Here is a 72089-nt window from a genome sequence, read left to right as displayed (position 1 = left end):
TCAATTCTCGGGGTAGGGTATGAATCAAACTTAGAAACAGAGTTCAAATACCTGAAATCAACACAGAACCAAAAACTGCCTTCCTTCTTTGGGACAAGGACTATTGGGGAGCACCACTCGCTGCTGGATGGTTTGATAATCCCCATGGCGAGCATCTGGTCAGTCTCCTTCCTCAGTCCATCAAGGAGTCGCTCTGGAATCCTGTAACTCATGCGACGAGGAGCTGCCCCCTCACTCAGGGAAACGTGATGACTCACCAACTGAGTGTGGCCTGGTTGCTCTTTGAACAGGTGGGGACCACAGAGCCGCTTGATGGCCACCTGTTGGTCAGGGGAGAGAGGGTCAAGGTTAAGGGCACCCTCTATTGGTGAAGGTAGTTACTGCTCCTCAACCTCATCCTCTTCTTGCACCCGACGGATCATCAGGGACTCTGCACTCACCCCTGGACGTTCCCTCCACTCCTTCAGAAGGTTGATGTGCAGCACTCGTCTGGAGCACCTCTCTCCTGGCTTGACAACTTCATAGGTGGTTGAGCCAAGCCTCTGCACCACCTCATAGGGACCTTGCCATTTGGCAAGCAACTTACTGGAGTCACTCAGCAGCATCACCAACACCTTGTCTCCCTCATTGAAACTCCGAGCGTGAGCCCTGCGGTCATAGTAGGATTTCTGGTGCTGCTGGGCTTGCTCAAGGTTCTGCTGTGCCAGTTCTGCCATGATCTTCAGCCTCTCATGCATCTGCAACACATAAGAAAGAGTATCCTGCGATGGTGGGGTCTCCTCCTTCATCCAGGTCTCTTTCATGAGCGCCAAGGGGCCTCAAACGTCATGTCCGTAAAGCAATTCGAAAGGTGCAAATCCAGTTGAGGCCTGCAGCACCTCGCGATAAGCAAATAGAAGGTAGGGGAGCCAGTTGTCCCAGTCAGAGCCCGATTCATCCACAAACTTGCGTAGCATCTGCTTAAGGGTCTGGTTGAACCGTTCAGTCAGGCCATCCATTTGTGGGTGATAAGGGGTGGTCCGTATACCTTTTATGCCTAACAACCCATACACCTGCTTGAGAAGTTTAGACATAAAGTTGGACCCCTGGTCAGTTATTATGGCTCTAGGGAACCCCACCCTTGAGAACAATTGGATTAAACATGTGGCAACAGTCCTAGCCTTAACAACTTTAAGAGCAAAAACCTCTGGGTATCTCGTAGCGTAATCAGTAATCACAAGCATGAACCTATTCCCAGCTTTGCTGCGCTCAAGGGGACCTACTATGTCCATACCCAACTGCTCAAAAGGAGTGCCCACTATAGGAAGAGGTTCTAAGGGACCTTAGGGGGAGCTCTGCTTGCAGTTTTCTGACACTCAGGACATGTCTTACAAAAATCTGCAATGTCTTTTGCCATACTTGGCCAATAAAAGTAACGGCTGATTCTGGCAACAGTTTTATGTTTGCCTAAATGGCCTGCCCATGGTATGGAATGGCCCAAGTCAAGGACTACCCCCCTAGCCTTCAATGGAACCACCATCCTGGCCTCAGCCCCTCCCACTTTATGCAAAACTCCATCTTTGATAGCAAAACCTTGCCCTGGCATCTCCTCCCCAACACTGAGCTGAGCCTGCCGAAACAAAGGGCCAATGTCTGGGTCTTGCTGCTGCATTAAAGCCATATCTTGGGGAATTTTTACAGGGACATCTGCCAGCTCTGGACAAGGATCCTCCTGACTACCAGAAACTCCAAACTGGAACTTCTCCTGTCTCCTCTGTCTTTTTGACTTACGACTCTTACCAGGCAGAGCCTCAACATCTGCATTGAAAAAGGGCAAAGCAGAAAGTGGAGTTTCCTCCTCACTACTCTTAGCCATTGCCCTGGTCACAGCCACATTACACTCGTTATCACCAGCTACGAGCTGACACAATAGAGGAAAATCCTGACCCAAAATCATGGGATATGGTAAGTTATCCACTACCCCAACATCCAATAAGTAAGGCTGTCCCAAAACCTTCACATACATGCTTGCAGTAGGGTATGACCTTTCATCTCCGTGCACACACTTTAACTGGGTTATCACAGCATAATTATGAAGTTGAGCTGAAACGTAATTAGCATTAACTAGGGACTGCATGCTGCCAGTGTCAACCAGTGCCTCAACCTCCTGCCCATTTAACACTACAGTATGAAAACTAAGCGCTACCGACTTTCTGGGGTTGCTAGCTCTAGGTAATGTACAAATGTTGGACTGGGTGGCATTGTTTGGGCATTTGGGCTTAATATGACCTTCCTCACCACACTGAAAACACACAGGTACTTTGGAGATACTGGGGTTAAAAGTAGGGTTGGACCTAACAGCAGGGTTATAATTCTGGGGACCACTCTTACCACCCACAGATGTCTGACTGCTGTTGAACTTCTTTGGCGGTCCACTGCTGGTCTTTGTGGGTGGAGGATGACGTTGGGGCCTGCTGGAGTCTTTGCCTGCCCTCCATTGGGCATAGGTCCATGGCTGCGTCTTCCGCTGGGCTGCCACAAAGATGTCTGCCAGGGAGGCAGCTTCAGCTGCTGAGACCGGGTCACGTTCCCTGAGCCACACCTGGAGGTCTGGGGATGTCAAACGAAGGAACTGTTCCAGGATTATCATTTCTCCAATCTGCTCCTTGGTGTGCTTCTTGGGCACATCATTGATACAGGTCTCACAGGCGGGTGTACAACTCCTTCGGTGACTCCTCCTCCTTCACCTCAACACCTCTGAAGTTCAGCCGGTAGGTCTCCTTATTGATGTTGTACTTGGCCAATATGGCCTCCTTCAGCTTGTCGTAGTTCAGGGCGTCGTGCTGGTCCATAGCAATATAAGCGGCCCTAGCCTTGCCTGTCGGGGTGGCGCTAACCTTACTGCCCAGTTAGTTGTTGGCCACTGACACGCCACGGCCACTCTTTAAATGTGACCAAGTAATGATCAACGTCATCTTGCTCACCTAGACACTGCAATCTGGGCTCCCTCTCCACCATGGTCCTTGCTTGGCTGTTGGGGCGAGGTGGCTCTGCTGACGATGGAGGTGGTGATGGTGGGTGCTGCGGCATCGCATCAGCACCGCTGTCTGGCAAGCCAACCATTGCATCTGGGACCGGTGTGGTTCTGGTGTGTACTTCCTGTTGCAGGAGGCTAAACTGGTGTTGAAGGGTTTGCCAATGGCTTTCCTGTCGCGAGGCTTCCTGCTCCAGCTTGATGTCACGTGCTTGTTGCTGTGCCATCATGGACCGGAACATATCTTGCAGCTCCTGCACCGACAGGTCTTCAGCCACCTCAGCCAGTTCAGAGTCATTACTGTCATCTCCGCCGCTGGCCCCGCCTTCTTGCTGGACAGGTTTCCGCTCACCAGTTTTCTTCGGCCCCATCACATCAGCCGGTATCGCCACCCCAAGGACATGAAGATCGTGGAAAAAAAAATCTACCACAAAAAAATTAAAAAACTCTCTGCTGCCCTCTAGGCCTTGATCCCACTTCTGACACCAGTTGTAATGGAATGGATGTGCGGGGCGCCACTAGAGGCAAATGGATCAGACCAAAAACAGAGGGAGAGGACAAAAAAATCCAAGCAAGAGTTTTTAGTTTTAAAACTTATTGGCAATTTTTAACCAAACAATGTTCAAAACATACTGTTCCCTTTTTTTTGTATTTTTAGAAAAATAGATTTGTACAAAAATAGATTTTCAAAAAGAAAATACAAAAGTTGTCAACTAGAATGTCCCAGAAAATATTTGCTATGTCTCTTTAAGAGCAGAGAACCACCGGCAGCAAAGTCAATGTCAAAACAAACCCACCACATGAGATCAAACGCTAGACTAAAGACACAGGACTAGACTAACATACATAAAGAAGGTGACCAGCACCATTCCGACATAAAAGGGGAACACATAATCACTAAACACAAACAATAACATTACAGACTCTGATGCATCATAAGGACATTCTACAACATTTAAACAAGTTGACAACATAAACATTAAGACTAAACATTGCAAAACATCACCGTAATACAGAGATATAGAAGCGGCTTGATCAGGGCCGTCTCCATCTTCCCTATGACGTTCTGAAGAGATGGACCGGACCAATTGCGACCAGAATGAAATAAATAAGTCTCTGTTTCATGTCGGCACTCTTTTGCCACCCGCAGGACACAACAAAACAGTTCATCACCATGGCAAAAAAACGGTATGCTACTTTTTTCTTTTCAGCACCTAAGTCTCTGCAGCAACTTGGTACATTAAAAGAAACATTAAAAATAGTCTGTGTTGCGTTTTTCTTTCCATAAATGTCTTTGGTGAAACAGTGTTCATAGGCAAAAGAGTACCAGCAAAGTTTAGCATCTTAGCGTTTAGCTCAATGTTCCTGGAGTTGCCAGTCGGCGTGTGTGTGTATGTGTGTGTGTGTGTGTGTGTGTGTGTGTGTGTATTTAGGCACAGGTAGGCAGTGAAACAAAGGCTGCCTCGCAGCGGCGAGGGAAGGGAAATGTGTGGTCCGTCCGTGACCGTCACAGTACCCTTGCTCCCGGTATACACCTGACTAAAGCTGCTGGTGCCCCTAAAGGCCTAGCTAATTTCACATGCCATATGATAGTCTCCGATAATCAGAGCTCTTTCAGGTTTCTTGGTGGGTGCTTCACTGAGGAGAGAAAACCTGTTCGACATGCTAACCAGAGAGGAGTGGTGCTCCCGTGAGCGACCCTTAGTGGTAGCTTTGGCTCTGCAATTATGCTGCCAAGTCATCACCCATTTGCCCCGCTGTGAGGGCTCTAATGCTGGAGTTGGGGGGATTGCTAACTCCACCTAGGGCATCTGGATTTTCCCCTACAGAAACTACACTGCTCTCATTCTCACAGACCATCTCTAGAATCTGGATGCACACCTTTAATGCTGCAATCTTCCCCATCAGAGAGCTAATTAATCTACACTTATCACCAATAAAGCTATCACTAACGATGGAGGAAGAATGACTAAACATCCTGCACTCAGCATACTGAACAAGCTGAATGTGTCCCATGATGATTGGATTTACATACCTTAATTGAAGATCTGTTGATATTAAGGCAGCTCCAATGTGGATGGCCTCTGATTGCAGTCTTTGCATGAAAGGAATAAACTTCCAGTCTTTGGTGTTCTCCGAAAAAAAAAATTAAAATGCGGAAAACAGGAAAGTGAAATTACAATCAAAAATGAAAAAAGATTGTAGAAAACTATTTGTAAAAAAGATAAAAAGATTGGAGAGTAATGCCAACACTCATGGACAAAAAGACTTGTCGCAAACAACTCAAAAACAGGAATTACATCACACAATTGTCAGACAAAAGTTATCATGACAATGGTCATCCAAATTTGTAAGTGCCAGAGCCATCTTCTAAGTGTATCTTTGGACTGTCCATATGGGGCCATCCTCCACAGGCGCGATGTGATGAGAACTCCAGCCAGAAGTAGGGCATCAGAATGGATCAGGCAGGTCCAAAGAGCATGGGAAGGCAGCATCACTGGTATCTCTGGATTGATGTGTAATGTGACAGAGAGAGAGAGAGAGAGAGAGAGAGAGAGAGAGAGAGAGAGAAAACAGGCTGTTGGGTATGCCAGTTGTCACCTAGTGGTTAAGAACAGTGTGCATTGTGTGCTGAGTACAAGCAGGGAGTCTGGGAAGACTAACTATGGCAGCATAGCTAAAAGGGAGAGCCAGAAGGTAAGACAGACATGAGGGAGCCACTCTACTGTCAACAAACTTGAGTGAATGTGTGAGAGTGGTGGGGCAACAGCATCCATTCATCCCAGTTTACTAAAACACTATGCCTGGCATGCCACCAGATCTACTCTTTTACCTTATAAAAAGTTATTAACAAAAGACTTGACTAAACAGATATGTTTTTAGCCAAGACTTAAGCACTAAGACTGTATCTGAGTCCCAAACACTACTTGGAAGGCTATTCCATAACTGTGGGGTTTTGTATGAAAAGGCACTGCTCCCTGAGGTAGCCTTCACTATATGAGGTATGAACAGCTAGCCTGCACCTTTTGATCTAAGTAGGCATGGCGGGTCATAAAAGAACAGAAGTTCACTCAGGTACTGTGGCATAAGACAATTCAGTGCTTTATCCAGCAAGAGTAGTATTTTATAATCAGTGGAAAATTTGATTGGGAGCAAATACAGTGTCAATAAGATAGGGGTGATGTGGCCATATCTTCCTAGTTCTAGTAAGAACTTTTGCTGCTCCATTTTGGACTAAATGGAGCTTGTTTATGCACCTACTGGAACATTCAGACAGTAAGGCATTACAATAATCTAACCTAGAGGTAACAAAAGCATGAACTAGTTTTTCTTCATTGTGTCATGACATTACATTTCTTATCTGAGCAATATTTCTGAGGTGAAAGGAGGCTCCCCTCGTAATATTATTGACATGAGTTTCAAATGAAAGACTTGAGTCAATAATCACATTGAGGGCTTTTACTACTGCAGATGAAGAAACAGAACAGCCATTCAAATTTAAGATGTAATCAGAAAACTTAGTTCTAGTAAAAGTACTTCTGTCTTGTCAGAGATAAGTAGAAGGAAGTTAATAAGCATCCAGTATCTAATGTTTCTAATCTTTATTCAAGAACAGCGTCAAAGCCGAACTTAGTGGACTCTGAAAAAGTCACTCTAAGAGCTTTATTGAACTTATCCTTTTATACGGTTTATTACCTCACCCAGGACAGAGTCCACCAGGGAGTGAGGTATTGTTTTCGGTGGGGTTTCTTTGCTACCTCACCCAGGAGGGAGTCCATCAGGGGGCGAAGTACTGTTTTCGGTTGGGTTTCTTTGTTTGTTTGTTTCTTTGTTTTTTTGTTAACGATATTACAGGAAAATGGCTGGACCAATCTTCATGAAACTTTCAGGATAGATGGGCATTGGTCTCAAATAGAACCTCCAACATTTTGAGGGTCATCTGGTCAAGGTTACCAAAAAGGTCAAACTCGTTTTTGTTGTGGCTACTGCCCCATATAGAGGTGCTAGCCACTATGTCATCATGCTATAAGAATGTAAAAGTGTAACAATCGCACACTGCACATGTGCATACATGTGTTCCGATTAAAATGGCCGGTGAGTGTATACAATTTGGTTCACCATTCAAAATAAATGGACTAGACTAAAGAAATCGCTTTCAGACATGTTTATGCTTATTACAGAGGGAAAGTACGTTCCACTAAGCTCTAGCCCCGGGCCATTTCTGGGAAATAAGAGTTTCGGTCATGGCGACAGCATATGTATGTCAGTCTCGGTTCAGAGGTTTCAGTTTTAAAAACTGTAAGAGGTAAGAGTAGAATAATATAAAGTACAGATGCTTGGTATATTTTACTTCTGTGATTTTTAAATTGTTCATTTTTGGATTACGCTTCATTTTTGTGGCTACTGCCTCATAAAGTAAATATATATGCTATATTTAGTGTATGGACATTGAGTTTATAATGTAACTTCAACAAAACAGACTTTATGTTAAAACTGTTAAAAATGTTATAATCACGTTGTCTGTTATCACCCAAATGAGGATGGCTTCCCTTTTGAGCCTGGTTCCTCTCGAGGTTTCTTCCTCACATCGTCTGAGGGAGTTTTTCCTTGCCACTGTTGCCACAGGCTTGCTCACTGGTGATAGATTAGGGATAAAATTAGCTCATGTCATTAAAATTCTGTAAAGCTGCTTTGCTATGGAATCAATTTTGTGCCAAAATGTTCATACAATTGATTCCATAACACTCAAGCAGAGGAAAGAAATTACAAACTTAAACAGATATGTAAAATGTAAACCATATATCAAAAGAATATCAAATGATGAAAAAGTATATTGAGATTGTTTTAATAATAATATGTAAAGAAAAAGTTATTGCAGAGTTATTGTTACAATTATTACACATAAGTAGTACAACCCCGATTCCAAAAAAGTTGGGACAAAGTACAAATTGTAAATAAAAACGGAATGCAATAATTTACAAATCTCAAAAACTGATATTGTATTCACAATAGAACATAGATAAAATATAAAAATGTCGAAAGTGAGACATTTTGAAATTTCATGCCAAATATTGGCTCATTTGAAATTTCATGACAGCAACACATCTCAAAAAAGTTGGCACAGGGGCAATAAGAGGCTGGAAAAGTTAAAGGTACAAAAAAGGAACAGCTGGAGGACCAAATTGCAACTCATTAGGTCAATTGGCAATAGGTCATTAACATGACTGGGTATAAAAAGAGCATCTTGGAGTGGCAGCGGCTCTCAGAAGTAAAGATGGGAAGAGGATCACCAATCCCCCTAATTCTGCACCGACAAATAGTAGAGCAAGTTTGACAGTGTAAAATTGTAAAGAGTTTGAACATATCATCATCTACAGTGCATAATATCATCAAAAGATTCAGAGAATCTGGAAGAATCTCTGTGCATAAGGGTCAAGGCCGGAAAACCATACTGGGTGCCCGTGATCTTCAGGCCCTTAGACGGCACTGCATCACATACAGGCATGCTTCTGTATTGGAAATCACAAAATGGGCTCAGGAATATTTCCAGAGAACATTATCTGTGAACACAATTCACCGTGCCATCCGCCGTTGCCAGCTAAAACTCTATAGTTCAAAGAAGAAGCCGTATCTAAACATGATCCAGAAGCGCAGACATCTTCTCTGGGCCAAGGCTCATTTAAAATGGACTGTGGCAAAGTTGAAAACTGTTCTGTTGTCAGACGAATCAAAATTTGAAGTTCTTTATGGAAATCAGGGACGCCATGTCATTCGGACTAAAGAGGAGAAGAACGACCCGAGTTGTTATCAGTGCTCAGTTCAGAAGCCTGCATCTCTGATGGTATGGGGTTGCATTAGTGCGTGTGGCATGGGCAGCTTACACATCTGGAAAGACACCATCAAAGCTGAAAGGTATATCTAGGTTCTAGAGCAACATACAGTGGGGCAAAAAAGTGTTTAGTCAGCCACCAATTGTGCAAGTTCTCCCACTTAAAAAGATGAGAGAGGCCTGTAATTTTCATCATAGGTACACTTCAACTATGAGAGACAGAATGGGGGGAAAGAATCCAGGAAATCACATTGTAGGATTTTTAATGAATTAATTGGTAAATTCCTCGGTAAAATAAGTATTTGGTCACCTACAAACAAGCAAGATTTCTGGCTCTCACAGACCTGTAACTTCTTCTTTAAGAGGCTCCTCTGTCCTCCACTCATTACCTGTATTAATGGCACCTGTTTGAACTCGTTATCAGTATAAAAGACACCTGTCCACAACCTCAAACAGTCACACTCCAAACTCCACTATGGCCAAGACCAAAGAGCTGTCAAAGGACACCAGAAACAAAATTGTAGACCTGCACCAGGCTGGGAAGACTGAATCTGCAATAGGTAAGCAGCTTGGTGTGAAGAAATCAACTGGGAACAATTATTAGAAAATGGAAGACATACAAGACCACTGATAATCTCCCTCGATCTGGGGCTCCACGCAAGATCTCACCCTGTGGGGTCAAAATGATCACAAGAACAGTGAGCAAAAATCCCAGAACCACACGGGGGGACCTAGTGAATGACCTGCAGAGAGCTGGGACCAAAGTAACAAAGGCTACCATCAGTAACACACGATGCCACCAGGGACTCAAATCCTGCAGTGCCAGACGTGTCCCCCTGCTTAAGCCAGTACATGTCCAGGACCATTTGAAGTTTGCTAGAGAGCATTTGGATGATCCAGAAGAGGATTGGGAGAATGTCATATGGTCAGATGAAACCAAAATAGAACTTTTTGGTAAAAACTCAACTTGTCGTGTTTGGAGGAGAAAGAATGCCGAGTTGCATCCAAAGAACACCATACCTACTGTGAAGCATGGGGGTGGAAACATCATGCTTTGGGGCTGTTTTTCTGCAAAGGGACCAGGATGACTGATCCGTGTAAAGGAAAGAATGAATGGGGCCATGTATCGTGAGATTTTGAGTGAAAACCTCCTTCCATCAGCAAGGGCATTGAAGATGAAATATGGCTGGGTCTTTCAGCATGACAATGATCCCAAACACACCGCCCGGGCAACGAAGGAGTGGCTTCATAAGAAGCATTTCAAGGTCCTGGAGTGGCCTAGCCAGTCTCCAGATCTCAACCCCATAGAAAATCTTTGGAGGGAGTTGAAAGTCCATGTTACCCAGCGATAGCCCCAAAACATCACTGCTCTAGAGGAGATCTGCATGGAGGAATGGGCCAAAATACCAGCAACAGTGTGTGAAAACCTAGTGAAGACTTACAGAAAATGTTTGACCTCTGTCATTGCCAACAAAGGGTATATAACAAAGTATTGAGATGAACTTTTGTTATTGACCAAATACTTATTTTCCACCATAATTTGCAAATAAATTCTTTAAAAATCAGACAATGTGATTTTCTGGATTTTTTTTCTCATTTTGTCTCTCATAGTTGAGGTATACCTATGATGAAAATTACAGGCCTCTCTCATCTTTTTAAGTGGGAGAACTTGCACAATTGGTGACTGACTAAATACTTTTTTGCCCCACTGTATGCTCCCATCCAGATGACGTCTCTTTCAGGGAAGACCTTGCATTTTCCAACATGACAGTGCCAAACCACATACTGCATCAATTACAGCATCATGGCTGCGTAGAAGAAGGGTCCGGGTACTGAACTGGCCAGCCTGCAGTCCAGATCTTTCACCCATAGAAAACATTTGGCGCATCATAAAACGAAAGATATGACAAAAAAGACCTAAGACAGTCGAGCAACTAGAATCCTACATTAGACAAGAATGGGTTAACATTCCTATCCCTAACCTTGAGCAACTTGTCTCCTCAGTCCCCAGACATTTACAGACTGTTGTAAAGAGAAAAGGGGATGTCTCACAGTGGTAAACATGGCCTTGTCTCAACTTTTTTGAGATGTGTTGTTGTCATGAAATTTAAAATCACCTAATTTTTCTCTTTAAATGATACATTTTCTCAGTTTAAACATTTGATATGTCATCTATGTTCTACACCAGGGTATATACACCAATCTTTGAGTCAATTTACTACCATTTAATACCTTTTTTTACTACCTTCAGATTTTTTTACAACCACCACGACATCGAATTGCACCAAGTATCAATCAAAGATTTTGTGACATGCACATAGATTTTGTCATCCAACACTTACTTACATCATTACCATTATCCAGGAGACTCGGTTGCATATTTCGCAACAGGGCATTAGTTACAGTAACAATGTGAGGTGGGGTGGTTTGCTTCATTTAAGTGATGGAATGGTACTGGATTTAAACTTACAACCTTCTTGAAGACTGACTTCCAACCATTCGGCGACAGCTACAAATACTACAAAAGAAGAGATCTGACGTACGGACTGCGGAATGACGTACGTCATTATAGAAACCCGAGAAAACCAGGCACTGTTCTTGTTTACATTTCAAATCCATCCGTTTCGGGCGCGTAAGAAAAATATCCCCGTAAACTCCACTTTTCCGTTTAAAGAGCCGAAAACTCTAAGTCTAACAAATTGGCCAAGTGAATAAAGCGTGTGTAATAGAAAAGGCTTTCCGTTATGATGTCTGTCTCCACCTGCGTGCGTTTGCGCTGACCGCAGTTAACCGGGTGCAGCTGGGTGCAGCTGAAGTGTCAATCACCAAATTAACAAGGGGCAGCGCAAACGCACGCAGGTGGAGACAGACATCATAACGGAAAGCCTTTTCTGTTACACGTGTGTAGACAAAAAAAAAATACCGTTTAGAAACATGGCGGACGGAGTAGAAAATGCCACCAAACTTCTTTATTTGAAAAATAAAACCCTTCGTTTTACCTTTATAAAAGTGTGTAACTGATATATACCATGTGTGGAAATTATTGTTGTGTTCGGTGGTTAATTATTTTTTCATACTTATAACGTTTTGTTTTCTTAAGAACAATGGTCTCTTTTTCCAGTGTGAATTATTAATATGACCTCAACCGCATACGGACCCAGATAGCAAAAGGGCGTTGATTCGACGTTGGAATCATCGTCATGTTCTCGGGCGTTAGCTTCGTTGATGGCTTGCGAGTAAAATATTTCCAATTGATTCCAATGGATTTTCGTGAATGTCACGACGTTGGTATAGCACTAGCACTAGTGCTAGCTGTCGAGGTGATAGACTGTTGCTGCCCACGACCACGCATTCCCCTGACGTGTTTCTCCGACTTCATGTGCGACCTGAGCGCATTAGCCCCCATCCAATTAATATTAATGATTTTGAGGCATACTTTACAGTATGCCTGCCTGTCGTTCCCGACGACAGGCCTTATCCAAGCTTGAAAGCTTGGATCCCGGAGCCAGGATCGGGAAAACTTACATTTCCCCATTTCTAAACTTTTTGCCACCCGCTAGAATTCGATGAAGAGATACTGTTTCACTTAGCACTGCTTTCCGTCTCCACTTGGACTTAGCTATGCGCACGCAGACGATTTCAGATTTCTATCGACCAATGAATACAATGCATTGATATGACGTCAATATCAAGTTCATATCACACATTCATTTTTGAAGTAGCGGCGCAAGCAAGAAAGGATTTATTTTATTTTGCCTATTTCATCAAAATGAAACCAGTCATTGTCCAAAAGAAAAAAATAATACCTATTCTTTAAAAATAATACCTTTTGACCAAATTTATCACTTTTTAAGGCCATTAAATTTTGCGTTTTTGATTTATCACTTTTTAATACTTTTTAAAACCCCGCGGACACCCTGTACACTGTAAGAAGTGATTTTGGAGAGTGGTAAATATAATCTATGCAAACCATAAAATTTACTCGATTATTGCAGTCAGCCAAGGAATTATAAAGTAATGGGTAAATTATACATATGCTACCTATTCGTTAACAGTAACAACCGTTACATGGAAAAATACGGTAAAATATACCCCAAAGCCGTAAGTCCTGTGCTCCAAATTGCGCATGCGTTAGACCGCGCGTTTGAGTGAGCGGGACAGGGAACTCTCGGACTGCCATCTTCCTCTCTCTGGCTGAAAGTGTTGTTTGCATTTGCAAATTATCCAGAAACAACATTTGAAGCTGTTAGTTTAGTGAGTTATAAAACAGGTTCATTACTTGAAATGTTGTATGAAGCTGTTGTACTGCACTTTATTTTGTGTTTTTTGATCATTTGGTGCATCACTGCTGCATATAAACAAGGCGGTTCAGTTATTTGTTGTATAAATGCACCTGGACTGCAGATTTGGTCAGTCCAGAAACAACATTTGAAGCTGTTAGTTAGTGAGTTATAAAACAGGTTCATTACTTGAAATGTGTGAAGCTGTTGTACTGCACTTTATTCTGTGTGTGTTTTTTTTTGATGATGTTATAGATTAAAAACACAGATGATGAACCATCTGAAAGTCTTTTTTGGGGGGGTACAGCTTACCTTCTCTGAATAAGTAATGGTTACTAACTGATATTAATTACCTTTGATTAGTAATTATCAGGTATTACCTACTAGCAAACAAGAGATAATTTTACCCAATTTCAATGAGAAAGTAGCTGTTGAATAGATCCATAAATGTGAGGTAAATTTTACCCAATTTATTTAAGTATTTCATAGCTTTTTATTTCAGTTATTTTATACTCAATATCTGGAATTAAATCTACCCCAAACAAGTCAATGCAAATTGTTACCTCAGATTTATTGGGTAAATTCTATAGGTTACTTTTTTCAGTGTATTCTGAATAAAATATGGAATTTTGAAACTTCCACATCATTGCATTCCATTTTTATTTACAATTTGTACAGTACTTTGTCCCAACTTTTTTGTAATCGGGGTTGTAAAATAGGCGGCACAGTGGTGTAGTGGTTAGCGCTGTCGCCTCACAGCAAGAAGGTCTAGGTTCGAGCCCCGTGGCCGGCGAGGGCCTTTCTGTGTGGAGTTTGCCTGTATCCACGTTGGTTTCCTCTGGGTGCTCCGGTTTCCCCCACAGTCCAAAGACATGCAGGTTAGGTTAACTGGTGACTCTAAATTGACCATAGGTGTGTGTGAATGGTTGTCTGTCAGCCCTGTGATGACCTGGCGACTTGTCCAGGGTGTACCCTGCCTTTCGCCCATAGTCAGCTGCGATAGGCTCCAGCTTGCCTGCGACCCTGTAGAACAGGATAAAGCGGCTAGAGATAATGAGATGAGAGGTAGTAAAATAATATCTATGGTGCATAGAAATTATGACACAAATATTGCACATTGAGTGAAGTATTGAATAGTTATACGGTAATATGTAATTATTGCACCTAGGCACAGTGTGGATGGATGTACTAAAATGGAATTATTACACAGGTGCAGTATTGAATAGTTCATTGTTTATTGAGTATCTGAGCCTCTGAGGGATAGGTTGAAAAGATTGATGGCTACGAGCAGGAATGACCTCCTGTGGTGCTCTGTAGTGCATCTTGGGGGAATGTGTCTTTCACTGAACCTACTCCTTTGATTAGCCAGCCTGTTATGGATTGGGTGGGAGACACTGTCCAGGATGATGTACAGTTTAACCAGCATCATCCCCTCAGACACTGTTTCCAGAGAGTCCAGCTCCAATCCCACAATGTCACCGGCCTTTCAGATCAGTTTATTGAGTCTGTTGGCATCCGCTGCCCTCAGTTTGCTACCCCAGCACACTACAGTATACGGGAGAGCACTGGCCACCACAGGCTCATAAAACTTCAGCATAATCCTGCAGATGTTGAAGGATCTCAAGCTTCTCAGAAAGTAGAGATGGCTTTGGCCCTTCTTGTATTTAAAATGTAAACCACAGCAGATCATTCCTGCCTGTATTTTTAGTCCAGTCCAGTCTATTGCCAATATGTACTCCCAGGTACTTGTAGTACTCCACAATGTCTACACTGACCCCATGGATGGAAACAGGGGTCACCAGTGCCTTGTTCCTTCTCATGTCCACAACCAGTTCTTCAGTCTTTGTCACACTGAGCTGCAAATGGTTCCACACACACCATGTGACAAAGTTTTCCAACACTACCATATACTCAGTCTCATCATCTTTAGTGATACATCCAGATGTAGCAGAGTCATCAGAATATTTCTGAAGATGGCAGGATTCTGTCTGATAGTTGGAGTCCGTGGTTATAGAGGGTGAACAGGAAGGGAGGATGAGGAGGATTGTTGGATCTGCTCAGCCAACACAAGTAGAATGTTAAAATTTATGGATAAACTTTGATCTTGGCTTGACAGAGCCCATGAAAAGACTATAATCTTAAATTAATAAACAAATGTTTAAATGTGAAAAGGTTAACACATTATGTTTAAATGTTAAAATGTTTTGCATAAGGGGCGGCACGGTGGTGTAGTGGTTAGCGCTGTCACCTCACAGCAAGAAGGTCCTGGGTTCGCGTCCAGTGGCTGACAAGGGCCTTTCTGTGTGGAGTTTGCATGTTCTCCCTGTGTCTGCATGGGTTTCCTCTGGGTGCTCCGGTTTACCCCACAGTCCAAAGACATGCAGGTTAGGCTAATTGGTGGCTCTAAATTGACCGTAGATGTGACTGTGAGTGTGAATGATTGTTTGTCTCTATGTGTCAGCCATGTGATGACCTGGCGACTTGTCCAGGGTGTACACCACCTCTCGCCCATAGTCAGCTGGGATAGGCTCCAGCTTGCCTGCGACCTTGTACAGGATAAGTGGCAATGGATGGATGGATGGATGACCGAAAACTGTGCATTCAGTCATTTCCACGCAAAGCTCTGCGTTTATCAATGTGGACATGAGCAGAGGCTCCGATCAAATCCCATGTCAAGTCTTATCTTGCGTACCAAGCTTTCTTGTCAGTGCGAATGTGTGGTGCAGTCACTGGCGGCTCGTTAATAGGGGCGATTTGGGCGACGCACTCCCAAACAGGGAGGGAGATTTTTTTTTTAATCTACTCCTACTACCAACAGTAATGTCATTGTCCAATCAGGCTAAGGTCGTGCCTGGTGTAGCCACGCCCTTTTGGGGCGATTTCTGTCAGGTTCAGATTTGCCCCCAAATCTCCCATTGACACTAATGGTACATACGTTTTTTTCGAAAATCATACTCCCAATGCATTTTCTATTAGGTTTTATGTGCTCGCACAAGCAGCGTGCTTACGTCATACGCCTGTTGCGCCGCGCAAGTGTTGCCAGATTGGTTTTAAGTGCATTTTGGCGGGTTTTGAACATAATTTTGGGCTGGAAAACGCAACTTGCGCAGGAAATGTGTGAACATTCTATGAAGAAGATGGCGAGTGTTGAGTGCAACAATACGATAGCGTCTCTGAAAGAAGTTCCCTTTAGTCGTCGTACCAGTGAGGAGAAAACGGCAATCAAACAGCTAGGACCTCCTAGACCGAATTTAAACATCAAGCAAGTGTCTACGAAGGGGGAGAAGACCTACTCAAGAGGTTTTAACAAGAACTGGTACCACCGGAAAACTTGGCTAGCTGGCTGTGATGTAGTCAATGCTCTTTTTTGCTACCCTTGCATTCTCTTCCACCCTGGAAGTAGCACAGCAGACGGTACAGTGATATCTGATATTTGAATTTACTAGGCAAAAGGTTTTGTGTGTGTGTTACCAATGGCAGTTTAACATTGCCATGTTTTTGTTTTACCAATGGCAGTTTAACATTGCCATGCTTGGAATATTTCAGTAGCCTCAAGTTCTCTCTGACTTGGTGTAAATTAAGCATATTTTCAGTTTTTATATATTGTACAGTATATGTGTTCATTGGAGCCAGCAGCACCTTACCTTTTTTCAAACTTGTTAAGCCAAGTTGCACTGACTACAAAACCTTGTGTAACCTTGTGTGTATATAGCTAAATAACTAAAGCCTTTTGTGTTCATTGACATGCTTGTAATACTTTAAATTTCCTTTTAAGGCATGGCTTTCTGGAGGAATTCTTGGGGGAAAAAACTGCAGAATTTATTTAGAATTATTATTTGTTGTTAAAATGGTGCAATTCCATATAAAAAAACCACATAATTAAGCTGCACATGTTTGTTTGATGGTTATGCTTTTCTTCATCTTTTTCAAAACTTAAATAAACACTTGTTTTGGATTTATATCCTGCCACTTTAATTGCATTCTTTAGAATTGAAGAAATTAGAATATGTTTATAATTAAGAATTTGTGTCTACTTATTATAGAATACTGGAATAATATGAGAAAATAAATGAGTAATGTAATATTAATTGATTGTGATGCCAAATGTTTTGCTTTGAAGGCTTCACAATGAATCTTCCTTAGTTTTAGCCTGGCAAGCCAGACTAAATGTGAATATTTGCCACTCATAGGCAAAAATATTTTTGGCCGCTAGGCGGGTGGGTCTAGTTTACTAGGCTACCTTAGTTTGCCACCTTTAACTTGTTTAGTGTTGCCACCTAGTGGAGAGAAGAGATATTGTCTATATTGATATCTGAATTTACCAGGCAAAAACAAGTTCAGCCAATTGATTTGCTACCTAGGTCAATTTACTTCAGTCCTGTGGACATTTACGGTCCGTGTAGACATAACGGGGGAAAATTGCCCCCCCTGAAAAAAAATTCAGGAGCCGCCACTGGGTGCAGTATAGTAAATCTGGGTGAGTTGGAGAAGTGTTATTAGGCCATATACTCTGACTGGCATCTAAGCAGCATATTCCTCACTTGTCAAATCAAATATGTAGCATATGACAAAATATTATATTTTGTAAAAGCCTACATTAACAATGTGTCATATATCCTTAATATAAATACTAAGGTATTTTCAAATTGTTTGCAATTAACAGGGTTAATTGTTTTTTGGTGTAAGATTAATTTCTCGTTCATTTTGAGATAGCCCACTTGTTAGGCTAAACTACTTGTGACATAATTACAAGTAATTAGAAAATTAAGCAATTAAAAGCAATATGCTGGCTAACCAATTTGCAGTGTAATAGATTAAATAGATTACAGTTACATATTTAAACAAGGCTTTTGCCAGTCATCAAATTTCAGCAATGGCACATCTGGCTCTTTCTATCTGAAAGATGCAAGAGGGATTTTTGGGACTGTAATTTTTTTATCGAAAGTGATGAGTGGCTGTTAAGTCACTTTCGTCTCACAAGGCATCCAGGGTCAAGGTGTGCTACCACAGGGGCAGAGGACAATTGGGTTCATCTCAACTTGCAATGTTAGAGTTTCTATTTTGAGAGCAGGGAAGTTTCTCTTTTTGACCAAATTATACCTCTCGATATTGTAAAATCTAGGTTTGTGGCCTCAGGTCTAGTAGTCTTAGAGGACTCAGGATTTTTCTTTCAAGATTGGTGTTAGGTTTGCAGGCATCAGATGGAGGTAAAAGCAGTAGAGAGTTTATAGAAGTGGCAGACAAATTCAAATTGTGAAGCAAAGGCAGGGTCAGTAAACAGGCAAAGGTCAGGCAAAGCACAAACAGAATATCAAAGGCAGAGACTATAAGCAATAATCAAAATACAAACTGAATCAATAATCAGCACGAACAATAAAGGCTTCACAAAGTCAGACACGGAAACACTGAGTGCTACTTTGCAATAAGAAGGTGAACTGTGTCTGTGATTAGGAACAGGTGTGTATGATTAGAACTCCAGAGACTGAGAGGGGTTGTGGTGCAGTATGGTTGTTGTAGTCCACAGTGGCCATGTTTGAAGGCCTCTATGAACTCTGAGCAGATGCAGACTTCACAACTAGTCAAGACCATATCTGCAGGGATTTCACTAAATTGCCTGTGCATTGTCTGATTTATTTGTTAACATCATTACTGTGTTTGGATGTAAAACTTCCTGCAACCAGTAACATGACTGCTAATTTGAAATTTTTTTTACTGTTAATGGCTGTCACCCCTCCCTGTCACACACACTGGTCTGTTCTTGGTCTTGCCTGGCCTTGGTCTTGATCTTGAGCTAATCTCAGCATCTCAAAATCTTGGTGTTATTTCGGTCTTGATACACTCTGGTCTTGGCCATGACTTGGTCAGGGTTGAAATGATCTTGACTGTAACACTAGTTGCTAGGATATTGCTAAGTGGTTGCTAGGTTATTCCAAGTGGCTACTAGGGGGTTGCTTGATGGTTGCTGTGCTACTACAAGTGGTTGTTAGGGTATTGCTATGTGGTTGTTAGGGTGTTACTAGGTGGTTGCTCTATTATCAAAGGTGATTGCTAATGTGTTGCTAAGTGGTTATGTATAAGGGTATTCAAAATGGTTACTAGACAATCTATGCTGTTAGTGTTTCTAATTTGTTGCTAAGGTGGTACTAGTTGGTTGCTGCCTTATCACAGGTGGTTGCTTAGGTGTTGCCAAGTGGCTGCTAGAGTTTTTTAAGTGGGTGCTTTTATCACATTTGGTTGCTAAGGTGTTGCTAGGTTGTTACAAGATGGTTCTTAAGATGTGGACAGGTAGTTGCTAGGGTATTCCTGGTTGTTGCTTGATTGTTACTAGCTGGTTCCAGACAGTTGGCAGGGCAGTAATAGTTGGCTGCTATATTATCCTAAATGTTTGCTGTAGTCAAGTTTATTCGTATAGGGCTTTTAACAATAGACATTGTCGCAAAGCAGCATTACAGAAAATTTAAGACTTTAAATATATGAGCTAATTAATTTATCCCTAATAAAATGATTTATCCCTGATGAGTAAGCCTGTGGCGATGGTGGCAAGGAAAAACTCCCTCAGATGATATGAGGAAGAAAACTTGAGAGGAATCAGACTCAAAAGGGAACCCATTCTCATTTGGATGATAACAGATAGCATGACTATAAATAACTTGCATCTATAATGGTGTTCTATATAGTCATAAAGTACAACTGTGTAACCAGGAAATTCATTATAATTTTAGCATGAAGTCTGTTTTGTTGAAGTTATCAACTGTTCACTGATGGAGACTTGAGTGCAAAACTGGTCATAACAACTGCAGTCCTAAAGTTATCATGGCAATTGTAGACCTCGTCCATCATAGCAAAACTGTAAGTGTCCAGAGCCATCTTCCAAGCATGACTTTCGAATGTCGTTGTGGAGTTTAATTAATCAGCTGAATGGTGTGCCTCAGTGGTTTCTGTGTTAAAGAAAAACCAAGAGGTTTGTCAGAGCATAGATGTTGATTTGAAGCAGTCAAACAAAGCAGTGAGAAGAGAGCAGAAAAGAGGGAATAATCTGGCTCAGTGTAAGGTGGCTTGAGCTTATCCCCTCCACCCTAATACAAACTATAACCCATATCTAACCTGAAGAAAATCCTATGTCTAACCAAGCATTTACCTTAGTAAATATCAGGGCTTTGAACCGGTTCAAGGAACGAAAACGAAAACCGGGAACTTTTTCTATTTCACATGGAACAGAAACGAAACCAGAAACTTTATTATTTTTTATGTTCCGGAACAGAAACGCTTATTAAAAATAATGGTAACCGGTTAATACTGGTTTTTATTTCGTTCCTCAAAGTTTCCGTAGCCTACAAATAAAAAAGTCATTCTTCTCCTGCGCAAGTTTCTATGACCCGCTGGGGTTCACTTCCTGTGTGACATTTGCTGACTGAATGGAGAGAGCGGGAAGGTGGACTACTATCATGTCTCCACGTGATAATAAGTGAGTAAGTGCATTACTGAGTGTCTGAGCAAAGGAGAGCCTGAACGTTGCAACCTCCCTATTGGCTGTTTGTAAAAATGTATCAATTGTTGCCCTTCCCACGGGAATCATCGTGGGCTCGAGAGACGAGACCTGATGAGTTAGTTCGTTGGTAGCAGAACAAAATGTCTGGACACAAATCGGGTTTTCAGAAAAGGAAAGAAAATAAACGGAGAGTCGAAAATACAAAAAAGGAGGCAGAAAATGCAAAATGAGTTTTAAGGTAGGACAAATGGTTACTTTTTAAGGCAGCCCGCCGTGGCTGCAGGCTTTCAGTTGTGTCATTGAATGGTTACTTTTCTGAGGCAGCCCGCCGTGGCTGCCTGCAGGCTTATTTATTATAGCCCATTTAGTTAAAATAGTTGATCTAAAATGTTTATAGTTATAGTTATGTGATGGTTGTCCTGATTTAGACTGGTGTTTTTTTTTTTTGGGGGGGGGGGGTTGCGCGATGTTGCACCCGGGTCCAGATTAGGGCAGAACCGGCCCTGGCTACATTTCAGGTCTAGTTTGTTTTATGTATGTATGTACTTGCATAGATGTGTACTTGGTCTTCCAATATGGCGCCTAACAAAATCTCGCGGCGCGGTGACGTCATGCGGTAGCCCTCTATAGGGCCTGACTAGCCTTTGGTAACACACTAAACGAATTATCTTTCATTTTTGGCACTTTTTCTGTTTGTGTAGATGGGAAGACATACTGAGAATCCAAATCGCCAACATTTGAAATAATAATTGTTTTGAATTATTTCTTGTCTTATTTAATGAAGGTTGTAATAGAATTAGCCTACATTTGGCTTAAGCTGGATGAGACAGAGACATAATTGTATAGCCATTTGTTAAACAGCTGACAGGGAACGTAATTAACCGTTCCGGGAATGAAATTTTTTTGTTCTAACCGGTTCGGGAACGTACGGAGCCGTAGAGGGGACATGGTGAATAAAAAAATAACAAAGCGTGGGAACGACTTATAAGGCGTGTGCACGAGATATTAATGCGCGCGCACGAGTTATAACCTGTGCGCACGCTTTGCGTTAAGGCGTGCGCGCGGGTAGTTGGGGGTACGGGGAACGTCTATTTTTAATGGTGGAACCCAAAACCGGAAATGTTAAAATTCTGTTTCTGTTCGGAACGAACCAATAGGAAAAAAATTCTGGTTCAAAGCCCTGGTAAATATATCTTTTCAACTAAATGAGAGCAAGAAGCATTTCATTATGACATCATATAAAGAAATGTGTTCAACAGATAAAAGTAGTTAAGACATTTAATCTTAGTAGGTTTTTGATTGCAGTTGTAAAAATTATGAGCACAGTCAGTTCTAACCAGGAGCAGAGTGATGGGTGTGGCTAGAAAGAACTGAGTGACCTAACCACACCCCCAACAGACAATTTCAAAATATTCCATACACTGAGTCATTGGAAAGAATGGCTATGTCTATAAGTGATTGGAAACTAAAAATCTGACTCATGGTAAAATGGCTTGAGCCCCAGTAGACCGCCTTCTCTCTCTCACACACACACACACACACACCACCTTCACACCACCTTGTATGTATTGGATCTATGTTTTGTTAACTGTGCTGCTGCCTGTCTTGGCCAGGACACTCTTGTAAAGCAGATTTTTAATCTTAATGAGTCTTTCATGGTTAAGGCGGCACAGTGGTGTAGTGGTTAGCGCTGTCGCCTCACAGCAAGAAGGTCCGGGTTCGAGCCCAGTGGCCAGCGAGGGCCTTTCTGTGCGGAGTTTGCATGTTCTCCCCATGTCCGCGTGGGTTTCCTCCAGGTGCTCCGGTTTCCCCCACAGTCCAAAGACATGCAGGTTAGGTTAACTGGTGACTCTAAATTGAGCGTAGGTGTGAATGTGAGTGTGAATGGTTGTCTGTGTCTATGTGTCAGCCCTGTGATGACCTGGCGACTTGTCCAGGGTGTACCCCGCCTTTCGCCCGTAGTCAGCTGGGATAGGCTCCAGCTTGCCTGCGACCCTGTAGAACAGGATAAAGCGGCTAGAGATAATGAGATGAGATGAGTCTTTCATGGTTAAATAAAGGTTGATAAAATCTACCTTACCTCTCACCCTGATATCTTTTATAGCAAAATGGAACACACATAAAATTTACACTTTTCTGCTCTAGGAACGAGTTTAAATAATATAGCTCATATCTAATGAAACATAATACAACTGCAAATCAGAAATAGTTGGGACAGTATTTTGAAATTGAAAACAATTATTTGTAAATCATTTGTCTGACCTGTATTGCACTCAAGACAACAGCACATTATTTGATGTTTTACTTCATAAATTTTGTTTTTTCAAAATGAACACATTTCATTTCACATTTTGATTCTTGCAACACGTTTCAAAAAAGGTTGGGGCGGTAAAGCATCTATCACTTTGTAACGTTGCCATTCCTTCTCACAACATAGGGACTGAAGACACCAAGAGATGAAGTGTTTCAGGTGTCCTTTTGTCCCATTTGTCCTGTAAACAGGTCTTAAGGTGTGCAGCAGTACGAGATCGTTGTTGTCATTTTTTCATTTCAAAATTCTCCACACATTCGCTATTGAGGTTTTTCACCCACGTGACCAAGTCATGTGATGCATTGTTATGCTGCCATTTTGGACGTCACGGCTCGAATCAGTTTGAATGCGAGGAAGGCGACAAATGAAAAACATAAAAGAAAAAGGAGTGAGATGCAGAAAACACCTTCACTATCCAGCGACGTAGGGCATTTACAGGGCGAGCAGAGGGAGAGGTATTTGCAAAAATTGAGGTTAGCAGGCTTAGAGAACGACATTTACCTGCTTCCACCAGGATTGTTCACTGACGTACAGAAGTACACGAAGCCCTCGTCTTTACCTGACTTCGGCCCACATGATCTGTATACCTATGTCGTTAAAAACCCATCGCCATACACAGGTATTGATCTGAAAGCGTATAAGAGTTTGGATGCCTACAAATATTTTGTGTCAGGCTGGGTAACATGCCTACATCAGCGGGTCGTCCCTGGAGCCGGTGGTCGCAATCTTATTACAGCTAAGGTTTGTTCACATTTTCATTTACTTTCGGTCCTCAGGATAAACAAAATGTTATTAAATGTCATTGAAATAACTTCTTAGTCTGTTGAGACATGGCCTGTTATAAATTTGCTGTTACCAGGCAATGACCAAGAACTGTATTATTAGGGTCGGTGTCTGTGTTGTAGCAGTGTACTAGCAGCTAGCTGTTAGCACTAGCTAATGTCAACAACATAGTAGCTAGTATGTTACTGTAGCAATGTTTACGTTCAGTCATTTGGATGACTGTTAAAACCTTTCAGTCTCAAGTTTTTCCTTTACTGTATTTACTAGTTTACTGTAATTATGATCCGGCAGCTATTTACACCGGATCCAGTGTAAATAGCTGCCGGAGCGCGCTCCGGCTTGCTCCCGGAGCACTCGAGAAAAAATCTCGAACCTCGGCCGGAGCACTCCGGGAGCAAGCTGGAGCGTGCTGCTTAATTTGAGGGGGAGCAAGCCGGAGCGCGCTCCGGCAGCTATTTACACTGGATCCGGTGTAAATAGCTGCCGGATCATAATTACAATAAACTAGTAAATCCAGTAAAAGAAAAACTTGAGACTGAAAGGTTTTAACAGTCATCCAAATGACTGAACATAAACATTGCTACAGTAACATACTAGCTACTATGTTGTTGACATTAGCTAGCTTGACCTTCAAAATGGCGGACACCGGGGCGTCACGTGACCCTGTGACATCAGGTGAAATACCTCAATTGGGGACAGAGGGGACAGGCACCCTCTTCTTCCACAGCCATGCCTTTGTAATGTGTGCAGAATGTGGTTTTGCTTTGTCTTGTTGAAATCTCCCTAGAAAAGATGTCATCTTGAAGGCAGCATATGTTGTTCCAAAATCTCAATGTACTTTTTTGCATTAATGCTCCATCACAGAGGTGCAAGTTACTTTTCCTAAGGGCACTGACACAACCCGGCTTATAGAATTGTTGCTGGTACAGTAACAGTCTGGATGGTCTTTTTTGTCTTTGGTCCGGAGCACACAGTGACCATTTCTTCACACACACACAAAAAAAAATAAATAATAAATAAAAGGGCGGGCGGCACGGTGGTGTAGTGGTTAGCGCTGTCGCCTCACAGCAAGAAGGTCCTGGGTTCGAGCCCCGGGGCCGGCGAGGGCCTTTCTGTGCGGAGTTTGCATGTTCTCCCCGTGTCCGCGTGGGTTTCCTCCGGGTGCTCCGGTTTCCCCCACAGTCCAAAGACATGCAGGTTAGGTTAACTGGTGACTCTAAATTGACCGTAGGTGTGAGTGTGACTGGTTGTCTGTGTCTATGTGTCAGCCCTGTGATGACCTGGCGACTTGTCCAGGGTGTACCCCGCCTTTCGCCCGTAGTCAGTTGGGATAGGCTCCAGCTTGCCTGCGACCCTGTAGAAGGATAAAGCGGCTAGAGATAATGAGATGAGATGAGATAAAAGGGCCTGGACCACTGATTCATCCGACCACACAGAATACACATTTCAACTGGATGATGGTCCATCCCAGATGCCACCAAGCCCACAGAAGTCACAGTTAAAATAAGGCTTCCTTTATGCACAGAAAAGTTTTAACTGGCACTTATGGACATACCTCCATTTTATAGTGCTTGACAAAGGTTTGCCAAAGTAATCCCGAGTCCATGTGGTTATATCAGCTATAGATAAATGACTGCTCTTGAGGCAGTGCCATCTGAGGGATCAGAAAGGATGGGTGTCCAGCTTAGGCCTTTGCCCTTTATGCACCAAAATTCCTCCAGATTCCTTGAACTGTTAAACAATGACATGCAAAGTAGGTGGTGAAATATCCAAATCCCTTCCTTTCTTTAAGTAACATTATTATTATTATTATTATTAAAAACAATTTTCAATAAATTTTATCATGCAGTGCAGGGTTGTATAGGTTATGCCAAAGAAAAATCTGTATGAAAACATCCCCAATTGTCCCAATGATCATATCAATTATATTTTAGTAGAACTGTCTAATCTTTAAACTTTAGTTAAAATTGGTTAAAGTTTTAAAATCTTTTCATAGATTATAACAAATAGCAATTTGCAGAACATAACTTTGCTCAACTCCTAAATCAGATGCCCTGTGAACCTTTTTAACAAGTTTTCTATCTAATTCAACCGAGTAAGCAAGCTAAATGTTTCAAAACAATGTCATTTCTCAATCAAGGAACTGCTGTTTATAGTCGACAGCAATAGCTTCATGTTTTTAATCAGAATTACTTCAGTTTTGGAGTTTGTGGGTGGTGCGGTGGTGTAGTGGTTAGCATTGTCACCTCACAGCAAGAAGGTTCTGGGTTTGAGCCCAGTGGCTGACAGCAGAGATGCCAACGTATGCAATTTGGGTGTAGCTGCTACGGATTTGAAGCACAATTACAACACTACGCGTAGACCTGAAAATAATACGTTTTGCCCATGTATCGATCGAATAAACATTTTCAGTGTTTGGACTGTTGTGTGTCATTGCTTATGCTGATTCAGATCATTCCGGGAATTTCTATATCCTTATGTTAGCTGTGCTGTGACTGGCTGAGAGGTGACCAGATTCATACTCTCAGCCAATCACAGCACGTGTTAAATGCAGTGCTCAGAAACGTGCAGTAGTGACGCATAGTCGTCTTCCTGGAAGCAAACGGTCTTCGTCAGTCGTGTTCCAGAACTGAAACTTTCAATTTCTCTCATAAACTAGTGTCAGGTGTGAAGTGAAGACAGACCATGCATTGTGAATGATGGGGTCTCCACCTAAAAAGAGGAAGCTATGTGAACAATTTCTAGCTGAATACATGGCCAAGTGAGCAGCCGGGTAACATGCAAGCAATTCATGCTTGCCAAAGGTTCAGTGTGCCACCACCAGTCATACAACAGAAGTACACTGGAGAAAGCAGTCAGTTACATATAACAAATTATCTAAGTAACTTCAGCATGCTCGGTTTAATTAAATGTTGTATGGATGGACATCTTTCAGTATTGACTTTATTAAGTTAACAGTTCAGGAAGTAAATACAGTATCAATTTTGTTATTGAAAGACCTATACATAAATCTTTTCTTTTACTCTGGCTTTTGTTGTTGATCATGATGAAACTACTGAAAACATTATCAAGCTCAGTTATCAGAACCTGTTTTATCTGAACATCCTCTTAGCCAGACTCCCCCCAGTGTGTTTGGATAATTGAGCTTATACTGTACAGTAAATCCTGCATCTATTTTCCTCAAAACATAGCTCAAAATGGCCTAGATTGCATCTCTGAGCTTCCCTGAAATTTGGTTTCCATGGACTTGGTGGCCTCCAGACCCCCAGCCTAATAGGAAGTCTTGCTTCCCTCATCTTCATCTCCCTGCACTCAGAGATGCTACTCTTTTTCATGTGTCAATATTGACATCTCTGCAACAGGAGCCTTTCTGTGTGGAGCCTGCATGGGTTTGCTGTATGCTTCGGTTTCCCACACAGTTTAAAGACATGCGGTTAGGTTAACATGGGGGCACTGTTGGGCTGAAGTGCCTTTGAGCAAAGGCACCCAACCTAACCCCCAACTGCTCCCCAGGCGCTGTAGCATGGCTGCCCACTGCTCCGAGTATGTGTGTGCTCACTGCTTCAGATGGGTTAAATGCAGGAGGTATTTCACTATGCTTAAGTGGTCGTGTGATAAAGTTGTTGTTCTTCTAGAAAGTAGGCGCCTTAGGATATTTTCACACTTGGTCCAAATACTGAAGTACTCACTCAGGACTGATCCAGGGATTTTTTTTTTTTGGGGGGGGCACGCCAAAGGGGCTCATAATTGCAGGTTCGCATTCACTTGCATCACTTTTGTACAATCAGCCAAATAGTATGGGCTAGATTTACCCATTTGCTGTTTTGTATTAAATTTTCCTACAGTACCAAGACTTGAATGGCAAAGAACAGCACTTTAAAAAAACAAAAACGCATCATACAGGAATACCTGCAAACGTGGAGCCTCTCTCAACGATTTTCAGCCATGCAGACTAACAGAAGTGTAGCTATGCAAAAGAAGCTTTGTCACAAAAGTAAACTAGTCCTATGAAAATCCTTTTATATAATAAATTTTATATAAAGTGATTTTTATATTTAAAAAATCACAACCATTTCCCCAACATTACAAAAGTAATAACATGAAAAACTGAACTTCACACATTGCTTGGCATGCACTCCACTGTGCAGAGCTTCCACACTTGAGAAGTGTGCCACAGTTTAGTTGATACCAATACCAGTTGATTAAGTGTAACTGAATCACAGCCAAAAGTACACAACTGGTTAAAAGAAAGGCACATACCTTTAATTGAACCTTTTCTGTTTTCTGAAAAAATATTTACAGAAAATATACAGCAGAACTATTCAAAATCAGGCCAAGTACAAACCCAATGCAACAGAATAAGACACTGGAAATGGGTAAATGAAGTCTATAGATACATATGCACCAAACAAAAATAAGATGGCATAGCAGCCTAACAGAACAAATATTTTTCATTTTAAAATCAAAAACAACCTCTTTTCTCCCTGGCCTTTTGGCCCAATGCAGATAGTAAAACAGTCAGGCTGTCCACAATGCAGCACAAAAAAAAAAACAAAAAACAAAACCACACAAGACAGCATTCAGGCCCTAGGTTGTACACAATGGCTCAGTCAGTGAGCTTTAAGGTTGGAATAATACATAAATGTTTGACAATACTAGTGTTGCTCATCCTCTGGGCACGAGTGCCAGGTTAGCCTCTCCTCGTAGAAAGCAATGACCACCTGTGGGCAGTGAGTGTTGGCCTCTCGTGCTGGCACCAGGTCTGCCTCATCTGAATCCTTCCTATAAAGAAAGCGAAAAATTTTGGGGTGGTCATTTCTCTTCTATTTAACAATTATTTGCCAAAGGCGACGTGAATAACTGATTTCATCGCGGTTATTTCACCGATTCACAGAGCCTGAAGTGGATGATTGTTTTAGTACAAATACACAGGTGATCACTTAAAAAATAAATAATTTATTTCAAACTTCAAAAGCAGCATGCAGATGTAACAAAGGCACATGCAGACTTGTCACTTATCTATGCCAACTCACAAAAATATTTTATGAAATGGGTAAATCACAATTCCACCTTACCCTTGAATAGTTTTAGACCAAACTTCATAGCATCTTTAGCACTTTTATGAACAGCACTTTCATAATTTGTAATTCTTCCTCACTTAAGGTGACAAAGCAATTGGCCACCATTTTGCCGCGTCGCTTGATGCGATTAACGATAAATAGTTCGAATTTCTTGACCGATCGCCTCTGTATTTATACCAAACTGTAATGCATCATAAATCAATGACTGAAGCATCAATTTCAACCATTTTTAAGTGATGCCCCAATGATCAACCCAAATCCCCCAATTGTTACACTCTTAGCTAATACAGCTCATGACAGGGAAAGTGTCAGCCCACTCATTTTGGAACCTCAGTTAAGGCAATTTCAAAACCAAACTAGGACTGCAAGATTATACTGTTAAGTATTTTGCACCATTTGTCATTTATATGCTTGACAAAATACAAGACACTAGGAGCAGGCTACCCCCTGCAACATGCACACAAACCTAGTACGCAGTCTACAATAACGATATTCCTACACAGCACTCCCCTTACTTTTGATCAAGGTTAAACACAAACGACTTAAGCTTTGCACTTGGCTGACCCTCAAGAATTATAAGACACTTCTATTGTTAGAACCAGTGCCTAATTTGTAAAACATGAGGTACCAGAACAAAGGAGACCCCAAACTGGCAAACAGGGAAGGAAATAAACCCAGGATTTAGACAATCACTGGTACAAACACTATGTAATATAGTAGTAGTTAATGTAGTTCTAGCCTTAGGGTTAATATAATGGGTTTGTTGCCTGTGAATGATGCCATGGGAAGGCTGGAATCACTGGAAATTCCAATGTCAATGACTGAGTGGACAACATGGCACCATTTACTCCCATTGTGTGGTTTAGAACCATTTTTGGCCACCAAGTGGCCATCTTAAGAGTTGGCGCAATAGGTCAAAACTGGAGCCAGAGTCTACACCTTAGAGCCTGAGTAATAGACACAGCCAGTCAGTGGCCTCACCTCTTGCCCACCCATACTGGTCATAGAAACTCTCCTGGCTCATGCCATCAATGTACATACTGAAAGCCATTCCCTGTAGATAAGTGCAACTCAATTAGGGATGTGACTTTTGATCAAAAACACTATTCGAAATTCGCTAAAAGATATTCGATTCGAAAATCGACAGAACCCCACCCGCCCCACCCAAACGCGCGCACACATGACAGACAGGGTGAAAGTGGTAACGGTTTAATGAGTCATCAAAAAACAAACTTCCATTCACCTCACATAGCCTACAGTATCAAACAATATAGGCTTCCAATTTTATTGTACATTTCTATGCAGCCACGACTATTTTCGTCTGTTGGAAGGAACCGCGGGTGAAACTGCCCGTTTAGGAAACGATAATGAAAGCATTCGAACAGTCAGAGCAGAATAAACTTAAGACATATTTTTGTTCAAAAAAATTAACATGTCGACGTGGTCGGGATGGAGACGGGTACGTAGCCTATTGACAATTAGACCGGCTGCGGAGAACACACGCTCCGATGGCACGGACGTTGCAGGCACACAGGTAGGCGCTGGCCAACTTTGCCAGGCGAGGGTATTTCTGTTGATTGTCTTTCCACCATGTCATCGGGTCAGTGTGGAGCGGTGGGCATGTATCCTGGCAGTACTGAGTCAATTCAGTCACGCATGTTGCCCTCTCTGTGCTGTAATCCTCGCCAAATATGACGGCAATTGCTGCTGTTAATGGGCCATCCTTTCGGGAATGTTTCGGTTCGCTGGGCCCTTCATGCGATTCCGCCGCCTCTCCGGCCTCTTCATCATCTGCCATGGACAGAAGGTTTCTCACCTCGGCCTGCACTGTGTTTCTCACCTCGTCAGTTGCGAACCTCAGGTGTTTGTGTCTGGGATCCAAAAATGAGGCAATGTATGCGACCTTGCGTGCGCTGCTGGCATTTGACTACCTTTACTGTATGATAGCGGCACCCTCTGGCCGAATTAATGCAACAGAGTATGTTAGGAACAAGGAAACGCCTTTCCACGCTCATTTTTTTTTAGTGGAATGTAACGCAAGCCAAAACGGCATTTGAAATTACTATTCATTATTCGAACTCGTCACGAATATTCGAAAATCATGTCCCATCCCTAAACTCAATATGGTGCATCAAAACACTCTCAAAAGTGCCAAGTACAGCATGAATAATTAATATATAAAAAACACTAAATTTTAGCCATATAATTTGAACTAGCCTTTTAAATGATCCGGACCACAGATGTAATCCCAAACTTTAAAAAAAAAAATAATAATAAAAATAATAATTATCCACCCCACACATTGTTACACAAAATGTAATTAGATTTTTAGACTCTGAGGCCTTTGTCACAAGAATTTCACTGTGCTGTAATGCACAAGTTAAATGCAATCAAAAAAAAAAAAAGGCAGAAAAACTATTCCTCTTAGGATTGCTTCATGGAATATATACACTGATGGATTGGAAGGAATCAGGCTGACCCGAATGAAAGATAGCCTTGATTGCCAAAGAAGTGAATAGTGCTGCAATGTTACACCAATCTGAAACAAGGTTTGCAGAGGAAGGAAAATTCAAAAGAGCTATCCCTTGGGTACACCTTGTTCTGGAAAAGAAAAACTGGAAGTGAACCCAAGACACATGGTGTTTGCTTTGCCATAAAAACAAAACTAGTTGAAGCATACAATCTGACGCCATCACCCGTCAATGAACGCCTCACGTACGTAAACTACCTCTGGATTCCTCTCAAAACCTGACCCTCATCTCTGCGTACGCACCCACCTTGGATCAACATCAAGGAAAACTTCTACACCTCCCTAAGGGATGTCCTTGCAATTGTTCCTGCTCAAGACAAATTGGCACCAATAGGAGATTAATACATGAATTGGAGCAAGCCATGAGCTGTGGAAAAACGCAATAGGACCACATGGAAGTGCAACACAAAGTAGATTCCATTTCCAGTTAAGAGTACGTCATGCACATTCTGGCTGCCGCTTCTCATCTGAGCTTTTTATTTTATTTTCTCTCCTTTATTGTGCGCGCGTTTGTGTAGTTTGAGGTTTTTGTCCGCCAGTGGTGGTGTAGCTCCGGACCCAGTTTTGGGCGTCGGTTCCCTCCAGGCCTTGGTTCGCTGTGGGTGATGCCTGTGCTCCTAACATGCAGTGGACTGCAGTGAGCTTGTTGCTCATTTTAACATCGTGGTTGTCCAGCGCTCTGTGCAGCAGTGCTTGATGTGATGTTCTGAGTGATGTTGCCCAGCGGCATTGCAGCGGCTGTGCTGGTGGTGTGGGACTTGTTTTCGTGTGCCTTTTGGTGGGACTGTGGCTGCTACACCATTGGAATGACATCCTGACCTCTATTTGGTGGACTCCCCCATAATTGTAAAGCGACCTTGGGTTTTGAGAAAGGAGCTATATAAATTTAAAATTATTATTATCTGCTCCTAGGGCTATGCACAGAAATCAGATTCTGTTACAAATATTTATTTCAGGCTGAAAACAAGTCAAATCTACCTGGATGCACCCTCACTTGTGCAACTGGCCTCAGACTGACTTCATCATCACGCAGACCACTGACCTGAGCAACTTCATGGTCACGAAAGCCATGCACAACATTGACAACTGCTGGATGGATCACAAGCTCCTCCTCTCTAGAGTTTGCCTCTGACAAACATTACATCAAGCATTTCAAAAAACAAGCCCAATGCAAACTAGATATTTAACAACCCCCCCCACCCCATTAATTTTGGATCTCTGAGCCTTCATTGTACTGCGGATTTCCAGCACCGGAATCGTTTGTCCTTTTCTTTCGAAGTTGGGTCATCTTCATGGACTAATTTCACTTTCTGTTTCTCCTCAGTAAGGCTTGAAAAGCCAAAAGGAAAAACAGACAGACAGACAGACAGAGACAATCTTGGAAGCAGAGTAGGCAGATGACAATGGAGTTCCTGCAGACTCTCCATTCGAAACCTCATGACAGCTTTCATATCTGCATACGAGGCCTTTGGTCTAACAATGAGGGGGGGAAAAAATAAATTTTTTTTTAGGTCCCTGTACAACATTCACCAGGAGATCCTCTGCCACCATTTGAAATTTGCATCCATGACATCATCGAACAAGTAGACAAGTTTCAATACTTTGGGAGCATTCTGTAAACATCTGGGACAATCAAAAGAAATACATGCAAGGATAAGGTCCACCCACACTGCGGACAGCAAACTGTTCCATTGAATTTTCCACAACAAAAACCCTGCATATGAAAGACTTCACGTGTACCGGGCTATCGTCCTCACAACCCTCCTGTATGCATCCGAGATATGGACCCTCAAACATGAGCACCTCAAGCCCTTGGAGAGATTCCATCAAAGTAAACTGAAGCATCCTCCGTGTCATCTGGGAGGACAGACTCACAAACATACAGATACTGGAGCAGGCCAACTTCCAGCGTAACAAAACCATCCTTACCACACATGTGCAATGGCATGAACAACAGACTCCCTGAGCAACTGCTGTATGGGGTTCATCAGGAAGGAAAATGAAACACTGGAGAACAAAGGAAAAAGAAAGATTCAAGGACCAACTGAAATAAGAAAAACTTCAGGGGGGGGGCCCTGGGCTGAAGATGCCATGGACAGAAATTATTGTCAGAGACTGGTTCACAACAGAGCGTCCACTTTTGAAGCGGACCGAAGAAAATGGGAAGAGAGAAGGAAGGGATGAAAGACACCTCCTCCAAACAGGGCAGACACAACCAATGATTTCCTGCCCAGACTGCCCAAGGAAATTCCATTTCAAACTTGGAGCTGCCTTACACGTGACAGCCCAACATGGATGCCCCAAAACAAATCCTCGCTCATGAGGAATGGCCAACAAACAAATTACAGCACAGTGAAATTATTTCTCTGCATTTAACCCAAATGAAGCAGTGAAGAGACACAACATAGCAGTGCGCTACAGTGCCCGGGTGTGTGTTTAAGAAAAAGAAGCCTTTATTTGATGGGTGAGAGTTACTAAGGGAAATGGCATACTAGTGTGCTGGTTCTCAGGCTAAGATCAAATGTATCTTATCAGTTTAATACCTGATATGTCCTCTAAAGTAGGGCATTATATTAAATGGATTTTTAGAGCAGGGAGCTGGAATAGGGGATTGCACCTTCTGCTACACGCATCAACCTGGTATTGCAGTACCTCCAGGAATGATGCCCTTGTTCAAATAAATATTTAGGGTGGCACAGTGGTGTAGTGGTTAGCACTGTCACCTCACAGCAAGAAGGTTCTGGGTTCAAGCCCAGTGGCCTTTGTGTGGAGTTTGCATGTTCTCCCCATGTCTGTGTGGGTTTCCCCCGGTTTCCCCCACAGTTCAAAGACATGCGCTTAGGCTAATATGGGGTGGTCTTGGGCTGAAGTGCCCTTGAGGAAGGCACCCAACCCCTAACTGCTCCCTGGACACTGTAGCATGGCTGCCCACTGCTCTGGATGTGTGCGCACATGCGTATATTCACTGCTTCAGATGGGTTAAACGCAGAGGATGAATTTCACTGTGCTTGAGTGTGCATGTTACAAAGCCGCCTCCTTCTGGTTAAGTCACAAGCAGATATCCAGTTTCAGTGCAAATGGTTGCAGCCAAGTAAGCCTTTTTTTTTAAGCAATCATAACTTAAAAAAAATCAATTTAAAAAAAAAGTATTGTGGTGGGGGGAGACATCAGTGCATGCCATGGACCAGCAAACAGCATTGATTTTTGGGTTTTGACTGACTAAAATCATTGGACAATTTGCCCACACAGTCTTTTACAGAGTGCTGAAGAAACCCTCCTCATCCCAGAGAAGCAGAGTCTCTCAGAAGAGGCTCTTCCTATACCTAAATCATGTTACTGAACTGTTGCCAGTTAACCTAATTAATTGTGAGATGTTCCACCAGGTGTGTGGGTTTTTTTTTTTTAAATAAATATAAAAAATTATACAGCTTCTCCTGTCTTTTGTTGCCCCGTCTCAACTTTTTTAAAATATGTTCCTGGCACTGAATTCAAAGTGTACATATTTTTCAAACAAATTATCAAAATGTCAAACTGAATGTTTTTGTACTATTGTCAATGAAACCTAGGGTTTCTGTGATTTGCAAATCATCCCGTTCTGTTTTTATTTACATTTGTAAATGGGGATGAATATTGATTTTACTGCTGTCAGGAACTATTTGCTAGCTAGCCATGATTGGGTAATCCATCTTATTAATCAAAGTAACGCAAGTAGCAAATGTAAATGTACCAACTGAAAATATTACCACTTAACTCATTTTTGAGGGGAGAAAAGTAGATTTTCATGATCACCACCATGCTGCAATCATGCCACCAGGAAATGTAAATCACTGGACAATCACAGTCTAACAAACCGGGGCATGGTTGAAGAAAACAAACCAAGAGAGTCGCTCAACCTTTAAATCGATTAGCTGGCAGAGCAGGTGCTGCCACACTGCGCTAACCAGGATGACATTTCAACAAAACTATTTCCTCAACCATGCTCCATTTACTAGAGAGTGGTGATTGGACAGCAATTATATTTCCTGGTGGCCCAATTCCAGCATTTATTTAAAAAAAAAAAAATAATTAGTTGAGCTAAGAGAAAAAAAAAAAAAAAAAAGACATTGCATTTCATGGTGGTATGGCACAAGTTCACCAATAAATTGTGTGTAATCCCTTCACATTGCTTTTCTGGTTAGCGGTTGATCAAGATGAAAAAACAAATGATTTTACTTTTCACTGGGAGCATGTTCTCATCACATCACACAATGACTGATGCATTGCATTTCCACAGGGCGTGGTTTCTGAGTGCTGCTCACTACAAAACAATATGTTGGAGCGATTGTTTTTACCCCCTCATTCCAAAAGTCATCTTTGCATTTCAGGGTGGCATGAAATCCTCTCCAACCAGTATGTTACAGAATGGAGAAGTGCTTTTGTATTATGCTCCACCTGTTGTCATTCCTTTTAAAATGAACACCAATGACTAGCTAACCTTACCAAGCTATTTCAAGTGTCAAGCATTAGCAAAGATCTACTATAGCCTTTTATTTATTACCAAATAATTCAACTCAAAACACATTTACTGCAAATAAAACCATTTTGAGCAATATGAAGGTCAACTGAAATTGTAAAAGTGACAAACATTATTACTGAATAGTTTACACATCAGGGCCTGAATTTCATTTTTCAGAACGGGGGGGGAATCCCCCCCCCCCTCAGTGACTCAAATGGGGGGGGGAGTTACACAGTTTGCGGGGAACGCTACTTGCAGGCTTAAATAGCTTAGGTCTTACCTTCTGCCACGACTCAGATTGAAGATCTCTACAGTATGTAACCTTTTGTCACCATTTGAGGTATCCTTTTTAGTAGACTGTTCATTTTGATATCTCCAAATTTGGATAGCATTGTCAGACAAAGGGTGGATAAACGCAAGTATTATTCCCACCAGCCGTCTAAGATATGGACTGTTCAGTTTCGGGTGGAGGGTAGAAAACCACCACAAAATGAAAGAGATCCTTTACAGCATGACATTGCTGACTGACTGTATTATGCCATCAAACACCAATAGCCATTTTTCTAGCAGTGCGAGTAAGGCTCTAGGAAGAGTTTGGAAGGTTGTGTGCCTTTTAGTTAAGCTAATTTTACAACCTCCTTAGTGTTGCTTTACACTGCTTCTTCCTCATCTTCATGCACTATTCTAAGTGTCACTGCTTTGTTTAATTACAAAAAAAGAAAAAAAATCAGTCTGTTCTTAATAGCACTCAATGAATTTATTAACTTGGTTTTAAATCATATGTTTACTGAACCACTGACACAACAAGTCTAACTTAAAATCTAACAAACCAGTCTGCTGACTTTTCAGGATTCTCTTAACTATGTGTTATTTGTCTCTTCTTTTAGTGGCCATCTCTAATCAGTGACCTTTGCTTTTTCCTTTAATAACATTTTTTTATATCATCTTTTTTTAATCAACTTTTATATCATTTTTCTATTCTCATGTCTGATCTGATCATCCCTGTCCTCTGTTTAATGTCTACAATTAAAATAACACTATTAAACTGTTTTTAACACTAAATGAATTTACAAACTTTGTTTCAGTCCACATATAGAACGTTAACATGACAACAGTCTTTGTTGACTTTTCAGGATTCTCTTATACCATATAGCCCTGTTTCCTGTGTCATATGCCATCTTTAATTAAAAAAAAAAAAAAATCAAATTGTTCTCAACACTGAACAATTCATCTTTGCTGAGTGCAGGATTCTTGTACATATGTGGTCTTTCCTACTCTTTCTCCTAGTGGTCATCTCTTTTGTCAGCATCAGTGTCCTTTGCTTTTCCTTGTAAATACTTTTTTCTCATAGCCATGCTCTGATCTAATCCTTGTCCTCTTCGTGTCTCTAATCTCAAAAAATAAATAAATAAAAACCCTTTCAAAAAATGTATGAATAAATTTATGAACTTATTTACATGACCAGTCTTTGCTGACCGCAGCACTGCACATCTGTGTAGTCTTCCCTTTTCCTTCTCTTAGTAATCGTCATCTCTAATCTGCATCAGTATCCTTTGCAAATTCCTTTTTATAGCTCCTTTTCCTTGCTTTAATCTCTCCCTGTCCTCTGTCGCCTCTGCTTCATCTTTTTCCACTTGATTACAGCTCTTTTGACGATGAGCAGTGCAATGTACCCCTATCAAAGCAGAGTTGAATTCATCTCGGAGTTTCTTAACTCCTTGGCGGCAGCCGGTCATGACCGCAGCTCCATCAGTACAGACTGCTACAAGTTTTTTGCCTTCCAATTTCTTTTCTGTCATCAACTTCTTTACATCCTCAAATATGATATCTGCTCTTCCATCCATAATTTCACTGTTCCTGAACAACGCTGTTTTAATCTTATCATTTATGTACCTCACATATGTAATAAGGGGGCGGCACGGTGGTGTAGTGGTTAGCGCTGTCGCCTCACAGCAAGAAGGTCCTGGGTTCGAGCCCCAGGGCCGGCGAGGGCCTTTCTGTGTGGAGTTTGCATGTTCTCCCCGTGTCCACGTGGGTTTCCTCCGGGTGCTCCGGTTTCCCCCACAGTCCAAAGACATGCAGGTTAGGTTAACTGGTGACTCTAAATTGACCGTAGGTGTGAATGTGAGTGTGAATGGTTGTCTGTGTCTATGTGTCAGCCCTGTGATGACCTGGCGACTTGTCCAGGGTGTACCCCGCCTTTCGCCCGTAGTCAGCTGGGATAGGCTCCAGCTTGCCTGCGACCCTGTAGAAGGATAAAGCGGCTAGAGATAATGAGATGAGACATATGTAATAAGTCGCTTCATATTACTTATATCAGTGGACCCATCTAGTATTAAGGCAAACACAGGACTTTTTAGCACAGCAGCGTCAAGATCTTCTGCGAGTGTGTCTGTGATAGCCTGGTGCATTTCTGCTGCTCCCTTCTCATTCACATAAGTTCCATAACTGTCTGGTGACAGTTTTTTGAAAGCGGGACACTCCATCTCCTTCAAAAATTTAAATAAGGGACTAAATTTTGAGTTGGACATTTCCTCCTCGCACTGTAACTGGGCTACTTCGATTGCGTTAGCCATGGCATTCTTTGCTAAATTAGCCTCACGCTTGCGTTTCATTGCTGCGGTATGGGAAACGCCATTTGAATGGCAAATTAACGTTGACGTCTTAAAACATCTGCTTTTAAAAACTGCAGTGCTATGGGCTTTGCAAATCAAGCAGCTCATTTCACCATCATTAAATTCGAGCCAAGGATATATTTTCAGCCAGGTTGCCTGAAAAGTTGTTTCGGCGCTTCCCCTTTGCAACGTCGACGTTAACGGTCTCGTCCTGTGTATCCTCAGCAGTATTCTCAACGGTATCACTCACACTGCTATTACCACCATCAGATTCAGGAGTTTTCCTCTTAGCAGGGGAAACTTCTGCCACTGCACTTGTAAGTTTTAGCCAGCGGTCCATGTTTGTTTTACAGCGAAAGTCCGAGAGAGGAAGAGTGCGCGCGTTGTATCTGTCTGTGTGTGTGAGAACTGTCTGTGTCTGCTGTTTTTTTTTTTTTTTTTCCTGAGTAGGCTACGGGGGGAGAGAGGTGGGTCAGTCAGTAAAAGGAGGGTTCAATTCGAGTAACCTTGAGAACAGAAGGTAGTCGTGCATTCACACTGATCCATTATTAGATGGACGTTGTCAGGCAATGCAGTAATGTGTGCGGGAATCTCTCGCATTAGAATCGTTAAAGGTGCGGGAATTTTAAAAAAATATGCGCAATACCTGCAATCCCGTGCCCAAATTCAGGCCCTGCACATATCTTGGGCCCTGTTCACCAACATGTGAATGGGCATGGTTAAAAACTGTACTGCAGCCAGCCATTTGATGGCTTTAGAGAAATTTTGGCCCCATTTTAAGTCCCAAATACAACATTCACTGGTATATCACGGGTTAAGCTTCACAATATGCATTTAACTTTAAACAGGGATCCCAGTAGTAATTGAAAAAAAAAAATAGAGGAATGTAAGAAACTATCAGCAGGGGTCATGGGGGCTGCAAGCCCCCTGAAGCTGTTGAGATTTTAACATTTAAAGATGCTATAGAACACATTTTTTTACATAGATTTCACAACATAGAAAAGCAACAGAATTTAACAATAACGTGTATCTATTTGATGTCATATTTTGTAATCAATGACATAAGTGGCAAAAAAAAAAAATTATTTATAAAAATTAGATGAAAATGTAGCTTTGAAGAATTTGCTTCTTCTAACCCAGACACTGTTCCGCTATCTCTTTTATGGACGATATCTTTTTTCCACGACATATTGAATTAAGTTCAACGCATTAGAAACAAAAGCACGAACGGAGTTAAAACACATTTTCTAACAAATGGGCGCAGCCATATTGTTTTCTCGTTCTATCGCGTACAGTCTCGCGGTATTTACATCAATTTAACTTCCGAGTGTTCCCGAATGTCAACGAGAACAAACGAAGCTGACAAAAACATCGCTAAACAAGCAAACCAAATCAGAACGTATTCTGCTGGTCATTTTACTTAAACATATTTTTAACGGATATACAAGAGATTAAAAAAAAAAAACCCACCACCACTTTGGCTAGAAAAATTGCGGAATTCCGCTAAATAGCGGACGTCTGGGATCCCTGTTTAAAACACTGGGTCTTCGCTAGGGGTGGGCGGTTTGCACGGTACGATACCGTATGCGGTATTTTTTGACCAACGGTAGAGAGTTTGTGTCATAGCGTGGTACCGCGATAGCTCATTGCCTCCTCTAGTTGGCAGTAATGCATAGTTTGAACGCCCGCCTGGCTGCTTCGAAGAAGAAGAAGAACAACAACAATGTCGGCGAGTAGTGAAGAGACGGCAGCAGAGGAAGAGCTCGTGAAAAAAGTCGGCGCAACATCAGTAATCTGGACATGGTTTGGATTTAAAGTGACGGATATTAAACAAGAAAATGTTATCTGCAAGATATGCCGGGCGACAGTGATCGCAAGACACGGTAACACAAGTAATCTGTTCAACCACCTCAAGACTAACCACTATGGTTCACTTTATACTTGCCTTGAAGTGTGCTACTAATTGGCACTAAAGCTGTTTAAAAGCTTGGTTCTACATCTCAGTTGATTATTTTTGCACTTAGAAAAGTACTTTACAATTTTGTGTCTATGAGGAATTCGAGGAGTTTATTTGAGGAACTTTACCTATTCTTAGTTTTTTAAAATATAAATATCATTCTTTTTTATATGTCCTGTGTTTTCTGTTTTGCACAATAAATTTCAATATTGCTGAAAACATCCTGATTGAAAGCTTTTACTTTTTGCTATGGTAACCACTAAGAAACTGTTCTGTTGTAATTTATATACAAAACTACAATACCGTGATGTATACCGTCAGTGGCTCAAATTATACCGTGATATATTTTTGGCCATACCGCCCACCCCTAGTCTTCGCCCAATATTGCAATTAGTTCTGGTTGTCCAACTTCTGTGGCCTTTAGAAAGCCAATAACACATGGAACAAGGTTGAATTTTGAGAGGGCCTCCTTTACTTTTATTTATACAGCTTTATCAGTCCAATTACCTTTGCTTACTTCAAGAAATGACAGTCAGCTACCCTGTATATTGTCATATCCATGATGGGATGGGACTGATAACACTATGATTACCAATTAACAAAATCAGGGAAATAAGCCAACAAAATTTTTGTAAGAAAGGTTGACGGTTATTTCGTTTTATTAAAAAAAACTATTATAAAAGGCCCCTGATCCACATAAGTATCAGAACACAGGTACTTCAAATCTGAGAGGTGCCGGATCCTGTTCCAGCATAAATTAAACACTGGTAAGATTATTACTACTTTGTCATTCAAATGAAGAGCACACAGGAATATTCACGTTCAATTTCCTGGCAATTCTGCCAGGAACAAGGCACCACATATTCTGCTTTGTATACAAAATTTACAAGAATAATCAAATTCCCCCTCACCATTTCATTAGAAACATCAGCTCTCCGCTGCTATCTGTTGCCCCTATGATCCGCTCTGGTTCCAGATTCCTGGCAAATCCCCTTGGTTTTTCATTCTGGAAAAAGTAAATCAGCACACTCAGATAAGGTCTTTCAACAATATGAACCTCTCATCAGTCTTGCACTCACCAACTCTTTCTTCCTTTTGGCCTGGCTCTCGTCTGTCTCTGGCTCATCTGTGGAAGACTTCCTCTTGTTGGAGTCAGGTTTCTCAACCACACCTTTTTGTGACTCCAGGAAGGCAGCAATTAGCTCAGGGCAATCAAGATTTTCTTCAGGTTCCCAAGTATTATCAGAACTGAAGAAAACATTGAAATGCTTTGTGAGGGAAAAGCACAGAAGTGAGCAGATGTACCTGGCCACACCACCAGAGTGGCAAAAAAACTGCAGTGGTGCACCTCCTCAAAACAATGGGTGCATACAGCATTTCTACAAGGCTGACACCTTTATATTCCCCCCCACACTTATTTACACAGAGAACATTTCTTATCCTTCTGCAAATTAGAGTGAAGGCAACTCTACTAAAGCCCAACTAGAAGCTCGTCAGCCATGCATGCTTCTGCGTACTTGCACATTGATGTGACTAGTCTGGTATCTCAGTGTTCAATAACATTTTGGGGAGAAAAAAAAACCCCACAGGAGGTAGGTAGGTGTGTGTTGAGCAAAGTAATACATGCATTTCTTTGGGTTAACAGAAAAGCTAAAGCAGCTCACATATCTTGAGAGATACGCAGAACCATGGCCTCGCTTTTTGTTTATAAATGCCTTGAGACCTCAAGAATGGCGTAGGAATAGTTTTAAGCGTTAAATGTAATAGTAATTTTTACGATTAAAAGGATTCATATAGGTAGTGGTCTGAGTGAATGACCTTGGCATCTGTGACGTCACAGCAGGAAGTCTATCGGTCTCATCACCATTTCTGCTAAACTAAAACAGCACTAACTGCAACTTCAAGCTTCCATTTTGAGCTATGCGACATGGCGATACATTGTGTTGCCGGCGGGCGCAGCAACACGACAGAAGGTGGATTTACGTTGCATTCATGGACCAAGAATGTTCAAACTGCAAAGATTTGGACGCGTTTTGCAAGAAGTCCACGGGCACATTGGGCGCCTATGAAGTGGTCTCTCCTCTGCTCTGTACATTTTACTGAAGACTCATACGAGACCTCTGATCTGTTGAGGAGCGTTGGCTAGAAGCCCGTATTGAAAGAAGGTGCAGGACCAACAATTAAAGGAAAAGAAAACTACAAGAAAAGGATAGAAAGCTGAGTTGCACCAGTTCTCCTGGAGTGTGAGCCAAGGGTTGTTGCTAAAACCCGGGACGGAACATATCGCTCAGGCAGTGACCTCCCCATAGTTGTTGCTAAAACCGGTGACATCCCGTCCCTAACTGCCCGAGCAGTAATGGCAGAGTACTCAGTGTGGAGAAAATGGAGAATGAGTGGACCAGCCATATCATTTCTCCACTGGATATGCTTGCCTCAGCAGCAATATCTCGCCCTTACATGGAACAAGCAAATGAACAGAACTGAATGAACAACTGAAAGTCAGATTGTTTCAAAACAAAATCGGCCACAAGCTCGGCCATCAAGAAGCGAGAACACAGACGGGTAAGCTCTGACTCTCATTTGGATACAAAACAACACTATTTGTTTACCTGCATTTAGATTAATACATGTAACTTGTATTGTGTGTTTAAGTTAGCGGTATAAGATTATTTAATTTGCTTCAGAATGTGATTGTCTCAGTTCATCTGATTATTTAATTAGCCTTTTACGTTTTATCAGTGAAAATCCATGCATGTACATGTATGCTGCATAAGTTATAACACCTATCCTGTTTTAATGAGAGTCAACCCACAATCAATGAAGTCAAATCAGTCTTAGTTGAGCAAGTCGGTAACGGTATTTCTTACTTTCACCATAAATTTTTATTTATATGACTTTGGTCTATAGCTGTCAAAGGCCTCGGCCTTAAAACCGGTTACCGCAGTGACATCATGCACTCGGGGCTGGCTGGCTCAGCGGGGCAGCTCGAATGCCAACTTTGCAGTCAATTTTAACTCTCAAATGTATTTAAATTCCCATTTATGCAGCATACAAGAGTCAAGGATGGAGATACTATCCACTCAAAATTTATTTAAAAATAAAAGGTTCTGCATATCTCCTTTAAGTTCTCCAACCCAGGACAAAACTTTCCTGCAAGGGGGGGGGGGGGGGGGGGGGGGACACAACCTGAATACCTGAATGATAAAGTATTTGAAAGGGATTTTGGGGTGGGGTGTGTTTCTGTTTCATTTATGCTATTTGGCAGATTATTTTATCCAGAACTTTAAAACATGTGCAATGACGTTAGCATCTAATCGGAACACATATGATCCAAGCTGTGGCCTTCAGCCTAAATAACATGCTGTAAGAGAAAATAAGCGTACTTCTGTCTCTGGCTAAATAGGCCATTTGCAGGAATTGGTCACGTGCCAATTTTCCCCATAGCAACAAGCTAACTTGATATTCTTGACAACCATAAGAGTTTGACTGGCAATACGAAGCAATCCATTTCTAGAATAGCCGTGTTTACCTTTTCTACTGTCTTTTTTTGACCCGAATTTTCATGTGTACTTGGAAAAAGTTTGTGGTTTTAACTTCTGCCGTAAGTTAAAGCGAGTCATTGGCCGTAAAAGAGTTTTTTGGACTCAAGTTGGTCGCCGCCAAAAGAAATTCACGTGCAAAATGGCAGACCTCTCAGGTACAACTTATAATTTCTCCTTTTCTACCTTTATCATTCGCTTAATGTGTGAAGATTCTTGAAAATAAATACAGATATATCTGCCACCTCGCACGTGAATTTCTTTCGGCGGCGACCAACTTGAGTCCAAAAAACTCTTTTACAGCCAATGATTCGATTTAACTTACGACAGAAGTTAAAACCATAAACTTTTTCCAAGTACACACGAAAACTCAGGTAAAAAGAGTAGAAAAAGGTAAAAACAGCTATTCTAGAAACGGACTGCTTCGCATCGCCAGTCAAACTCTTATGGTTGTCAAGGAATGTCAAGTTAGCTTGTTGCTATGGGGAAAATTGACACGTGACCAATTCCTGCAAATGGCCTATTGCGGTCAAAGATCTCTCTGGGTTATCCTTGAGAAAATACTTACTCTGGGAAACCTTTCCATTTGAGGAAAAACTCGACTTTTCCATTCACCACCCGCTGGTCAATCACCTTCTCCACCACAAACTCCTCCGGCTCCTCCACCTCCCTTTTGGATTTGCTGTTCTGTTTCTTACCCATAACGACCTGAAAAGGCATATTAATACCTGATCAGGTTTATACTCACAAATACTGGAAATAAAGGTAAAGGTAATCTACTACACAAATCCTCCACCCCGGATGATCCGGTTTAACTTTGTGGCCTTATCCATGACTCATGTACAAACCTAACTGAGATCAGGGTTTGTTTTTCATTAATGAGAACACCTATTAAACGATATTTGTGGTTTATTGGTACAAGCTTTTCCATCATGAGCTAAATAATCAGCTAATGACTGCATGCTTGGATGGAAATAATCCCATAATCCAGCGCAACAAACTGCTGCTTGAGTCAGCAAAGAGCTTTTTAACAAAACATAGAAACAGGAGTTGTGGGATATTAATGAATGAGCACCCTGACATTATAGACGAGATTTAGCCAGGTGTCACGGTCTGATCGTGCGCTGGTATAAATTTACCATGCGCATACCGATTTTTTTCCCCCGGTCAACTTCCGGGAAGTCTAAATTTACTATTTCTTGCTGCGATTTTGTACCAAGCATTTCAACACATTTGTGGACTAATAGAACACGAATCATGACTACAACTGTGAGATTTGATTATCAGTAGACAAGAATGGTTTGGATTGAATTTTATTAGTATATGTGTAAATGAAGTTAATAAAGTTGTTTAAAACACTACATTCTGACTTCATTCTTTCATATATACTTAAATCAATATTCATGAAGATAAAGTTCATCATTCCTGGCTGCTCCTGATCAGCCTACTTAGTGCATAGGCTGGAACTAAAACACAGGTCATTCATTCATTAAGATAAAGTGAAAATTTATTTCTGGATCAAGTATGAACGTAAATCCCATATCATATTGGGCTGGTAAATTCTGACTAGGTCCAATGACAGCAGTCTAATTATACCAAATTGGTAAATTTGAGAGAATTACCAAGTTATTATAATCATGAGGAGTCTTACTTAAACAAATCAATATTCATCAAGATAAAGTGAAAATAATTCAAGTATGAACATACACTACCGTTCAAAAGTTTGGGGTCACTTTGAAATTCTTATTTTTGAAAGAAAAGCACTGTTCTTTTCAATGAAGATCACTTTAAACTAATCAGAAATCCACTCTATACATTGCTAATGTGGTAAATGACTATTCTAGCTGCAAATGTCTGGTTTTTGGTGCAATATCTCCATAGGTGTATAGAGGCCCATTTCCAGCAACTCTCACTCCAGTGTTCTAATGGTACAATGTGTTTGCTCATTGCCTCAGAAGGCTAATGGATGATTAGAAAACCCTTGTACAATCATGTTAGCACAGCTGAAAACAGTTGAGCTCTTTAGAGAAGCTATAAAACTGACCTTCCTTTGAGCAGATTGAGTTTCTGGAGCATCACATTTGTGGGGTCGATTAAATGCTCAAAATGGCCAGAAAAATGGCTTGACTATATTTTCTATTCATTTTACAACTTATGGTGGGGGGCGGCACGGTGGTGTAGTGGTTAGCGCTGTCGCCTCACAGCAAGAAGGTCCTGGGTTCGAGCCCCGTGGCCGGCGAGGGCCTTCCTGTGCGGAGTTTGCATGTTCTCCCCATGTCCGCGTGGGTTTCCTCCGGGTGCTCCGGTTTCCCCCACAGTCCAAAGACATGCAGGTTAGGTTAACTGGTGGCTCTAAATTGACCGTAGGTGTGAATGTGAGTGTGAATGGTTGTCTGTGTCTGTGTGTCAGCCCTGTGATGACCTGGCGACTTGTCCAGGGTGTACCCCGCCTTTCACCCGTAGTCAGCTGGGATAGGCTCCAGCTTGCCTGCGACCCTGTAGAACAGGATAAAGCGGCTACAGATAATGAGATGAGATGAACTTATGGTGGTCAATAAAAAAAAAAGTGTGACTTTTCATGGAAAACACAATTGTCTGGGTGACCCCAAACTTTCGAACGGTAGTGTAAATCTCATATTAGGCTGGTAAATTCAGACTAGGCCCAATTATACCAAGTTGGTAAATTTATACTGTGGTAAATTCAGACCGTGGCTGCTGCAGTATTAATTTACCTGGTAAATTCAGACCGTGACACAGGCATTGATTATTTTCATGGAATTGCAGCCAACCAGCTAAAATAATCTCACTGATGGGCGTTAGAACCTATGAGTCATTAAAAAACAGGTCATTCATAACACACACATACACACACACACACACACACACACACACAGTGGCTCACCGTTATATTTCATAAAATCGCATAAATAAAAACAGCATGGAAAAACTCCCTGGATGTCGAGCATACTTAAGACTGCGTGTAGCTCAACAGCGAATAAGCTATTTAGCCCAGGCTGCTAGCAAACACTTAGCTGTGTCCAGCTAAGGCCATCATACACAATCACAAATACATCCGATTACCCAAATTAACCTGCAAAACACCGCAGAAAACACGAACTCTCTAAACACAGATCATTACGAAGCCGTGAAGCCCTTGAAAGCACATTTTTCAGAGAAATCCGCAGAGTGGTCAAGGCTGCGGTGCCGCATGGGCGCGAAAACAAGCGAACAAAAGCGAAGACCAAGAAAATAAACCCAGCTGAAACCAAACCCTTATAAAAACAAACGCAAAAATTATGTTTTTATTATTATTATTATTCTAATACACGCCATTCCTAACAGCCACTTACGTCTAATTTATTAAAACCAAATCCAAAAACACAACGCAGTAAAAATAAAAAAAAGAACCTTCTCTGCAGCTTTCATCAGCGGCCCAGCATTAAACACAGCCCGGACTGGTTACCAATGCGACCCAGACCCGCTTAGAAACGTGTGCGTCGCACAAAGCCACGCCTCTGACGTCATTACGTACAGCCAATGGGTTTCAACAAAGCCTGTACTCGCTCAGTCTTATACAAGAGAAATACAGTTAGGTCCATACACTACCGTTCAAAAGTTTGGGGTCACCCAGACAATTTTGTGTTTTCCATGAAAAGTCACACTTTTATTTACCACCATAAGTTGTAAAATGAATAGAAAATATAGTCAAGACATTTTTCTGGCCATTTTGAGCATTTAATAGACCCCACAAATGTGATGCTCCAGAAACTCAATCTGCTCAGTCAGGAAGGTCAGTTTTGAGCAATTCCAGCGTTATGGACGTGACACTTGAACTCAAAATGGCAACAAATGACCCAGTGCATGTTTTATTGTCTCCCAGTATTTAAACAGGTGTTGCATATTTTAAGGCTGTACCATACTGGAGAAAAGTGATAGAACAAGAACAATTCCCATAGTACATCTAGGGCATGCCAGAAAATGCCAATAAAAGATGCGTTATGGATGTGACAGAAAAAGTATCACTTTTCTTGGGTGGCTGTACATTTTTTTCAAACTCTGTGAAATTGTAAACCTAATGTCAAAATGGAGATATCCATTTGATAGAGGGGTCCAAGGTGAATATTAAAAAATCTTTGTTTAAAATATTTTGTACTTCATGCAGAGTTTCGGAAGGAAAAGTCAGCGTTATGGATGTGACGAAATTCTGTTACGGATGTAACGCGTCTGAAATAGACATGGCATATGTTTAGAAAATCAGCAATTTAACCCCCATAGCCCTTTGAAAAACTCTCTAAATATCAGCTAAAACTATCAAAGTTCTTAAATAATATTTAGGATGGCTATTGTTTTGCTGTTTTGTGGATTTTAGCATACATTTCTGTGGCAATAATATAGAATTGTACATGATCAAAGTTATTCGTGTCATTAGCTAAAGTAGTGAAGGCGAAGGGAACAATTCTTGTGACAAATTGGTTCAACTTATTCACATCTGTAAAATACAGGCCTAGGTGAGATCTCTGGGAGTGGTTTTGATGTATTACATGTTGCTTTAATTTTGCATGGTGAGGTTGACATTTACATGGAATTGCCCTTTTATAGCTTCTCTAAAGAGCTCAACTGTTTTCAGCTGTGCTAACATGATTGTACAAGGGTTTTCTAATCATCCATTAGCCTTCTGAGGCAATGAGCAAACACATTGTACCATTAGAACACTGGAGTGAGAGTTGCTGGAAATGGGCCTCTATACACCTATGGAGATATTTGCACCAAAAACCAGACATTTGCAGCTAGAATAGTCATTTACCACATTAGCAATGTATAGAGTGGATTTCTGATTAGTTTAAAGTGATCTTCATTGAAAAGAACAGTGCTTTTCTTTCAAAAATAAGAATTTCAAAGTGACCCCAAACTTTTGAACGGTAGTGTATATATTTGGACACTGACACAAATTGTTTTTTTTTTTACCCGTTTACTGAAACATATTCAAGTTGTAGTTATATAATGGACATGGACATAAATTCCAGACTTTCAGCTTTGATTTGAGGGTATCCACATTAAAATTGGATGAAGGGTTTAGGAGTTTCAGCTCCTTAACATGTGCCACCCTGTATTTAAAGAGACCAAAAGTAATTGGACAATTGACTCAAAGGCTATTTCATGGGCAGGTGTGGGCTAGGGTGCATCAGTTGCCCTCACTTTCATAAAATCTGATGCATTTTTGTTTGGGTGTTCCTTTTCACCAATAAAGACATCCTGTAAAATTTTTTGACCATATTCAAAAGTCTAATGGTGGCACCATGAGGTTCATTTTTTGCCAAAAAACGCTTATTTTATGTTTTCGCATAAGGTTTGAATCACAATGTTGGACTCCATTTACTGATTTCTTGTGACCCAGAGATCATGTTAAGAACCTTTGCAAGGGATTGAGAAGCATTAATGTGATTCATAATACATTTGTATTGTTTAAAAGTAGTTGAACAATGATTCAATGAACAGCTAAAACTCAAAACTGTGCTTGATAATATATTTAGAATATGTACTAAAAATGTGTATCTAAGATATTTGGTATACTCTATAAGGTGCCATAATGTTTCATGAAAAGTGATCGAAATTGTCATAAAAAAAAAAAAAATCATAAAATAGCAGCTTTTTCCATAACTTTGAGCTCCTGGTGCCACCATTAAACTTTTGAATTTTGTCAAAATATTTCATCCATTGTGTTTTCTTACCAAAAGGAACATAAAAACAAAAATGCATCATGATCAGAGGAACTTTTCATTTTTAGGGGGCAACTGATGCACCCTAGTGTGGGCAATTCCTTCGTTATTTCATTCTCAATTAAGCAGATAAAAGGCCTGGAGTTGATTTGAGGTGTGGTGCTTGCATTTGGAAGATTTTGCTGTGAAGAAAACATGCGGTCAAAGGAGCTCTCCATGCAGGTGAAACAAGCCATCCTTAAGCTGCGAAAACAGAAAAAAAAACCATCCGAGAAATTGCTACAATATTAGGAGTGGCAAAATCTACAGTTTGGTACATCCTGAGAAAGAAAGAAAGCACTGGCGAACTCATCAATGCAAAAAGACCTGGACACTCACAGAAGACAACAGTAGTGGATGATCGCAGAATAATTTCCATGGTGAAGAGAAACCCCTTCACAACAACCAACCAAGTGAACAACACTCTCCAGGAGGTAGGCATATCAATATCCAAATCTACCATAAAGAGAAAACTGCATGAAAGTAAATACAGAGGGTTCACGGCACGGTTCAAGCCACTCATAAGCCTCAAGAATAAAAAGGCTAGATTGGACTTTGCTAAAAGAACATCTAAAAAAGCCAGCACAGTTCTGGAAGAACATTCTCTGGACAGATGAAACCAAGATCAACCTCTACCAGAATGATGGAAATAAAGTATGGCGAAGGTGTGGTACAGCTCATGATCCAAAGCATACGACATCATCTGTAAAACACGGTGGAGGCAGTGTGATGGCTTGGGCATGCATGGCTGCCAGTGGCACTGGGTCACTAGTGTTTATTGATGATGTGACACAGGACAGAAGCAGCCAGATAAATTCTGAGGTATTCAGAGACATACTATGTGCTCAAATCCAGCCAAATAATAATCGGCGTTCCATAATACAGATGGACAATGACCCAAAACAAAGCCAAAGCAACCCAGGAGTTTATTAAAGCAAAGAAGTGGAATATTCTTAAATGGCCAAGTCAGTCACCTGATCTCAACCCAATTGAGCATGCATTTCACTTGTTAAAGACTAAACTTCAGACAGAAAGGCCCACAAACAAACAGCAACTGAAAACCGCTGCAGTAAAGGCCTGGCAGAGCATTAAAAAGGAGGAAACACAGCGTCTGATGATGTCCATGAGTTCAAGACTTCAGGCAGTCATTGCCAACAAAGGGTTTTCAACCAAGTATTAGAAATGAACATTTTATTTACAATTATTTAATTTGTCCAATTACTTTTGAGCCCCTGAAATGAAGGGATTGTGTTTAAAAAAAATGCTTTTAGTTCCTCACATTTTTATGCAATCATTTTGTTCAACCCACTGAATTAAAGCTGAAAGTCTGAAGTTCAACTGCATCTGAATTGTTTTGTTCAAAATTCATTGTGGTAATGTACAGAACCAAAATTAGAAAAATCTTGCCCGTCCAAATATTTATGAACCTAACTGTAAATATGGACGTAAAATATAGCAGAGGCTAGATTTTAACTTGGGAAATTGCAAAGAGGGAGATTCTCCCTCTCTGCGAGTTTGTTTATATAGCGTAAATGAGTACACCCCCTTTGAAAAGGAACATTTTAAACAATATCTCAAATGAACACAAACTATTTCCAAAATGTTGACAAGAAAGTTTAATATAACATCTGTTTAACTTATAACGTGAAAGTAAGGTTAATAATATAAACTTGGATTACACATTTTTCAGTTTTACTCAAATTAGGGTGGTGCAAAAATGAGTACACCCCGCAACAAAAACTACTACATCTAGTACTTTGTATGGCCTCTATGATTTTTAATGACAGCACCAAGTCTTCTAGGCATGGAATGAACAAGTTGGCGACATTTTTCAACAATCAATCTTTTTCCATTCTTCAACAATGACCTCTTTTAGTGGCTGGATGGAGAGTGATGCTCAACTTGTCTCTTCAGAATTCCCCAAAGAAAATAATTTCTTTACACCACAAAGCTGAAGGCTACAAGATCAGCAAAGCTTTATTTATCAGTCAGAATACTGTAGCAAAAGTGGTACAAAAATTTAAGAAAGATGGAACTGCAACCATCTCACAGAGACGTCCAGGTCATCCACGGAAGTTAACACCTCGACAGGAGCGTCTTCTGATGAGAAGGGTTGAAGAAAATCGGCATGCAAGTTCACTGCAGTTATCTAAAAGAAGTAGAAAGCCAAACTGGGGTGACTATTTCCCGTGACACAATACGGCGTACACTGCAGAGGAATGGCATGCATGGATGCCGTCCACGAAAGAAGCCTCTCCTAAAGCCCAGGCACAAAAAAGCCCGCCTAGAGTTTGCCAGGGCCCATGCTGACAAAGATGAAGACTACTGGGACTCTATACTCTGGAGTGATGAGACCAAAATACACGTTTTTGGAACCGATGGCTTCAAAACCGTACGGCGTCGCAAAGGTGAGGAATACAAAGAAAAATGCATGGTGCCTACAGTGAAGCATGGTGGTGGCAGTGTCCTTATGTGGGGCTGCATGAGTGCTGCTGGTGTCGGGGAGCTGCATTTCATTGATGGCATCATGAATTCACAGATGTATTGCTCTACACTGAAAGAGAAGATGCTACTATCACTCTGTGCCCTTGGTCGTCGTGCACTTTTCCAACATGACTAAACACACATCTAAGGCCACTGTTGGATTTCTGAAGAACAGGGTGAAAGTGATTCAGTGGCCAAGGATGTCTCCTGATCTGAACCCAATCGAACACCTATGGGAAATTCTGAAGAGACAAGTTGAGCATCACTCTCCATCCAGCATCCAGTCACTAAAAGAGGTCATTGTTGAAGAATGGAAAAAGATTGATGTTGAAAAATGTTGCCAACTTGTTCATTCCATGCCTAGAAGACTTGGTGCGGTCATTAAAAATCATGGAGGCCATACAAAGTACTAGATGTAGTAGTTTTTGTTGCGGGGTGTACTCATTTTTGCACCACCCTAATTTGAGTAAAACTGAAAAATGTGTAATCCAAGTTTATATTATTAACCTTACTTTCCCGTTATAAGTTAAACAGATGTTATATTAAACTTTGTCTTTTCAACATTTTGGAAATCGTTTGTGTTCATTGAGATATTGTTTAAAATGTTACTTTTCAAAGGGGGTGGACTCATTTACGCTGAGTAGGGCTGAACGATCTATCGTTTTCAACCGAAAATCGCAATCTCAGACAACACGATTTTGGGATCGTCAAAGCCGCGGTTTTTCTCAGTGCTCCTAAACTGACCCATGTTTTGTTTCGTCAATAATTTCACACATTTATGCTCTGCGTATTGCCCCAGCATGGTGTAAAAAAACACTCTTGGTGCGTTCATGTGCTATGGGAATTATGATAAATACCAAACGCCGACATGGAAAGCACACATGAACACCCCCTCTTGTGGTATTTTCCACTGGGCAACTCGTAGAAAATTTTGATACACGAGTTGCCGAGATGAGATGAACTTTAACCTTTTCAACATGGCGGCGAGCGGTACAAGACTAGCTTATGAACCAAGAAAGAAGTGGTTTTCACCTACGGAAAGCTGACTCTCACGTTTTAAACGAGTCATGTTATGTATATTATTATAATATGTATATTATAGCCTAATACAAAATAGTCTGTGGCTGTCCAAAGAACGCCAACAATGATCTAGAATTCAGGGGTGTCCAAACTGATCCATAAAGGGCCATGTGGCTGCAGGTTTTCATTCCAGCCATGCAGCAGCACACCTAATTTGGCTTATTCAATCAACTGACACACCCACCCTTTAATCAAGGGTGGGTGTGGCTGCAAGTATTTGACTGTGTAAAGACAGTTCAGTTGATTGAATGAGCCAAGTCAGGTGTGCTGCTGCATGGCTGGAATGAAAACCTGCAGCCACACGGCCCTTTATGGATCAGTTTGGACACCCCTGATCTAGAGATACTGGCTACTCTCATTGTGGCTACAGCCAAATTTCCAAAAACTGCGTGGCATTCAATGTGTTAAGAAAATCTCTACTTGTCATGATCAGGAAATATTCAGCATTATTTACCTTTTGATAACTCATATTCCTGCTGCAGCTGATGAACAAGGCAATCAATAATTGTTTTAGCCAAATAACAGGCCTGATTCTGAATCTGGTCCACCATCTTTAATTTGTCAACAACAACAAAGGCATGTGAACACAACACACTGGTAAATACCACTTCCCAACTGGAAAATATCATCTTCCCATAGCACATGAACGCAGCATCTGTGTCACAGCCTCTCTGTGTCTGCTCGCAGTGCGCGGGTGGGGGAGGGGATGCTCGCTCTCTCACACACACACACACACACACACACACACACACGAGGGAGGGGCTGCTCCCTCTCATGCCCCTTTTCCACCAAAGCAGTTCCAGGGCTGGTTCAGGGCCAGTGCTTAGTTTGGAACCGGGTTTTCTGTTTCCACTGACAAAGCACTGGCTCTAGGGCCAGAAAAACCGGTTCCAGGCTAGCACCAACTCTCTGCTGGGCCAGAGGAAAGAACCGCTTACGTCAGCGGGGGGGCGGAGTTGTTAAGACCAACAACAATAACAAGACCGCGAAAGATCGCCATTTTTAAGCGACGAGAAGCAGCAGCTGTACAAACGCGAAGTCATCCATTATTATTATTGTTGCTGCTGCTGCTTCTTCCGTGTTGTTTTTGCTTCGATATTCGCGCCAAGGTTTAAGCAAACGTAGCGACGTAACTGACGTATACAGCAACGTAATGACGTGGCACCGCGAGCGATGGAAAAGCAAACTGGTTCCCAGCTGGCTCGCAAGTTGAACGAGTTGTGAACCAGCACCAGCACTGGCCCCGAACCAGCCCTGGAACTGATTTGGTGGAAAAGGGGTATCAGAGAGACGCAGGCTTGTAGCCTCATGGCAGGTCACACATTCACACAGTACAGCTCAGCTCCTGCAACTGTGACTGCTACACGCACTGCATCACTCTCACAATTTCCCCCAGGGAATTGTTGGCTCTAGTTATAATTTATAATGCTTATGTACATTCTTTTACAAAAGTGCAATATTTTGATGCTGCTGAGCCATTGATCAACCTTTTTTTTTTATGTCTGATATGTTGTAGATGGGAAAAGTAAAAGAAGCAAAAAAGTTTACTTAAGAAAGATGGCTCTCTTTATTTTTATTTTAAGTTATTATAACTTGTTCCTCAGGCACTTAATGTTAATAAACAGGCTTACATTTGAAATCTGTTGACCTCAGTTTTCATTCTTGCATTAGCTTTATGGAATTCATTGTATTAATTAATTTGCACTGAAACTCGATTTAAAGAAAAAAAAAAATTGTGGTTGAAATCGAAATATCTGCCAGAAAAATCGCAATTCAATTTTTTCTTAAAATCGTTCAGCCCTAACGCTGAGCACTGTTTTTTATATATGAATGATTCACCACATTTCGTGTCAATTAAATATCTTATTAATAGTAACAGATCTAGATAAATCCAGTGACTATAGACCAAACTTTAATATGCCCAAAGTCAATGTCAATAATGACTATTATAAATTGCGAATGGTAGACCCTCTGATGATAATGTTCTTCTAATAATATTCTAAGTTAGTAAAAAAGTCAGACAAAAAAAAAAAAAGTCAGACAAGTTCATTAGATTCTAACACAGGGGTGGGCAAACTTTTTGGCTAAGGGGCCACATTGACTTTTGAAATTTGCCAGGCGGGCCGGGCCAACACCAAATTCATACATATCGAACATAAACCGGAAAAGCTTTAGTGTTATTGTAAGGCCTTCACTGACAGAGACCCAAATGCAGATCAGATTGACATTTATTTTAGTTCTCAGTCAACAAAGACAGCAGAAAAATGCTTGCAGTTCAATAGATTGGCACTGGATCCATCCAGAAAAGTAACACACACACACACACACACACACACACACACACACACACACACACACACACACACACACACACGTGACAGTAAGAAAAGTAGCACACTTAATTCTTAAATTACATCTTTGAGCTGCCAGGATGAGTAGGATGCCAGTGTATTTGTATATTTGTATCATTTTATACATACAACTAAATTGCATATCATTAAATTGAACTAAATTACATATCAGTACATATCATTTTTGTACATTTCACTGAACTCGTAGATTTACACCTGAGTGTTTTTTTTTTTTTTAAACCATCCACGTCCAGCCTGCCAGTCCAACCAACCACCATTAGTAGGAGAGGTACCACACCATTCCAAAATGTTTGCAGTTCAATAGTTTGGGTACCACACCATGCCAACATATTTGCAGTTCAGTGGTTTGGCACTGGATCCATCCAGCCCACAAAATCAAACAAAACAGCTCAAGAAAGCAAAAAACTCCAAACTGGTTTTCAGGTTCAAAGTCACTCACTGAAATATTTCCAGTCCTCAAAAAATCAAAACACAGGTTCCAAACAGGTTTTCATATTCTAAAAGGCCACTCATAGATCAGAATAACCTCCACAGGCAAAAGTCAAGGAACAGATATAAGCAGAAGCAAGGTCAGCTGCTCATAATACACCTATAATAGCAGACAGGGACATAAATGAGGGGTGGAGCAGACACCCAAAAGCACACGGTACTTAAAAACAAACACCAGCACTACAGCAGCCACCCACGACAACCAACATTACTAAGAGTTATACTTTTTATATTATTATGTCTGTAAACATGTGACTACCATCTTATTACAGCTCCAACATAGTTTTAAAAAGAGAAAGTGTTAATACTCACATTCACTCAGCAACCGCTGAGCTGTATTCGTCCGTGCTTGCGCTGACTGGTTGTTAGCATAATTAGCCTGCTTGGAGGAAAAGTGCCGTTTGATGTTATAAAACTGCAACGGTTTATTTGCAAATAAGGCATACAGCCTTTGATCGGACTTCAGCAAAAAAAATATTTAGTTGTCCATTCTTTATTGAACACCCTGCACTCACTGTCCACTTTTCTTTTTTTAGGACCACTCATTGTAAAGTTTTATCCTGTGTTCTCGAGATCATCAGTGGCACGGGCGCCAGAATGACTTCCATGGCACACGCTGCACCACTCTGCAAACGTAATCTCGCATGAATACAACTGACTGGAAAGACAGATCTCTAGAACACCTGTCTACATGATAACACTGACGCTTATAGTTTATAGATCTGCTCAATCGTGTTTATATGATTGTCTTCCGCAGGCCGGATTAAAAACCCCAACGGGCCGGATGTGGCCCGCGGGCCATAGTTTGCCCACCTCTGTTCTAACATCTGGTCTGGTGATCTAACCTTGTCAGATATAGAGTAGTCTTGCTGACGTCCAAAACAGTCCGCCATTCATCCCTGGCGACCATTGCGACAGGCGATCCGGACTTTATCTTGGTGATTTTCTGATATTTTTTCTTCGTAGTTTGGCTTTCGCCATTTCCACCAACGGAACATCGTTTCATTATCTCATTCAAGAGAACAAAGTTAAAGACGAGCAGGCAATAAATGCAGATGCGAAAAAACAAACAAAATGGTTGAGTGTCACGGGTTTTCTCGTTCTCTCATGCATATCATTAATAGCACCATCTGTATGCTTTATCGGTAACTGCTAAGACATTGGGTGGCTCAGTGTGACCCCATGGTGTACCTGTAGAGGCTTGTTCTTAGTCTACACAATTCTTGCAGGATGTTTCTAGCAGGTAGTATGACTGGTGACAACATTCCTAGCAGATCATAGACTGAGCTCATTGTAGACAGGATTCCTCTCCTGGTGAGAGGCTTCTGCTCGATGTTCACCTGAAACTTGAACTGATCTGACCGGATGCACCATTGTACTCCCAAGGCTCTCTTGATGGCAAGTGAGTCCTGGTCGAGATCAAGATCTTTGACTTCTGTTGCTCGGTCCTCAAGCGGAATGGTTAACAACACGTTTCGACTGTTGGTCGTCCATTTTGTCAGTCTAAAGCCTCCTGTTTGACAGATGGCCGTCAAGTCATAGAGTAGCTTGATCGTGTCCTATTCTGAGTTAACTGATTTTAGACAATCGTCGACGTAAAAATTGTTCAAACACTGTCTCCACAGCTGCTGCATCAAAAGTACTCCTGTTGTCCTCGGCACACCTTCTCAGCGCATAGTTCGCGCAGCTGGGTGAGGAGGTGGCTCCGAACAAGTGTACCTCCATTCTGTACTCCTGCAGCTCCTTTGAGATGTCCCCATCTGCTCGTTAGTATAGTGGTAAGTATCCCCGCCTGTCACGCGGGAGACCGGGGTTCGATTCCCCGATGGGGAGCCATATTGTAGAGGCTTGTTCTTAGTGAGACCTTGAGAAAAGTGCTATAGCTTACACTGATGAAGTCTCTGACCCAAAGTAACTGTTTCCACTCTCAAGGTCCATGTGCCTGGCAATAAATCCACTTGAAACGTCTTGAAAGTTGAACTTTAATCCTCGGTTTAACAATTACAAAAGGTTCTAAGATGCAGAGAGTCAGATAAGAAAAACTGTTCGCTTCCACGGCTCCTCAAGATCTGCCCTGAGAAAGCGCGAGATCGTTCTTATCTGACTCTCTGCATCTTAGAACCTTTGTAATTGTTAAACCGAGGATTAAAGTTCAACTTTCAAGACGTTTCAAGTGGATTTATTGCCAGGCACATGGACATTGAGAGTGGAAACAGTTACTTTGGGTCAGAGACTTCGTCAGTGTAAGCTATAGCACTTTTCTCAAAGTCTCACTAAGAACAAGCCTCTACAATAGTAAGAAAAACTTGCTTGACATTGGATTACAAAATGCTGGAGAGGTTCGCTGAAACTGGAAAGAAGATTCATCGAGGGATTTACCGAGGGACTTCTGAACTAGCACGATCATGCGCTACACTCGTGGCTGGTGATTGACAAGTAGACGTGGTTGCAACGTGACTGTTGCAAGTGGAATCAGAACAAAAAACCGGACCGATGTTCAAAGCAATCATGACGGATGAAAAAGAAAAGACGGTAAGCCCTCTGGGGGGAAAACGTCTGGGTAAACCAACGCAAGTGTCATTGGAAAATAGTCTGCAGACAAGAATCAGCTCCAGAAGAGCAAAGCTAAGAAAGCTGACTGAGAAAAGAAACGAATTGCTTGATTTAATGCAGGATGATGCAAACGTGGAAATTATAACAAAGGAATTGTTAACCAAGTATGAAGAGCTGATAGGAGAATTCAGTAAGATAAATGCTGATGTCAAAGACCTGTACAGTCAACTTGGATACATAGAGAATATGAATGCAGATCAAAGTGAGTGGTTTCAGCCAAGATATGATAAGCAATGCAATTTTGTGCAAGAAGTTAGTTCATGGATACAAGATGCAATGCTTCGCATAGAAGAGTCTGAAAGAGTGAACAATGAGGTAAATCCTGAAGATAGCGCTTCAGTTACATCCAGAAAGAGTAAAAAAGCCAAGTCTGTCTCTTCTGCTTCTGTAGTATCATCAGTTCGCGCTGAGTGCTTAAAAGTTGAAATGGAGAAAGCTAATTTGTTAACCAAGACAGCTGCATTGAAACAAAAGGGCTTTGGAGAAGCAGGAGCTACAGCTCAAAGCCGAAAAGGAAAAACAGAAAAGGGCTTTGGAGAAGCATGAGCTACGGCTCAAGGAGCAGGAGCTACAGCTCAAAGCTGAAAAGGAAAAACAGAAAAGGGCTTTGGAGGAGCAGGAGCTACAGCTCAAAGCTGAAAAGGAAGAGTTGGAGTTACAAGCAGAGCTCGCTGCATCAGATGCAAAATTAGCTGCGTTAAGAAAATACGAAGGCTCAGATGTGTCAAGCGGCTCTAAAGGCAGTAGAGTGGATCCACTGACGGCTACTCAGAGACAACATGTCAGCCACAATAGGAGCGGTGGGGCTAGTAACGTATCTCAGCATAGCCATAGTGGTGGAATAGCTGCCAATGCAGCGCCTGTTGCACGACAAGTGCCTGTTACTTCAAAGGGCAATTCTGCAAACACAGATAACCTGGTTTCTGTCATGCAATGCCAAAACGAGATAACTGAGAGTCTAATAAAGCAACAAAAGCTATCTACATTGCCATCGCCGAATATTCCAGTTTTTAAAGGCGATCCAATGGAATACCGTCTATTCATGAGAGCTTTCGAGCATCGCATAGAAAGCAAGACTGAAAACAGCAAAGATTGGCTTTATTATTTGGAACAGCACACAAGTGGTCAGCCTAATGACTTGGTGCACAGCTGTTTTCATATGGACCCTGAACAGGGCTACCCTGAAGCCAAGAAATTATTAAAGGAGCGCTTTGGTGACAAATACAAGATCTCAATGGCATACCTGGACAAGGCTTTAAATTGGCCTACTATCAAGTCAGACGATGCTAAGGCACTTGAAGCATACGCTCTGTTTCTGATCAACTGTAACAACGCAATGTTGGATCTAGAGTACTTGGATGAGATGGAGAATGCTGCGAACATGCGCACAGTCATCTCCAAGCTCCCATACAGGCTGAGGGAGAAATTCAGGAGGGTCGCCATTGACATTCAGAAGAAAGATCGGCGAACAAAGTTCCAAGACGTGGTGTCATTTGTAACCAAACAGGCTGAAATGGCAGCACACCCTGTGTTTGGTGAAATCTCAGGTCAAACAAAGCGCCAACCTGAAAAATCAGCTGGCAAGAAAACCATCATAACGCTAGCTACCGAAGCTAAAGAGCAGAAAGTAGTGAAAGATGTTGCTGGTGCCGAGAACAAGAAAGCTAAAGAGAAGAAACCAAACATGAACATGGCTTTCGTGAAACCGTGCATCTTCTGTCAGGGAGATCATACCATGGAACAGTGCAAGAAACTTCAAAAAAGGCTGCACAAAGAAAAATTGGAATTTCTTAAGAGTAAAGGACTCTGCTACAGCTGTCTTATAGGAGGACACATGAGCAGTACCTGTGAAGAAAAGAAGAGCTGTGAGATGTGTTCAGCTAAACACCCTACACTGTTACACATAAAACAGAAACCTAAAGACATACCAAAAGAAGACACTTCAAGGGAGGAACCAAAAGAGGAGTCTTTACAGGAAGAACAAACTGTGGTCAGTGGATTCGTGGATGCAGGGGAAACTTGCTCTCAGATGGGGGCCCGGGGTGCAGGAACCGTCCTCGCCATCATTCGGGTGAGAGTGAAGGCAAAGAAAGGCAACAAGGTGCTGACTTGTTATGCGTTCCTGGATCCAGGGAGCAATGCCTCCTTTTGCACTAACAAGCTAGCCAACGACCTTAACCTGCAAGGAAAAAATGTGAACATCCTACTTACCACTATGGGAGACCAAAAAACCGTCTCGTGCAAGGTGTTGCCAGACCTAGAAGTCAGCAGTCTGGAGGGGGATGACTTTGTCGGGCTCACTGGTGTGTTTACGCAAAGGGCCATACCTGCTAGTCAGGAGAATATCCCAACCCAAGAGGACGTGGATAGGTGGCCACACTTACGAGGTGTACGAATTCCATTGATCAAGGCGGATATCGATCTTCTAATTGGGACTGATGTCGCAAAAGCTTTAGAGCCAGAAGAGGTAATCCGCAGCATGAAAGATGGGCCGTATGCAGTACGTACAGTCTTGGGATGGACAGTGAACGGGCCACTGCGTGAGAACATCGGAAGCTGGTCAAAGGACGGATACCCACAGATCCAAATGAATCGGATATCGGTGGCTCGACTTGAAGAATTGTGGACCCAGCAATTCAAGTATGATTTTCCCAAGAATGCTCAAAGAGAGCAGCTTGAGATGTCGAAGGAAGATCAACTGTTTATGGACAGAGTCACCACATCCACAAAACTGGTCGACGGTCACTACTCTATCGGATTGCCATTGAAGAACAAAAGATGTGAAAATGCCTAACAATAGAGCAATGACGGAGCAACGAGCGCTCAACATGAAAAAGAAGCTTCAGAGAAATCAGACGTTCCGAGAGGAATACGTCAGCTTCATGAACCAGGTCATAACCAAGGGATACGCCGTCAAAGTCCCAGATGAAGAGCTTAACAGGAGTGATGGAAAGGTGTAGTTTATTCCACATCATGCCATCTACCACCCCAAGAAGCATAAACTTCGAGTGGTATTCGACTGCAGCACTTCATATCAGGGAACCACACTCAATGAGCAACTACTGCAAGGGCCGGACATGACAAGCAGTCTGGTTGGAGTCTTAACACGATTTCGTCAGGAGCCAATCGCAGTCATGGCAGATGTGGAGGCCATGTTCCACCAGGTCAAGGTCCCATCTGAAGACGCTGACCTTCTCAGGTTTTTATGGTGGCCTGACGGGGACATCTCAAAGGAGCTGCAGGACTACAGAATGGAGGTACACTTGTTCGGAGCCACCTCAGCTGCGCGAACTATGCGCTGAGAAGGTGTGCCGAGGACAACAGGAGTACTTTTGATGCAGCAGCTGTGGAGACAGTGTTGAACAATTTTTACGTCAACGATTGTCTAAAATCGGTTAACTCAGAACAGGACGCGATCAAGCTACTCCATGACTTGACGGCCATCTGTCAAACAGGAGGCTTTAGACTGACAAAATGGACGACCAACAGTCGAAATGTGTTGTTAACCATTCTGCTTGAGGACCGAGCAACAGAAGTCAAAGATCTTGATCTCGACCAGGACTCACTCACCATCAAGAGAGCCTTGGGAGTACAATGGTGCATCCAGTCAGATCAGTTCAAGTTTCAGGTGAACATCGAGCAGAAGCCTCTCACCAGGAGAGGAATCCTGTCTACAATGAGCTCAGTCTATGATCCGCTAGGAATGTTGTCACCAGTCATACTACCTGCTAGAAACATCCTGCAAGAATTGTGTAGACTAAGAACAAGTCTCTACAGTACCAATTTCTGCTCGATTCATATGCATGCTTGATCTGTGCGCGCATGCATCCGGCATTCACTCCAATCCCCCAGTTACACCGATCGGCATACCGACCGGGGAATTGGCATATACCGCGGGGTACACACTTGAGTCCACCCATACAATGTCAGACACAAGAAAAGCGGAAAGTCAACTATTAATTTGTCATCAAAATAAACATATCAAGTTATATATTTAAACTAATCATGTGTAGTAAGGGCGGGCGGGAGATTTTTATGTTGTCATTGGGAGGTCGGGAGGATTTTCTAAATGTTCCCTAAAGCGGGAGATATGGAGCCTCGGATCTAGTACCAAAGAAAGGAGTAAACATTAAGAACAATGTGACAGTATATACGACAGAATTGGTGGTGTAGTGGTTAGCACGGTCGCCTCACAGCAAGAAGGTTCCGGGTTCGAACCCAGTGGCCAGCAAGGGCCTTTCTGTGTGGAGTTTGCATGTTCTCCCCGTGTCTGCGTGGGTTTTCTCCGGGTGCTCCGGTTTCCCCCACAGTCCAAAGGCATGCAATAAAGTTAACGTGGGGCAGCCTTGGGCTGAAGTGCCCTTGGGTAAGGTTCCTGACCCCTGACTGCTCCCCGGGCGCTCTAGTGTGGCTGCCCACTGCTCTGGGTGTGTGCGCACACGTGCGTGTGTTCACTGCTTCAGATGGGTTAAATGCAGAGGATGAATTTCACTGTGCTTGAAGTGTGCATGTGACAAAGGTTTCTTCTTCTTCAATACATCATTTACATCAAGTCCTTCAAGGTGAAGGTGGGACTTGATCAAGTCCTTTCTTGTTTGCCATAGTGATGGATAGCTTGACGGACAAAGTGAGGCAAGAGTCACCATGGAACATAATGTTTGCAGATGATCTTGTGATATGTGGTGAAAGTAGAAAGGAGGTTGAGTTTGGAGAGATGGAGGTATGCATCAGAACAAAGGTGAGCAGTAGCAAAACAGAATACATGTGCATCAGTGAGAATGGGGATGAAAGTGTAGTGAAAATCTAAGGAGTAGACGTAAAGTTGGTGAATTCAAGTACTTGTGCAGGAAAACAGGGCCGCGATAGTGAGGTGAGAAAGAGAGTGCAGGCAGGGTGGAGCAGTTGAAGAAGGATTTCGGGAGTCATTTGTGATAGGAAAGTCCCAGCAAAAGTGAAAGGTGAGATGTATAAAAGACAGTAGTGAGACCAGCTGTGATGTATGGATTGGAGACCGTACCTTTAATGAAGAGACAGGAGGCAAAGTTGGAGGTGGCGGAGTTGAGGATGTTAAGGTTTGCGATGGGAGTGACAAGGTTGGACAGGATAAGGAACGAGCACATCAGAGGGACGGCACATGTGGAGAGCTTGGGAATTAAGCTAAGAGAGATGAGACTGAGATGGTCTGGGCACATCCTGAGAAGAGATGCAGAGCATGTTGGAAGGAGAATGTTGAGGATGGAGCTGCCAGGCACACGAAAATGACGAAGGTCAAAGAGGAGATACATGGATGTAGTGAGAGAGGACATGAAAGTGGCAGGTGTGGTAGAGAAGGATGCGGAAGACAGGGAGCAATGGAGACAAAAGATCCACTGTGGTGACACCTAATCGGGAGCAGCCAAAAGAAGATTATTGGCCCTGGAATGGGTTAAAGAAAATGCAATAAACAAAACAGTAATAATCTCAGATAGTTACTTAGCACTGGAAAGTATTCAATCAAGTAAATCATTTAGAACAGATATAATCAATGAAATCTTTATAACTTTGCGTAAAATAGATTCAAAGCGCATTACAACTAGTTTTCTTTGGGTACCTGCACATGTTGGCGTGGAGGGAAATTAACAGGTGGACAAGCTGGCTAAGCAATCACTAAATAATACAGAAATAGAATTGCAAATACCAATCAGTAAGGCAGAGGCTAAGACTGACATCAAGTCCTACACAAAGTCAGTCTGGCAGGAGTATTGGGATGGCAGTGAAACAGGAAGACATCTATACTACATTGAAAAACAGGTGAATACTGGAAGGATAGGGGACAGGAGTCGGAGAGAAGACATCATGATCACCTGTTTAAGAATTGGACATACAGGACTTAACTAAATGGTTGTTTGTCTCTATGTGTCAGCCCTGTGATGACCTGGTGACTTGTCCAGGGTGTACCCCACCTCTCGCCCATAGTCAGCTGGGATAGGCTCCAGCTCGCCCGCGACCCTGTAGAACAGGATAAGCGGCTACAGATAATGGATGGACTTAACTATTCTCTTAACAAAATAGGCAAACACCCAACCGGAAATCGTGAATACTGTAGCCATCCGGAATCAGTAGAGCATGCAATGCTTCACTGTATGAAATATGAACGTGAAAGAAATGAGCTCAGAATGGTTAATCATCACAATTTCACTTTACCTGGTTTATTAGGGAGAGCATCAAGTCAGGTGTATTGTTATCAAATTTCTGAAAGATTCAGAATTAGCTAAAAGAATACAAGTTTTTTTTGTTGTCCCCCCCATATCTCCTGTTCTACAAAGGTAATGCACCTTTAAGTTGGTTAGCCAACCACCATAAAACCTTAAAGAAGTAGTAGTAGTAGTAGTAGTAAAATATAATAAGGCAGAGGTTAAAAGTATAATCAAGACAGAAATGGCAGGAAGAGTGGGATAGAGGAAATAAGGGTCAATATTACTACAGCATTCAAAAGAAAGTAGGAGAAATGAGAGGAAGCAATAGAAATAGAAAGGAGGAAGACAGATCAATGATGAGGTTTGGTCACACTGGTCTGAACAGTACATTAAACATAATGGATAAGGATGCTAATGGTAGATGTGAACATTGTGGACTACAGGAAACGGTGGAGCATGTGATATTGGATTGTCCTCGAAATCAACAAGAAAGAGACAGACACTGGGCAGCACGGTGGTGTAAGTGGTTAGCACGGTTGCCTCACAGCAAGAAGGTTCTGGGTTTGAGCCCAGTGGCCAGTGGGGGCCTTTCTGTGTCTCCCCGTGTCTGCGTGGGTTTCCTCCGAGTGCTCCGGTTTCCCCTACAGTCCAAAGACATGCGGTTAGGTTAATATGGGACGGCCTTGGGCTGAGGTGCCCTTGAGCGAGGCATCTAACTCACAACTGCTCCCCGGGCGCTGTTAGCATGGCTGCCCACTGCTCTGGGAATGTGTGCGTGCTCATTGCTTCAGATGGGTTAAAGGGCATATTCTGGACCAATTTCGGTTTTTTTTATGTGAAAGTCCCTTTACACACTCATCCAGAAGGATAATTTTGCACAAGGCCATCTGTCTACAGCAGAAAAAAATAAAATAACAAAACACGTCTGGAAAAATCCCAAGGGAGTCTGGAGCCAGATTCGTGACGTCACCTGCGGAAGCGCCAGCAGGCTGTGTGAGCTTTGCACGGTTTCAGTGCACAGCCTGTGTAGACCAAGCGCTCCCATTTCTCTCTCATTGTCCGGTCTTTTGGGAAACGATGAGTACTAATCCCATCAAGATTGGTGTTGCTACGTCCTCCTACGATACATCTGTTAACCATTTTAATAATTACACGATAACATTGAAGAAATTTGCAGAAAACCACCAGGTCGTTTTCTCATAAACAAACCAGCGCTGACGTAGGATTCAGAAGGAGGCGTCCCGCAGATGACGTCACGAAAATCAATGTTTGCCAGGAAATCCAAAAGCAAAGCTTTTTCAGAGGTGGACCAATTCACCTCAAATGGCTTGATTTCAACTGAATTTTTCTGGTATTGCGCAAGGTAAAAAAATTGCAGAGAATGTTACAGATATTTGACCAAAGTTTAATATAAAATAGGAGAATTACACTGATCTTGCTCTTGAATTTACCCGTGATATGCATTTTAAATGCAGAAAGGAATTTCACAAGTGTGAGATGAATAAAGTTGTGCTTTCTTTCTTAGGAATCATATGACTCTAGGTATCAGAGAGATATTGCAGTTGAGGTCAGATAAAGGGCTATTTTTAGGTTTTTCGATGATCCTTTAATCCTTTAATAAAAATACTCCTAAAAACAGCATACACTATACTAGGAGGAAAAAAAACCAAATATAAATAAAATATATAAATATAAATGGTCAACAAAACCTATTTACTATATAATCTAAAAACTTATATAAAATACGTGCTTATGACGTAATGGCTGCAAGAGCAATAGATTTAAAATTATTTAAATTTACATGATTTATAGGTAAATTATTCCATGTTATTATCGTCCTTGGATAAAAAGAAAACGCAACATTATTTGATACACTGATTTGATGAAAAGGACGAGTGTTTGGTAGTCTAGTAGCTCTTGTAATTTGACGCACTTCAGGAGGGAAACAAATGCCAACATGTCCATTTAAGATCTTGTAGAACATACTGGCTTGAAAGAAAAGTCTGCGATCTTCAAGAGAATCCCAACCAAGACGCTCCATCATTGGAGTTACATGACTATATCGTATTATCTTGGTGTTTTCATTGACAGCGAGCTAAACTTTGACAGTCACATGAAAGCAATCACTAAATCGGCATTTTATCACCTAAAAAACATTTCCAAACTAAGAGGACTTGTGTCAAAAAATGATCTGGAAAAACTTATACATGCCTTCATTTCTAGTAGGGTTGACTACTGTAATGGCCTTTTCACAGGCCTGCCAAAAAAGACCATCAAACGACTTCAGGTGATTCAAAATGCAGCGGCTAGGGTTCTCACACGAACAAAAAGAACAGAGCACATTACTCCAATTCTAAGGTCCCTTCACTGGCTTCCAGTAAGCTACAGAATTGACTTTAAAGCATTGCTGCTGGTGTACAAACCTCTAAATGGTACAGGGCCCAATTACCTCTCTGATATGTTGCAGCGGCTGAACCCAATCAGATCTACCAGATCGCAGCAGAAAAATTTACTGTTAAAACCTGTTGTTAAAACAAAGTGTGGTGAAGCAGCTTTTAGCTACTCTGCAGTACAGCTATGGAACCAACTGCCAGAGGACATTAAAAATGCTCCTGCTGTTGGCAGCTTCAAATCTAGACTAAAGACCAAGCTGTTCTCAGATGCTTTCTGCTAACTAATAAATATCATCATCTTTACAAGTTTTAAACTTTAACTTTTATTCTATTTTATTCTGCTGTTTTTTACTGAACTTTTACTTCATTTTATTATTGTATTTCTACTATTGTTTAATTCTTATTTTTTTCTCTCTTCTTCCCCCTTTATTTTATGCAATTTTATTTTCTATTGTTTACTGTTTTGCTTTTACCTCTGTAAAGCACACTGACCTGCCACTGTGTATGAAATGCGCTATATAAATAAACTTGCCTTGCCTTTATAATGATACAGGAATTATTAGGAGAATTTAGCACAATAGTGTAGTAAAGAGTCTGGTTCACACTCCAGTCCAGAAGGTGGCGGTAATGCACCTAAAAGCTGTTTGCCAACCGCCATAAAACAATATAAAAGAAGAAGAGTTGTTCACTTCCCCAAACACTACCTGGTTTAATTCAGCCAAAGGAAGTTCGTTTTAAAAATTCTCCACCGGATATATCCAGTGAACGCTTGTCTGATCTAAACACAAGGACGATTGTTCAACAAATCATCCTTTTGTGGTTGCGCTGGTACATTAATGTTTTGAATCTGAGAAGAAAACATTTCTAGCTGATCTAAACTCACTTTTGATTAAACATTCAACCTTAAATAGGCCTATAGATATTTTTATTATGAAAATTTCGCAAACAAGCCACTAGAATACGTAGTGAACTTTGTTTTATATGAAGCATTTTTCATCCATAAGCAAAAATGCCAAAAGTTGCAGCCTTCCTTTCCCTTTTTTTTTTTTTCCACACTGGAAATAGACTCACTTCCCAAAAATCTTAAATTACACCGCAGGCTGTGACCTTATCTGTTTTATCCCTGTCTCACAAAGATTTGTGGTTTTTCCGGAGGACCAAAAAAAAAAAAAAGTCTTCCTACCTCAGTCCCGTTTCAGGTTAACATTTAAATAAACAAATTAATCTCACGGCCAAACATTCAGTCAGTCAGTCTTTGTCAATCTCACGCTAAATAAGCATTGAAAGCTTGCAACTTTGCAAAGCTAGCTTGTAATAGATCGCATTACAAAGGATATTATGTGCCTAAATCCTGTCTCCAACAATATTTTATTCGATTAAAGACATACTCGCCATTCAAACACTTAGCAACAACATGTTTATGACCTGAAAATGCAAGCAGTCTTTCAGCAAAACTAAAACTTCGCCATTCATTTCTGTTCTGTTAGTATTCATCGCTGATATCACAAAACTATATAGTCATGTTTGTGTAAAACCCTGTAATATTACTCTACCTTATCAATCGACATGTTTCTTTGGCTTCTGGAGATTCCGTATCCTTCACTTAGCCTACAGCTGTCCATGAGTGGAGCACAAAGTGTGAGTTGGATTTATGACAGTGCCGTAAACATGAGCTAGTCTCCGCGACAGTAGGGGGCGCGCAGGGGCAGAAAACATCCATTTTTTACATAATGTTGCTTTAAGAGCTCATGACCTTTCCTCTTTCAGGGTTTTTTTTTTTTTTTTAACACAGTGAAAATAGGCTTTACTTACTTACTTACGGAAGCGTATTAGGGCCACTTGGAGAAAATATTTTTTTCTAAATTCCGAGATTAAAAGTCGGAAATTTCAAGAAAAAACTTGAAATTCCGAGATTAAAAGTCGAAATTTTCAAGAAAAAAAGTCGAAATTTTCGAGATTAAAAGTCGAAATCTTCGAGATTAAAAGTCGAAATTTTCGAGATTAAAAGTCGAAATCTTGGAGAAAAAAAGTCGAAATTATGACATACAAAGAACGCATGCTCTTTGTATGTCATAATTTCGACTTTTTTCTCGAAAATTTCGACTTTTAATCTCGAAAATTTCGACTTTTAATCTCGAAGATTTCGACTTTTTTTCTCAAAGATTTCGACTTTTAATCTCGGAATTTAGAAAAAAATATTTTCTCCAAGTGGCCCTAATACGCTTCCATACTAATACGCTTCCGTAGCTTCCGTACTTTTTTCCATTTTGAGCAGTCAATGAAATATTTTGAGAGCAATAGTCAATTATTTATAACATAGTCCGCTTGTGAATCCTTCAGATTCCTCCTAAATGTTATGTTGTCCAGGGTAAATGTGTCCTGTAGCTGGATTTTAGAAGAAAGCCAGTCCAAAAAGTCCTCCCAAAATGTTTTTGTGTAAATACATTGAAAGAAAAGATGGTCTGTAGTTTCAATATCTGATTTCAATATCTGATTGATTGATTGATTGATTGATTGATTGATTGATTGATTGATTGATTGATTCCGAACAGTAAAGAAGATAACAAACAAACAAAATGTAATCATCAAAACATCGTCATAAACAGAATAGCGTAGCCACAAGGCAATAACATAATGTTATTGTTCGGAAAGGATTAGGAAGAAGTAAATAACTTATCAAATCCTAACCCTCTATACCACCGTTAATCAAACGTCACTTTCCACCAAAATAAACTATATATACAAAAGAAACCAAAATCGACAAAAAAAAAAAATACCAACATACCAACATGGTATAATATCGCCCAAATCAAATCATATATATACAAATACTTATGCTATGCATATATACACACAATACATATATACAGTACATACAGTACATATACACATACATACCTATAACTATACACATCCATACGTACACAGACACCCATATCATAACATCTCACTTTACCTCGCTCATTTGCACTATTCCGCACTACCTCATCTTAACAGCTGCTAGTTTGTTTATACTGCTTATTTCATGTTTACCTGCTATACCTCAAGTGCCCTTGACTGTTTGGTTATTTGAACCAATTTATGTGTGTGTGTGTGTGTGTGTGTGTATGAGTGTTTAGTCTACGTCTAGTTCATATCTAGAGTGTTTATACTGTTTATATTGTCTGTTTGAGTGTTTACACTACGTCCAGACTGCACCCTGAAACGACCCATATCCGATTTTTTTGCCCATATGCGACCTGTATCCAATTTGTTATTGACAATCTGAATGACACAGATCCGATTTTTTCACATGCGACCCAGGCCGCTTGGATATGTGGTCCTAAATCCGATGCATATCCGTTATTTTCACATGCGACTGCAGCCTGACCGGACAGGTCGCATTCATGCGACCTACACGTCATCAACAAGAGACAAACGTCACTATTCTGCGTTGGCTAATCCCGCCTCTTTGGTGGAAAACAACAACATTTGTACAGTTTTCAGAATTTAAATAGACTTTTATAGAATTGATCAAGCTAATGGTGGATTTGGTAGGGACCTGGATGTTAAATCATCCTGTATTACAAGATTATAAGATTGTTCTGGAAATTTCCAGTAATTTGACACCTTCGGTCTCATTAGTCTGCTGCCCACATTAATCAGATTATTGTGTGAGTTCCGCCGCCGCCACAGAAACCACATCGCCAGGTCTCGCCTCATCTCCATGCTTTACTTGCAAACTTGAAGAGTGCGCTTTTTTTTTGTTTATGTATTACGTAGATGTGCTTATTACGTGTCAATTTGCGCATGCGGGACACTTTTGGGTCGTTTTCCGTTCATATTGGAGATCGCATACAAGTCTCATATACTGTAATTGGCAGAGGTGGGGACTTGAGACTTGGGGACTTGGACTCGAGTCGACTCAAGTCACTGTTTTCATGACTTGTGACTTGACTTGACAAAACATGAAAATACTTGAGACTTGACTCGGACTTGGAAGTTTAAGACTCGGGACTTGACTTGACTTGACACACAATGACTTGAGTGACTTGAGTGTTATTTCCATCGTGTTTTTATTGTGAAAATAAAATGTAATATGCACATACTTCAGTAATTTTGATTGCACTGCCATTGCATTGTCACCGCCCTGTCCATCAGGCACGCTCTCTGCGTGGGCTATATACCGGCACGCCCCATGCCACGATGTGTTCACAGATTTCACATCATATCATCATGTCAGCCATCCCAAGAGTAATCACTTTCGGCTTCAAGGGCTACTGCCTAGAAGGTAAACGACGAACGGCGCAGTGCAAGATTTGCAACGTGACGATTTCTGACAGCCAGACCACGACCTCCAATTTCGTCCGGCATTTGAAGATCCATTCTGCCCAGTAAGTTTATTAATGTGTTGTTATTTGGTGATAGCAGCTAATCTCCTCGTTAGCCAATGTTAGGCACGAGAGTGAGCGGTAGGAGGATTTTAGCCGTTGCAGATGTAGCTAGGGATTCAGCTTATTATTGTGAAATTCTTATGTGAATGCTGGTAAGCAATGTAGTTACGTCAAGTTTAATGATATTATATATCAAGTTGATTGTGCACTTTGCAGTCGTGATGCTGAATAACATAAGCAGCTTCCTACCCTGTTGTTCTGTTTCAGGGTTAAGCTAATGGTCAGCTTGTGAACATGTACACGTTCATGAGCAGTACAAATTCGTGTGTGTTCGTGTACATTAGCCAGACTGTCCATAGGGCATAGAGGCAGGGGAGTTTATCATAGTCGTTTGAAATAGCAGTGCAGCAACCTACACATTTTTTTCGTC

At 41.6% G+C, this 72089-nt stretch overlaps 1 protein-coding gene, 1 non-coding gene and 1 pseudogene across 3 annotated transcripts; 2 read left to right on the top strand and 1 right to left on the bottom strand.

The window, feature by feature from the left end:
- Positions 1 to 27947: 27947 nt before the first annotated feature.
- Positions 27948 to 68951, bottom strand: cbx3a (chromobox homolog 3a (HP1 gamma homolog, Drosophila)). Of its 2 annotated transcripts, none has more exons than XM_060943186.1 (5): positions 68840 to 68951; positions 44492 to 44631; positions 41464 to 41632; positions 41296 to 41390; positions 27948 to 28488 (listed from the first exon to the last, which is right to left on the bottom strand). In XM_060943186.1, the coding sequence occupies exons 1-5, from the start codon at positions 68906 to 68908 to the stop codon at positions 28362 to 28364; spliced, it is 600 nt and encodes a 199-aa protein (XP_060799169.1). In that variant the 5' UTR covers positions 68909 to 68951; the 3' UTR covers positions 27948 to 28361. The 2 variants fall into 2 exon arrangements, with proteins under 2 accessions (XP_060799169.1, XP_060799170.1); XM_060943187.1 differs by lacking the exon at positions 68840 to 68951 and adding an exon at positions 47332 to 47440.
- Positions 33816 to 33991, top strand: LOC132901048 (U2 spliceosomal RNA; annotated as a pseudogene).
- Positions 57866 to 57937, top strand: trnad-guc (transfer RNA aspartic acid (anticodon GUC)). Its single transcript has one exon. It is a non-coding gene; the product is annotated as a tRNA-Asp (tRNA).
- Positions 68952 to 72089: the final 3138 nt, after the last annotated feature.

This window comes from Neoarius graeffei, chromosome 16, assembly GCF_027579695.1.
Source record: "Neoarius graeffei isolate fNeoGra1 chromosome 16, fNeoGra1.pri, whole genome shotgun sequence".
NCBI lineage: Eukaryota > Metazoa > Chordata > Actinopteri > Siluriformes > Ariidae > Neoarius > Neoarius graeffei.
The sequence above is the reverse complement of the archived record's forward strand: the minus strand, read 5'-3'. Positions and strand labels throughout refer to the sequence as shown.

Excerpts from the sequence above, each read along its gene's own strand:
- cbx3a (XM_060943186.1), bottom strand. The coding sequence starts at position 68,908 with ATGGACAGCTGTAGGCTAAGTGAAGGATACGGAATCTCCAGAAGCCAA. Across the intron at positions 41,633-44,491 it reads AAATGGAAAGGTTTCCCAGA|TTCTGATAATACTTGGGAAC; the intron begins GTAAGTATTTTC and ends TGTTTTCTTCAG. Across the intron at positions 28,489-41,295 it reads CTGATGTTTCTAATGAAATG|GAAGGATTCAGATGAGGCAG; the intron begins GTGAGGGGGAAT and ends CTTTCTTTATAG.